General features: G+C 49.3%; 2 protein-coding genes and 2 pseudogenes across 11 annotated transcripts; all 4 read left to right on the forward strand.

The window, feature by feature from the left end:
- Positions 1-695: 695 nt before the first annotated feature.
- On the forward strand, positions 696-5468 carry LOC114773585 (casein kinase II subunit alpha-like; annotated as a pseudogene).
- Positions 5469-6431: 963 nt separating this feature from the next.
- On the forward strand, positions 6432-8460 carry LOC114773586 (uncharacterized). Of its 10 annotated transcripts, XM_028965860.1 has the most exons (12): positions 6432-6583; positions 6664-6728; positions 6808-6837; positions 6927-6974; positions 7066-7098; positions 7172-7210; positions 7277-7327; positions 7409-7447; positions 7523-7567; positions 7648-7683; positions 7840-7893; positions 7973-8460. In XM_028965860.1, the coding sequence occupies exons 1-12, from the start codon at positions 6576-6578 to the stop codon at positions 8245-8247; spliced, it is 723 nt and encodes a 240-aa protein (XP_028821693.1). In that variant the 5' UTR covers positions 6432-6575; the 3' UTR covers positions 8248-8460. The 10 variants fall into 10 exon arrangements, with proteins under 10 accessions (XP_028821693.1, XP_028821686.1, XP_028821687.1 ...); XM_028965853.1 differs by having other exon boundaries at positions 7409-7567; XM_028965854.1 differs by having other exon boundaries at positions 7175-7210; positions 7409-7567.
- A 5683-nt stretch (positions 8461-14143) lies between these two features.
- Positions 14144-29745, forward strand: LOC114773583 (maestro heat-like repeat-containing protein family member 1; annotated as a pseudogene).
- Positions 29746-34999: 5254 nt separating this feature from the next.
- Positions 35000-41001, forward strand: LOC114773587 (transcriptional repressor scratch 1-like). Its single transcript, XM_028965864.1, has 2 exons — positions 35000-35159; positions 39834-41001. The coding sequence occupies exons 1-2, from the start codon at positions 35066-35068 to the stop codon at positions 40460-40462; spliced, it is 723 nt and encodes a 240-aa protein (XP_028821697.1). The 5' UTR covers positions 35000-35065; the 3' UTR covers positions 40463-41001.
- Positions 41002-53982: the final 12981 nt, after the last annotated feature.

Genomic DNA, 53982 nt, shown 5'->3' on the forward strand with positions numbered 1-53982 from the left:
CTGGCCGGTTCTATGGGGGTTCTGCAGGCAGAATTGGTAGCTGCTGGGTTCCTGTCAGTCAATTCATGGTGCCATAACACAAAAAGTCAATTTTAATCCACTTTCAGGCTGATGTTCTGCTGAAGGTACCAGAACCCACCTGGCCGGTTCTATGTGGGGTTCTGCAGGCAGAATTGGTAGCTGCTGGGTTCCTGTCAGTCAATTCATGGTGCCATAACAACAAAAAGTCCATTTTAATCCACTTTCAGGCTGATGTTCTGCTGAAGGTACCAGAACCCACCTGGCCGTTCTATGCGGGGTTCTGCCGGTGCTGGGTTCCCGTCGGTCAATTCATGGTGCAATTACAACAAAAAAGTCAGTTTTAACCTATTTTCAGCCTGATGTTCCGCTGAAGCTACCAGAACCCATCTGGTCGGTTCTATGTGGGGTTCTGCATGCTGCTGGGTTCCCGTCGGTCATGGTGCCATAACAACAAAAAAAGTCAGTTTTAACCCACTTTCACCCTGATGTTCAGATGAAGGTACCAGAACCCATCTGGCCAGTTCCATGTTCCTCACCTGCTGTGTTCCTGCAGGGTACGAGGGACACCGAGTGATGACGTCCTCCTGCCTCGGGTTGGGGTTCTAGTCCGCTGGATGTCCTGCGTATCGGCCCGGCCCTGGGTGTGCGTTTCTGCGTTCCTCAAGGTTCCACCTTGTTCTCCGCACCCACAGCTTATGCTCTTCTACAAAGCCGCGTTCCACCTGCCACCCGTGTTCAGAGGGAACCTCCAAGGTAGCTGCTGCCCGGTCAGGGGGTCGGGTCTCGGTTCTAACCGGGTAGAATTCAGCCGTGAACGCTCTGTCTTGCAGGTGCTCCTGAGATCTTTAGCAGAAGATGTCCGGCCCAGTGCCCAGCCGCTCCCGCGTTTATCCGGACGTGAACACGCTGCGACCGGGAATACTGGGACTACGAGTCCCACGGGTGGAGTGGGGGTAAGAGGCGTTCTGCTCGGTTCCTGTCCATGCGCGGCCGGCGTGTGACGTTTCTCGCATGTTCTGTAGGAATCAGGATGATATCAGCTGGTTCGGAAACTCGGCCGCGGGAAATACAGCGAGGTGTTCGAAGCAATCAACATCACGAACAACGAGAAGGTGGTGGTCAAGATCCTGAAGGTGAGTCGGACGTGGAACCTCGGTTCTCGGGCCCTAATCCCACGTCCAGCAGGAAAAAACTTCTTCCTGTCTATTTGTTTGCAGCCGGTGAAGAAGAAGAAGATCAAGCGTGAGATAAAGATCTGGAGAACCTGCGAGGAGGTCCTAACATCATCTCCCTTCTGGACATTGTGAAGGATCCAGTGGTGAGTTACAATCAGTAGTTACAGGGACAGTCCCCCCTGGAGACACTCAGGGTTGAGTGTCTTGCTCAGGGACACGATGGTAGTAAGTGGGGTTTGAACCTGGGTCTTCTGGTTCATAGGCGAGTGTGTTACCCGCTAGGCTACTAACACCCTCATAACATGACATTATCATTGATTATAAAGTGTATTATTATCAAGAGGGTGGTAGTAGCCTTGTGGGATGTTCCTGGTCTGTAGGGGTCTGGACCTGCCAGACACTGGTCTGCACAGGCTGCCCATGTTGCCGGTTCTGAGCACACCGCGCACCACTGATGGTTTTTGGGGTGCTGTGTTGCCTAGTGGGTCTGATCCAGATCCCCCCGGGCGGCTTTCGTGGCTACTCAATGCCCGCTAAGGCTGATGGTGTTGACCATCACGTCACATTCAGAATTACGAGGCTCCAGATTGCAATGCTGTGGAGAAACGTTCAGAACTTCTGATGCTTCGCCTTGTTTCGTACTTCCTGGTTCCTGATACTACATGAGACTCCTTAAGAGGTTTAGTGGGCTCCATGACCGGATGAGTCTGGGTTGATTTAGTGGCAATTGGAAGATCATCTCAATAATAGTTATGTAGTGCTAATGATCTATAAATATGCATTTTTGTATATATGTGTGTGTGTGTGTTGTGTGTGGTGTGTGTGTGCGTGGTGTGTGTGTGTGTAAAATATCAGCAAGAATATCGACTCTGTGGTGCTGAGTGTTAATGTTTTTTTTCCCTCTGTCTCTGGTTCGTGTTGATCAGTCTCGAACCCCTGCGCTGGCTTTTGAACATGTCAACAACACAGACTTCAAGGTAAACGGCCACGCCCAACCTTCTGCTCCGCCCTCCCCTTATGGTCCGGCTTTTTTCCTCAACTAAACTCTCATTTGTTTCTCTGTATAGCAACTGTACCAGACGCTGTCAGACTACGACATCCGGTTCTACATGTACGAGATCTTGAAGGCAAGTCACAGGTCATACAGTGCACGACCAGACTTAACCCAGAATTCATTGCACAGGATTTTAAGAACGTTGGCTGCATGTTCCTTCAGGGTAAATAAAAAATGTTGAGCTTTATTGTCAGTTCAGCTACATACAGGTTGGGCCATTTATATGATCCAACTTAATAAAATGGGAAATGGGGTTGGTGACATTTTATAAGTGGTCAGAAACTTGTAAATAACTCATGAAGAATAATGTTACGTTAAAACCAAGCACACCATTGTTTTTCTTGTGAAATTACCAATAAATTTGATGGGTCACATGACCCTATTCCTATTGAAAAACAAAAGTTAGATGACCGACTTCAAAATGGCCACTATGGTCACCACCCATCTTGAAATGTTTGCCCCCTCACATGAAAGTGAAAGTGAAAAAAAGTGAAAGTGATTGTCACACGTGATACACGGCAGCACAGCACACAGTGAAATTTGTCCTCTGCATTTAACCCATCACCCTGAGTAAGCAGTGGGCACCATGACAGGCGCCCGGGGAGCAGTGTGTGGGGACGGTACTTTGCTCAGTTGCACCTCAGTGGCGCCTTGGCAGATCGGGATTCGAACCGGCAACCTTCTGATTACGGGGCCAATTCCTTAACCACTAGGCCACCGCTGCCCACCATACTAATGTGCCACAAACAGGACGTTAATATCACCAACCATTCCCATTTTTAATTATCCATATAAATGGCCCACCCTGTACATGTTCGACAGTACATAGTGGAACAAAGCGGTGTTTTTCTGGAACCCGGTGCTACGTGGTAACATTTAAACATACTGACATAAAGTGCATGTGAGCCACAGACAAACTGGGCTACGTCAAGGGGTAAATATCTATTGAGGACGGATCTTCTTAGATGTCCTCACTCTCTGCGGTGCAGTTCCAGACGATGATTCGTTTGGTCAAATGTGGTCAATAGTCCCTCCGTAGAAGGTGGATGGAGAATGTGCTCTGGGAGACGTATTTTACGATGTGCAGAGCCACAAAGGTCAGACTGCATCCTCCACAGGATCTGGCCCTGAATTGAGGCCGACCCACTGTGGTAATTATTCGGTCGCAATTAGTGACCCAGTTGATCATCGCAGCGCTCCAGAATTTAAACACGATCACGCGTGCAACAAATCGGGCAGTGAAAGTGATGCTGAGCATGATTTAGTTCTCCTCTGATGCCTCTCTGTTTGATGCTTCCTATTATGAGAGAGCCCATGAAATTTGGCTTTAAATGTTAATGAAACGTTGAGCTTATATCGGACTATATCGTCAATTTGAGAAAATAATTGTGGTATAAATGTGTTGGGTCTGATAAATTCCATAAATGTAAATTATGTAAAGTGATGTCCGTGTGCGACTACGACCTCCACTCCTGTAGATGGCGCTGTACAGCCGGGTACTTTGAGTTACTGCTTTTTTACATTTTCAGTGAACTGTACAAAATATGTACAGTATCACAATACATTGAGATACATACATTATTGTGAGATCCTTGCAATAACGCACCCCTAGAATATATATGACCTAGTTTGTGTCTGCTTGTCTCCTTAAGGCCCTGGACTACTGCCACAGCATGGGCATCATGCACCGTGATGTCAAACCGCACAACGTCATGATCGACCACGACACAGAAAGGTACTGCACGCCGCCCCCGGCTCCTCCCCTCGCCTTTATTCTGATTGGTTGGTTTTTTAAACGAAGACTCTGTTGCCTTCCTGAAGTTGCGCCTGATCGACTGGGGCCTGGCCGAGTTCTACCATCCCAACCAGGAGTACAACGTCCGCGTGGCGTCCAGGTACTTCAAGGGTCCGGAGCTTCTGGTGGACTATCAGGTGAGGAAGGTTCGGTGCACTTCTGAATTTTTCCCCCTTGCAACGTGCATAACAGACACGTTTTTTGTAAATAGATGTATGACTACAGTCTGGACATGTGGAGTCTGGGCTGCATGTTGGCCAGTATGATTTTCCGGAAGGAGCCTTTTTTCCACGGCCATGACAACTATGATCAGGTGGGACATGCTGCACAGTGCAGCAACTTTTGGAGATATTTTTTAAATATATATGTATATTTATATATATATATGATTCCTATCTGCAGCTTGTTCGCATTGCCAAAGTTTTGGGCACTGAGGACCTGTATGACTACATCGACAAATACAACATTGAGCTGGACCCGCGCTTCAACGACATCCTGGGCAGGTAGGAGTTGTGCTCGTCACGGCCTTCTGTGGGTCCTGCTGAGCCGGACGTTCTCCTGACGTTCTCCGTTCGTTTCTCTTCAGACACTCCCGGAAGCGATGGGAGCGCTTCGTGCACAGCGAGAACCAGCACCTGGTCAGCAATGAGGCTCTGGACTTCCTGGACAAACTGCTGCGCTACGACCACCAGGCCCGGCTGACCGCCAGAGAGGCCATGGACCACGCCTACTTCTGTACGGTGACCCCTGCCCTTTCGCGTGCGAAGCGACGAGTCCAGATTTGACTTGCTGATCTTCGTTTTGTGTGTGCAGTCCCCATCGTGAAGGACCAGGCGCGAGGAGCTCCCACAGCCACGCTGCCTCCCAACTCCACCGCAGTCAGCTGTCCAGCATCATGGCCGGTCAGTGTTTCTCAAGTAGCGGAGCGATGCCACGGAGAGTAGGCTGTTTTTTTTTTTTTTTAATATACGAACAACGAACAAACTGCCAGAGGTAATGAGACAAACGCAAGTCTCTCAGTAGATAAGACGTGGAAATATGATGAAAATTGATAGAAACCGAACGAGAATTGCTGGCGTCCTCCTCTTGTAAGTCGCTTTGGATAAAAGTCAAGTAAAGTAAAAGTAAAAGTAAAGTAAAGAAGCGCTTGGCTTCATTGTGACCACAGTGGCAGACAAGGGAAGACTGAGGGTGCCATCTATACATTAATAATAATATATTACAGTAGTAATAATAATGACAGTAATAGTTATCGTCATGTGGCATCTTTAAAGGTAACACCGTAAAAAAGGTGTTTCTGTCGTCCGCAGGTATCACATCCATCCCCTGTACGGCTCAGCCCACCGCCGCCGGCTCTCCCGTCATCTCCGCCCCCAACGCCCTGGCCCCGCAGGTCCCCGCGGCGGCCGGAGCACAGCCCTGATCGGACCCAGTCCTGGTCCCGTCGGCCCTGGGTTCTCCCAGCGGGGGCTCCGTGCCGGAGCTCAGCTGCGGGTGTTGCTCTCAGAGACTGAAGTGTGTAGAGCAGCAACTCAATAAAGTGTGTTTTATAACAGCGACACGGGTTGGTTGAATTGTGTTGGTTCCGTATGCCCCGCCCACTGTCTGGCGGGGTCTTCTGGCGACCGGAAGCCTTCTGTGTTCTCGTTTTTTTTGGGTTTATTATAAAACTGCTGTGAAATATCCAGGATATTATTTGTAAGGAAACTGTTAGTTTTCTGTACACATAGATGACCTGGTGAGAACAGAACCGTTCACCTGCAGTCGGTCCCGGGCTGCAGAACAGAGAGCAGGTACCTTTTTTTTCTTCTCTTTTATTGTGTGTTCATATTTAACACTAATAGAATAACACAGAGAAATTATAAATATACAGGACAGGCACACAAACACTGGAACCAAGGCAGTGAAGAACCTGCGGTGGAACAGGAACCGTAAGGGTGTGGTCTAAGAGGAAGGCCCGTTCGAAGCGAGTTTAGTCGTTTTTCGGTGAAGAAATAAGATTTGCGTTGAATTTATGCCCTTATGATAAGGGTGGAGCAGGAACTGTGTGAGATGATAGCTTTGGATGTGAAGAGGGGGTTGTGGTTATTGGAGACCTGAACGTTCTCGAGCAAGCTCCCACGGCATCTGCAGAAAGCCCATTTAGAAAAGGTTGAGGGTCACGTGACATGAGCTCGGGTGGAGATCTTTACTGCTGTGGGGCATCATTGTCCATGGCTGGTCAGCTGTGTCCACTGGAGGACCTTCTCGGGTTTTGGATGGGAAACGGTCACCCCTTCTCTCGTTGCCCTGAACCCCCACCCCCTGAAAGTCCAGAGCAGGAAGAGGCCGACGCCCTGAAGGCGTCCTATGATTGCCGCTCTGAATGAACAGACAGGCAGGGTACCTGAAGTCCTCCTGGTCGGGTTTCAGGTGTGACTTCAGAAGGAAGTGATGGCCGAGCGGGTGAGCAGGAGGCGTGAAGGGCTTCGTGTTTATAAGGCCGGTGGTCAGTAAGGACCTCCACAGGACATCGGGACACCAGGCCGCCATGCTGCTGTAAGTCAGGCTGCTATTTAGAACTTCTTTTAGAAGCAGCGTTTGAGACCAGAGTCTTTCTCTGACTTCTGAACCCGCAGGACGTCTCCGTTCACCACGCCGCTCCTCATTCTGCTGTCTGTGGTCACCTCAGCAACAGTGAAAGGTAACAAGGAAAAAACCACAAAGAGCGTCTGTCTGTCCTTCTGGCTGTGAAAAGCGTCTCACTGAAGTTCTCCTTTCAGACAGAAGAGCTTTGATTGACTTCCTGAATGGTGAGTGTCTTATCGCAAAATATATTCATTTTGTTACGTATGTTTAAATACATCTTAACTGATGAATTAAATGATAAATGATTGATTAGAAGCTCTGGACATGAGACTTCCATCTGATGGGCCCGAGGACATCACAGGTATTTATTTTAGCTGCGGTGTGAGCTGCTCCCGACTCACACGCGTCACACGTTATAAAAACCATAAACCACACATTTCTGTTCCCTGCAGGTCCCGAGGACGGACCTTCAGACAGGCAGGAAGGTGGGTTGTGGGTGGAGTCTGGAGGGCTAGGGGGTGGGGTCTAATGATCACGCTCAGATGATTCTTCTTTCAGCAGTTTGTGGGACGTCCAGTCCACCTCAGCCATCTGAATGTAAGCAAGCAAGTGTGTGTGTGTGTGTGTATATACGTTTTACAGTCGTCTTTTCCCTTGCTGCAGATGGTGCAGGCGGGGCTTCCCATGACAGCAGCAACTCCGATGATGTCACAGGTCAGGATGTCACGGAGTGGGTGGGGTTGGTGGTGAATGGATGAAGGTGAAGTGACCCTCTGATTCTTTATGTTCCTGAAGGTGCTGAATCGGCTGAGAAGTCATCAGTAGAAAGCCAAGGTTTGCTCTCTGTTCATCCACTTGGTGGAGCTGCAGCTCGGTTCTTCATCGGAAATGCTCCTCTTGTCTTTATAGATTCCAGTGATTCCTTGAGGTCAAAGGGCAGAGGCAGATTGGATGGTGGGTTGAAATAGGACAGATTCGGTAGAAGATAAAAAACAAGCCAGACTGCAACTGTCCCAGAGTTCTTGTTCCTGCAGAAACTCGCTCAGTGAACAAGGAGAACATCTCTGCTGGTTAGTGGGTTCCGTCAGGTTCTGAACCCAATGCTGATTGCTGTTATCATGTTCGAAATTGTGTGAAGATGGATAAACTTGCATCTGTATCAGCGTAGGATGGTCAGAACTTTTCGGAAGTTGACTGATGAAACCATGTTTGTGTTTGTCGTGAAGAACGCAGGAACAGTGCTGACGACACCGAAGAACCGAACTCTCCCGAACAGACAGGTTGGTGTTTCAGTGCAACTCTGTCTTCTGTAGTGATGTCCTGGTGAGAACGTTTTCTGGCAGTTGAATTTGGTTCCAGATTTAGGTTCAGAGGGCAGAAGCAGTGAAGAGGAGGACAAGAGGGAGGGGCTGAAGGAGGGACAGGCAGGAGGGGGAGGAGTCCGCACTCCGGAGGCACACAGTGAAGAGGCGGAGCCACGAGGTCGAGGGAGATCAAGGAGGAGGGAGACGGGCAGAGAGGATGACAGCGCCCCCCAGCACACGGACGTGGACACGGGAGTGAGGAGATCAGCTGGACAAGTGACATGTCTCTCCACCCTGAGACCGGAATTTGAAGTGAAGAATTGCCCATAATTCCCAGCAAAGGCACCAGGAGAGCCCCAGAGCAATCAAACACAAGTGCAGTGGGCGGGGCAGACGTCATCGTCTAACAATGGACAACCAATCAAAAAGAAGCACAGTATCAGGCCGGTTTCACATAGATAGCTCGCTGTAACTCAGGTTGATGTTGAATGTGCAAAGATGGATTATTTCATTTGGACTTCTTAATAAACTGCTTCCATTGCATTCCATCTACCTCATATTTTTGTCACTGTCCATACACACACACACACACACACACACATGCAACATCCATAACATACATTACATAATATTCAGAATAGATCCCCACAACCAAAGATTCTAAAGAAAGAATTAACGGCTGTGAAAATAATACAGAGTAAATTAAAAAAATACAACGACTGGCAAAAACTTGGGTCTAGTGGTTAAATTCAAATTTTATTTGTCACATACATAGTCACACGGTATGATGTGCACTGAAATGCTTTTTGCGACTGCTACAGACCACAGTATTGCAAATGATGCAAGTATACAATGGAAGACAATATTTAAAAAATAAAAAAATAAAGAGCAGTAAGTAAAAAGCGCAAAGTGATTTGTGCAAAGATCCAGAGTGATTGAAGGTGAAAGTGCTGGAGTGTGTTGGAGTTCTATGTAGTGTTGTTGTTGAGAGCTCGGACAGCCTGCAGGAAGAAGCTCCTCCTCATTCTCTCTGTGTTGGACTTCAGGGAGCGAAAGCGCTTCCCTGATCGCAGCAGAGAGAAGAGTCCATTGTTGGGGTGGGTGAGGTCCTTCACTATCTTCCTGGCCCTGGTGCAGCACCGCTTGCTGTAGATGGATTGAAGGTCAGGGAGCTTGGTACAGATGGTGCGTTCAGCTGATGGAACCACCCTCTGTAGGGCTTGACTGTCCTGCATGGTGCTGTTCCCGAACCAGGTTGAGATGTTTCCTGTCAGGATGCTCTTTATGGTGCAGGAGTAGAAGTGACAATCACTTCACTACTTTAATCTCATAAACCCATATTATATTTACACAGCGTCCTGGTATGCACCACAGAGAGAGGGAGGAGGAGGAGGTGTCTTCATGCAGCTCCATCACTACCTTTCTTCTGAAGACCTCCTCCCCTGAACTCCTCAGTTCATCATGCAGGATTCAGTTTCATGTCGAATAGACATGATCACAATCTCAGGGTGAGATTTAAATTTAAATGAATATATTCAAAAAATGCACAGTACACAGAACTCATGATGTCTTCTGTCAATGTCCTCTTCAGTGTACTGAGTGGAGTTCTCTGGAGAGGTGAATTTGTCACTCTTTGTTCAGAAAGACAGCAAACTCTCAATAAAACCAGACATAATGACAGTCCATCGTGTAGCCTTACACTGAAAAACCAGAGGAGTGGAAATAAACTCTGCTGCTGAAGACAAGACAACATGAAGAAACTAGAGAACCTGATTCAGTTCCACCACCAGTTCCACCCAAATCTGTCCATCTGAACTCCTGACACTCAACGCACACACACACGATACACTGATCTTCTCCATCTCCTCAGCCTGAAAGCCCCAAGGTGAGACGGTCGAAGGCTGATGAAGGTGGTGACAGAGTGACCTGGCTATTCTAATAACCCCGAGATATTCATTCCAGATGTTATAAGATTCTCCCTCCACTCTTTTTAAACATGTATCAGACTGTGTGGATAGAGGTAAATATGTTTTATGAATGTGACATTAAAAGAACATCTGAAACGCGGATTCATGCTTTCTCTGTGAGTGTTACTGTTTCCATATCTTGTGTGTGTCTGCTCAGACAGAGCAGGCGTGTCTTGGTGGGTTGTTCCCTAGGTGTGATCCGGAGGGGCGTGTCTGGGGGGAGACAAGGCAGGGACTCCCCGCCCCCTGTGACATGTAGCTTACATTTACAGCATTTACCAGACGCCCAGTCAGTAGTTACAGGGAGAGTCCCCCCCTGAAGGGGTTAAGTGTCTTGCTGAGGGACACGATGGTAGTAGGTGGGATTTGAACCTGGGTCTTAGTAGCTGGTGGTAGCCCCATGTAGCTGGAAGGTGAGCCGCAGAATGTCCAACTTGGAGGGGATGGGTGAGGACGTGCCCCAGCACCACGAGAGGATGAAAGCCCTCCTCTTCAAGCTGCTGTATTCACTGGTGTCCAGATGGAAGGTCATGATGGCGGAGTCTAAACCACAGCTCTTCTCATCCTCTGAGGGGACATTTCCTACAGAGTGGATAGTGCAGGCATGAAGGAAGAGCCCAAAAGACGGAGGATTTACTCCGAACAGAGACCGTGGTAAACGTAGACAAACACAAGAGGGAAGTAATCAACAACAACAGGTCCATGGACCTCATGGACTCCATGGAAACGAACGGGGGCACCCGCCCAATGATCGGAACCCTGGCACTGTTGAGGAGGCTGGCTGGAGGTTTTTCCTGTGTTCATCTTGTGGGCTTCTGAAGATGTTGTTGCTCTGTAGTCCTCCTCATTTTGGCCCCCACTGTCTTCAGGGTGACCGGAGGAGAACCCAGTTTTTATCATGAAACCAGTCACCAGAGAAATCAGAAAAACTCCTCCACTAACATTCCAGAAGAATCCTCAGTTGTGTTGAGTGTGGTTGGGTTTGGCCATCCAGATACAGGATACGGATGGACCTTGCCTGGATCACCAACTACCTCATGGACCGACCACAGTATTCCAGGCTGAGGAACATCTGACACTGTGCTCAGGCGCACAGGAGTGGTGCTGTCTCCTCTTCAGTTGGAACTCTGATCTCCTGATGTTCTCTCAGCTTACCTCTGAGTGAATCACAGGTCTGGTGCTGCTGCTGATCGAGAAGGTTAATATATAAAAAAACAACTCATCAGGACCCTGGTGGAGCAGCGGCTTGAAGATTTTGAAAAATATTTTGTTGATAAAATGTGCAATGAGTTAAATGCTACTGGTGCAGATGATGTATGGAATTCACAAACTTAATACATAATAAATTTCAAATGTCTCTAGGACAGTTTCTGGAGAGGGACTGTCTTCCATTGAGCTTGGCCCTCCACGTGGTCTGTGTCCGAGATGTTTACTACAGAAGCAATCATTTATTGTCCTATCAGAATGTTCGGAGCTCTTGAAGAGAATTGTCTTTTCCCAGCAGATCTGTACAGTCTGACCACACCATGACCTGCTGAAGGTGGATTTGACAGGCTTTTAGACCTCCACGCTCCTCTCATGTTCCTGCACTCTCCTGTGCGGTCACTCCATGGGTTAATGAAAGATTCACCTTCCACACAAGCTGGACCGGTTTGACCAGCTAGTTGCAGGTGCTGCCACGTTAAACAGGAGCCAGAGGTGAACGTGTGGAGCTGTCTGGACATTACTACTGAGTTATAATCCAGTATAATGCAATGTATTCACAGTGGGAAAACGTCCAAATTAAAGGCACCGGCTTGCATCCCGATCCGATTTTTTTTTAATGTTACGTTTATTCACAGATTTGGCAGTTTGCTGTGTGAGATGCACTCACTTCATTCATACACATGAACAGGATCTCATCCAAATTCTAATAACCATTTCATAGAGACTGTGAAACGATGCCTTTATTCTGATACGGTCAGAGCTTCTCCTGTCTAGGTGCAAATAAAGACTGCCTGCATGGATCCAATTACAATCATACAGATCTCCTCGACAAAGTTCCAGTAGCCTTAATATCCTTCTCCACCCTGAGTGTGTGCAGAAGGAGGTGTGACATGCATCTAATTCGCCAAGTCTGTCCACGCTCCCTCAGTCTGGTAACACGGACAGGACCTGTCCCTATCGAGAACCCGGAAACGGGCAGGGAAGGTCATCACAGATCCCTCACACCCTGGACACCAGACCTGCTGCCCTCTGGCAGAAGATACAGAATCCTGCAGACAGGAACACCGTCCTTCCCGCTGAACTGTCACACTGATAAACCACCCACTTTAACCGCAACTGCACTTTATCTACACTCGCATTGTTCTGTAATCTTTGCATTTTTCTTTTTTAATATCAATTCATTCCTGTATGTGTTCACTCACATACTTTGCCAGTAAACGTGATTCTGAACATGCATTGGTCAATGGTCAAATAGATAGAAAGATACTGTAGATTCTTTATTGATCTTTATTTTAAGGAGGACAGATGTTCATGTAGCCAATTAGAAGTATCTCTAATGAAAGATTCCAGTAGACCAGATCCCACTAACCATCAGCATGACAGCCTGGCAGTATGGGCATAGAAAGTGGGTTTAAAAGTCGTCATATGGGACTGAAGAGGTGGACCTCAGCCGCACATTAGAGTTATGTTCTGTTGCATGTTTCAGATCCTTTTTTCAAAAAGCCTGTAGGTGGAGCTGCTTCATGTTCTTGGTGCCACAGTGCTTGTGTCATTCAGTTCTCCTTTCTGGGGGGAACTGCTGGGGGAAGAACATCTTTTCCCACTTCATGTTCCTGTTCTTCCATCATCATGCCACCATTCATCAGATCTTGCTGGTTGTCTAGACTTCCTCAACCCGTGGATGTGGTCAGAGGAGTGTGCAGGAGAGATTTACATTTACAGCAGTTATCAGACGCCCTTATCCAGAGCGACTTACATCAGTAGTGACAGGGACAGTCTCCCCCCTGGAGACACTCAGGTTTAAGTGTCTTGCTCAGGGACAGAATGGTAGTAAGTGGATTTGAACCTGGGTCTTCTGGGTCTTCAGATAATAATCACATCAGGAGAGAGCCAGAAGGTATAGGTTGATGGTGATGGGTGCAGGGAGGGGAAGTTCAGGGTTTGATATTTCACCTGCATGTGCGTCTATCCACCTTCTCAACAGATGAGGCCTGTATCAGATTCTCATGAAGTGTGAACATCCAGAGCATAAATTCCGTCCTCTGCTACTGAAGAATCACAATCAAGTTCACAGTCAAGCCAGATCCGTACAGTACAGGCCAAACATTTGGACCACACCTTCTCATTCTATGTGTTTTCTTAATTTTCATGACCATTTACGTTTGTAGATTCTCACTGAAGGCATCAAAACTATGAATGAACACATGTGGAGTTCTGTACTTCACAAAAAGTGGAGACCTGACCTCCACAGTCACCGGACCTGAACCCAGTCCAAGATGGTTTGGACCCCAACAAGTGCTAAACACCTCTGGGAACTCCTTCAAGACTGTTGGAGAAGCATTTCAGGTGACGAACCTCTTGAAGCTCATCGAGAGAATGCCAAGAGTGTTCAAAGCAGAAATCAGAGCAAAGAAACTAGAATATAAAACATGTTTTTCACTTATTTTTTGTTAAGTACAGAACTCCACATGTGTTCATTCATAGTTTTGATGCCTTCAGTACATCCAAGGAACCACACACACCTTGTAGCCAGAACTCTCACAAATCCGACAAGCAATTGTCTATTGAATGAAGCTTTTATGAAGCTTTAAAGTTTCTGAGATCAAAATATACTGTTTTACTTTAATAATCAATGGCACAATTTACTCCGCTGCCACAAAGCTATGTTTATAATATTATATTTTAAATATAGTTAAATACCTATATTTCAGGTCCAAAATTGTTATTCCCAGGGATGCACCACATGCTGAACCATAAAAGCATTACTATGTGTTATTATTCCCATTCGTCATGAATAAAAAGCCATAAAAAAGTTCCGTTTTCAGAACGGGATTTAATAGGACGTCGTCACGCAAGATCCGGAAGTGACGCAGGGGCAGAGCGGGTCACGCCCACTCTGATACGTTCCTCCTGACCGAGGCACGTGATTAGGCGTGTTTACCTGCGGCGTGTCCCGACGAGGACAAGTTTACGGAGAAATTAGAGCGGCGTGTCTCGTCTATCTCCCGTTTCCGGGGTGGAGGTGAGGAGAAACATCCTCCCGCAGCTTCCGAATGGACGGCTCGGTCTTCACGCACTTCACCCTTTTACCCCGACAGCTCCGTCCGTCCGAGATGCGCTTCCTAGAGCCGCAGGATGGAGGAGTGCGGAGTGGACCGTGAGTAACGTCTGCTTTATTTTTCCCACCCACCCACTCCTGGATGCCGGGTTACGTACACACGGTGACACGTCACTGGACGAGACCGGAAGAGGGTTCCTACCTGGCCACGGACGTTGCTTCATGATGTAGAGCGTCTCGTGTCGTCCCTTCCAGAGGTCACGCTGGCACTGCTGGACGCAGCCAACGACAAGGACCCGCTGGTGCAGGAGCAGGTCAGAAGTCCCTGCTGACCCTGGGGAAGCAGCAACCCGACGTGGTGCTCAACATGTGCCAAGACTACCTGGTCAAGCACCACCAAGGTCAGATGCTGTGTCCTGAGGGCAGGTTCTGGTCCTGGAAATGCATATCCATATTAATACGCAGCTGCTGAAATGATTGTGGACATGCCCTCCCAGCTGGTGGCCAGTCACAGGGTGGTCATCCTGCAGACCATCGAGCTTGTGGTTGAAGAGCAGCATCAGCGAGGTCAGCTACCCCAGGATCAAGAGCATCATCTCGCTGGCCTCAGACGAGATGACCAGGTCGAAGGTGAGTTGCGGCGTGTTTCCTGTTCTGTTCAGAGTAGAAGATGAAACCGGGCAGGAAGCCCACAGCTAAGGGTCCATGTGACCTTGTGAGCACAGGAGGTCGTCCCTGACTGGCAGCAGGCCGCCAGCAACCAATCTGGTTGCTGTGGGAAACAAGCACATCAACGACATTATGGAGGAGATCCTGAGCCGCTTCCAGCCCGGGGTCCTCCCTCACTTCTTCGTGGTGCAGACGTTGGCCAGTCTGTCCGACTCCAACGGTGAGGGAGATCCAGCATCACATGTCCATCACATGTTAAAGAGTGTAAAACGATCTCGTGGCTCGGGTATGAGAGTGACGCTCATTTTGATTCTTGCTAGTTTATGGCATGGTGCCCTTCCTCAACGCCATCCTGGGCACCATGCTGCCGATGCTGGGGATGGCCAAACAGGACAACATGAAGTGGGTCTTCTCCTCAGGTGGGATCACGCTTGGACTCCAGACCGGCCTGAGGTCGCCCGGCTCCCTGATCATTTGAATTATTAACCCCCCAGCTCTGGCGCACTTCTGTGAGAGCATTCTGGAGTATCTGGCCAACTGGACAAGGCCCCCGACCCCACCGTGCGCAAGGACACCTTCTCCAGCGAGGTGGTACGCCGCCTACGACATCCTGTTCCTCAGCTTGGCTGCAGAGCCGGGAGGCAAAGTACCCACGTGGCGTCCATTAGCCTAATTCGGTTAGTGCCGGAGCGTCCCCCTGTCTGAATAATTGGAGTCATGCGTCCAACCAAACGGCCTAAATGAGGTCAGCCCGGTGCTGCCCTCTGCTGGGGGACGATATACTTTACTTTACTTTACATTACTTACAAGAGACGGAACACCAGCAATTTGGTTTCTATAGACTTTGAGTCCTGATAAGGCCCAACTTGTCAGGAATAGAACATGCTGGGAATTGTTAAGTGCTGGATGAAAATATAATAATTTTGTGTGTGTGTGTTGTGTGTTGTGACTTGTCTGAAATACTTTTTGAACAAGTGGTTTTCAGCTGCTTCTTAAAGGTGGTGGTGGTCTCGGCTAGTCGAATGGAGCAGGACAAGTTGTCCCACCAGCCCAGGGACAACAAAGGAGAACAGAGTGACTGGGCTCGGAGACCCCGTGAAGAGGGAATTTTTGGTCTTGTTTTCATTAGCTGATCTAAGAGGGCGTGCAGGAGTGTATCTGGCTAGTAGTGTGTTGGTTGTAAGAGGGAGAAACTTCCATTTACAGCCCTGTAGGCAGCATCAAGGACTTAAACTCGATGTGAGCAGCTACCTGGAGCCGGTGCAGAGAGGTGAGAAGAGCGGGACGTGGGGGTGTTTCGGCTGGTTGAAGATGAGACGGGCTTGCCACGTTTTGGACCATCTGGAGGGGTTTTATGGTGACCGCAGAAGCTCCAGCCAGGGAGAGAGTTACAATAGTCCAGTTTAGAGATGACCGTTGCCTGGACGAGGAGCTGCGTAGTCTGGGTGGAACTGATTTTGGGCCTCCAGACTGTTGATTGTATAATTCATGTAAACTGCAGTGTGATGGGCACCATGTTGACCTCCGCCCCTCTCGTCTTTTTTGTTTGTGGGCACAGCTGCGACTCAGTGTGGTGGAAGCCCTGGGCTTCATGAGTCACCTGCTGGCCCGTGACAAACTGGAGGAGCAGCTGCCCAAACTGATACCTACCATCCTGTCCCTCTACAAGAAGAACCCGGAGCACTACGTCATCAGCAAGGTGAGGCGCCTCCCTGTCTACCCGCACCTCATTATAATGCTCAGAGGTGGCTAGAGTAAGATTTTACTCATGTGTGAGTAGTGTTTCTCAAAAATAATAATACGTGGGGCCTAGCGGTTAAGGAAGCGACCCCGTAATCAGAAGGTTGCCGGTTCGAATACAAAGCACGTGCCCCCACACTGCTCTCCGGGGCGCCTGTCATGGTTCCCACTGCTCACCAAGGGTGATGGTTAACATTTAGTTCCTAATAATATTATAGTGTGATATGTAGTAATTAATGGACTAAATGTGTACAAACTATCTTACATACAGTACAGGCCAAACGTTTGGACACACCCACTTCATTCAATGCGTTTATTTATTTATTATTTATTTTTATTCTTCATGACCGTTTACATTCATAGTTTGACGCCTTCAGTGAGAATCTACCAATGAGCACATGTGGAGTTATGTACTTATGTCCGGTGACCTGTGGAGGTCAGGTCTCCACTTTTTGTTAAGTACATAACTCCACATGTGTTCCATTCATAGTTTTGATGCCTTCAGTGAGAATCGACCAACGTTAGTGACTAGTTGCCCAGTGTAGCAGATTTAGAGTAGAGTTTCTTATTCACAAAGTACTCATAAAGTACATTTTTTTTTCAAAAACTAAATGAATCTGAGTAAAGTACCCACTTTGGCTTTTTAGGGTCATTTGAGCGTGATAGCTATGGTGTGTGTGTGTGTGGTGTGTGTGTGAGTGTGTGTGTTTCAGAGTCTCTGCCAGGTTCTGGATGCATCTGTGAACATGGGAAGCCGTGTGCTGGAGACACAGATGGACACTCTGCTCCTGGCTCTCCACCAGCAGGTAATAACATTTCCCATGATGCATCCAGAGTGTTCCACCTCACAGACACCAACTCTTGGCTGATTGGTTCTTTTCCTCTTGAAGGTGTGTGTCCCTGTGGACTTACAGCAACCACCCACTGTGAAAAACCACAATGATGGTGTTGAGATGCTTCACTATTCTGGGTTGGTACCATCAGAACCTCAGCAGAACCAATCAGCTCTCTGGAGAATTGTGTTGTTCAGCATTTACCCCACCGTCTTTCTCATGCTCCTTCAGCAACCACCTTCCACGACCGCCTCTTGGTGTTTGTCTGCAGAAGCTGGAGAACAGCAACGAGCGGAACCGAGTGGGTTCCCTCGCCGTTCTCCGGCACCTCATCAACTCATCCGGTAAGAGCTTGCTGACATGAAGAACGTGGCCCCTCCCTGAAACTCCACGTCTGGTAACCATCCAGTTGTCCCGTTCCAGCTTCCATTATGGAGCCGAAGAAGCTCCTCATCCTCGCCAGCGTCCGGCAGCCGCTGAGCGACCACAGCAACAAGGTACCGCCCACCGGCAGGAAGGGGAGGAGTTAAGTAGCGGCCACATCTGAACTGAGCGTGCGTTCCAGGTTAAAGAGATGCTGGTCCAGGTGATCAGTGCCATGGCTCACCATGGTTACCTGGAGCTGGAGGGCGGCGACCAGGTGGTGCGCTTCATCGTTCAGCACTGCGCGCTGCCCGACACCGTTCCGGTACGTCCGCGCCGCGCGTCTCCGTCCACTTCCTGTCGGGGGTGACCGCGGTGACGCTTGTCTGTTGGCTGCAGCGAGGCGACTGGTGGACCGACGAGGCGCTGAGGAGCATGTGTGACAGCACCCTCCACCTGTTCACCACCACCGTGGGACAACTGACCGACGTGAGTCCGCGCGGGTCCAGGGGACGGAAGCGTCACCGTCGCCCTCACTGCCGTCCCTCTGTTCTCTTCAGGTCCTGTGGCCGATGCTGGTGGGATTACCTGACGCCGCTTGCAGTACTCCAGCGCGACCACGCCCCTCTGCAAGAGTCTCATTCTGCTGGCCAATAAGAAGCGGGCGGCGCAGGAGCCCGGTTACATCATCGACTTCGGCGCGGACGGTACGACCGGTTTGGTGTGGGTTACACTCATGTGGTGGCCTAGCGGTTAAGGAAGCGGTAATCAGAAGGTTGCCGGTTCGAATCCCGATCCGCAAGGTGCCCACTGAGCAAAGCACTGTCCCCACACACTGCTTCCCCGGGCGCCTGTCATGGCCGCCCACTGCTCACCAAGGGTGAAGGGTTAAATGCAGAGGACGAATTTCACTGTGTGCACCGTGTGCTGTGCTGCTGTGTATCACATTGTGACAAACACTTCACTTTTAATTTATAATTTTTTTTATCCCTCAGGCACCAGCCTCCCAACGCCGCAGGTCCTGATGATCCGACTGTGGGTGAGTGATGTTGGGGGGCAAGGCATTATGGGAGATGAGTGTTTCAGCCACGCCCGTTCTGAATAGTCCAGATAGGACAATGCTGGCTGAACAAGGTGCGTGTGCCAATACAGGTGGAACGCCGCCTTCCCATTCCGGTGTCGGAACCACGGCGCTCCGTCCCTCAGCCTCCTGCTGGCTCTCGCGCCCAGTTTCCACGCCAACGCCCGAACAGGTGTGGCAGAGGGAGATTCCTGAGCTGCTCGCCAGTCTGGAGGGTAAAGATCACCTCAAGCTGCATTCTGCTCGGGTTCAGATGCATAATCCAGAGTAAAAGTGGACCTGTGCGTTTGTGTCTCGCCGCCTCTGCAGAACCCACCGCGGAGAAACTTCCAGAAGAAGCCAGTGGGACGAGTGTCTGCTGAAGGTGGGCCCAGGCCTGTTTGCTGTCGCGGTTCTCCTGGGCGGAGCGTTCTGCTCATGCCGCTCCGTTTGTGGTTCCAGCTCCTGTCTGGAACCCTGGTGGCCCTTGATGACGACCGGTGGTGCTGTGAAACTGGCGGCCCAGGCCACCCGCCTACCTCCCGACCTACAACAACGCGCTGGAGGAGAAAGTTAGTGACGAGTGGGCGGGGCCAGCAGGAAACATCCATTTACGGCATTTATCAGACACCCTTATCCAGAGCGACTTACAATCAGTAGTGACAGGGACAGTCCCCCCCCTGGAGACACTCAGGGTTAAGTGTCTTGCTCAGGGACATGATGGTAGTAAGCGGGATTTGAACCTGGGTCTTCTGGTTCACTAGGCCACCACCATCCAAGGTGGCATATGATTTGCTGTAGGTGGTAAAGGAAAGAAGACCATGTTCTTGTTCCGTTGTCCCCCGTTCTGCAGAGCTTTCTCTACAAGTGCATTGGTGTGACGCTGCAGCGGTGTCACAACAAGGAGGTGGTGAAGAAACAGCTGCAGGACGTCCTCATCAGCGCGCGGCACACCGACGCCATCGAGAGAGCGGTAAACTGCGCTGCCACGTGCTTTACATCACCCGGCTGTGTACACTCGGACCGGATCTGCTGAGGGACAGCAGAGCCGGGAGCCTTCACTGGTCTCACGATGCGATTAACTACGATTATCAGTGCACCGATCATCGATGCGTCCCATCCATTTTTCACATTATGTCTTTGTCTCAGAACAGAGAAATACCCACCCCTCCCTGCAAGGCTTTTGTACATTAAAATTAATAAAGGATCAGAAGATGATCATGTATAACATTTTACAAAAACAAACCACAACAACAATAAAAAACCCGCCGTAGACTTGCAGGTTCCATCCTGCAAGGCAAGAAATGGCGGTCCGGTAGTTTAAAGTTTCGAGCAGCGCGCTCTTATACTGTGAAGTGAAATTAAAGAAGCGGCCCCGTAGTCAGAAGGTTGCCGGTTCGAATCCTGAGCCGCCAAGGTGCCACTGAGCCTGTCATGGTGCCCACTGCTCACCAAGGGTGATGGTTAAATACAGAGGACACGTTTCACCGTGTCACCGTGTGCTGCGCTACAGTGTTTCACAATGACAGTCACTTCACTTTCATCGAGCAAGTGCCACTGAAAACGGCGCAGCAAAAACGCGCCAGAGGGCGTTCGCGTCGAACTCAGATCAGGCCGCCACCGTCGCTACCGGCACTACGTCTTAACTAGAAAACCACCAGACAACGTCATTACGAAATCAGTGCAGAATCGTCCACGTCTGCGTTATGAGATTCGTTTCACCGCTCCTGTTTCGCAGGGAGTTGCGATGGGCGTCGGACTTTGCGCCAGCAGTCATCTGGATGGGACGCTGGCTAAACTGGACGAATTTGGGAAATCCGATGCCTTTAAGAAAGCCTCTGGGATTTTCGGCCTCCTTAAAGTAGGTTCCTCATACGAAGTGACTCCCCTTCAGACACACACACACACATATATATGTATGTTCCTCCTGCTCTGTGTGTTTCAGGACAAGAGTGAGGTGGACGTGGAGAAGATGAAGAGCACACTGATCCTCTGCTATGGTTACGTGGCGCTGCACGCCCCGGAAGATCAGATCCTGCCCCGCATGGACACTGACATCTTGCGCAACATCAGCAAGCACTTCAACACAAAGGTGCGTACGGACGAAGAGGAGGAAGATGGGTTCCATACTCATTCCCTCCGAAAGGACCTGCTGTGTATATCCCAACCCTCCAGGCTTTCATGTCCATGGTTTCTTGTCTGGAGTCTGTTAAAATGCTTCTTACTTTTATGTTGTGCAGGTTCTGGGGATAAAAGTAGAGACCAAGGTACTGTGACAGGAACCCGACATCAGGAGCATTTCCACTTTACCTCCTCAGCTTTCTGTTTACTGACCTTCTGAGACTTGATTGACTGATTAATCGATTGATCATCTGCCCTGTGATGAGCGATCTGAGCTGAAGGCTTTCTCAGCGCTCTGTCTTTCAGTGTCCTCAGATGTTCTGAAGGTGCTGTGTACTAACATTTTCTTCTGACCTAATGACCGCATTCACCCCAACGTCCGGCTTCTTTGCAGGTCTTTCCTCTGGCCTGCCTGTCTCTTCCAATCACCTCCGCAGGTCCAGAATAGGTTCCTTCTCACCTAAAATCTCTTTAATCTTCTTCAGCTCTGGTTGTGGACGCCAGGGGTTTTATCCCTGTTGCCCGACCAATGAAAGCTTCTTTGTGCTGTGCTGGAAACGTGTGCTGGTCCTTCCCTGCTGCTCTGGTCTTGGGTGCATGTGTGGTTCTGAGGAACGCTGCCTGTGTGCGTTTTGGACTCCTCTGTCTGAGTTAAAATGTCCAGGTCAGTTTGAGCCTGTGTGTGTCCCTTGCAGGACCTCACCTTAAAGCTCAGCCTGATCCAGAGTGTGGGTCTGATTGCAAAGGCCATCAGTTCGGGCGCCGGCAGACAGGGCTACCTGTTCACCCGCAAGCAGGAGCTAATGGGAGTCATGATGGTCAGTAGATGGACGGGTGGTGGCCGCGCTGCAGATTGAGGTCATTAAAGGGCTCATTTCCCATCGTGCACTGCAGGATTTTATCAAGGCGGAGCCTAACGATGCCATGCGGACTCCGGTGCGCCATCTTGCCATGACGACGTGTGCCAACCTCATGTATCCTTCCTTCAGAGTGCTAGCAGCAGTGGTGAGGCAGGGGCCAGTTTTGGTCCTTGATTAACCGGGTCAGTAACTTGGACCCACCGCTGGCGGAGAGCGAGACGTTTGACGTGCTGCGAACGTGTCTGAACGGCATGTTCGCACTGCCCCCGGTGGACACAGCCGATCGCGCTAAGGACGAGGAGTCGCTGGAGCCACAGCAGAAACAGGTAGTGACCGTCACCGGACCACAGCTGTCTAGCTGCCTGTGGCCTGACCCTCTAACACAGGCAACACAGGCAAACGTGAAGAGCGCCATCCATCCAGGGGGCGCCATAAACGGGGGAAGGAAAAGAGTGTAGCATGCCACGATTCTTATTAATGTGCCTTAATATGACTAGAACAAGCCAGCTTAGCAAAGCTAAGTTAAGTTGTAGTAGTCGTATTGATAATAATTATACGTTATAAGTTTCCTATGCCACCGTGCTGCCCCCTGTCTTCTCGTGTAGTAAAAAGGTATAAAAGGCGGCGTTCTGAATGCTTCCTAACTTATTGGTGTTCTGCTTCCCCCACCCCTTACATACTCTGTGCCTGTACCTGGTCCCCCCAGCAAGAAAATGGCTTGACACAACCCTGTATGCAAGGGGCCGCCACAGTGGGGCCAGCGGTGGCCTAGCGGTTAAGAAAGCGGCCCCGAAATGAGAAGGTTGCCGGTTCGAATCCCGATCCGCCAAGGTGCCACTGAGCAAAGCACCGTCCCCACACACTCCTCCCCGGGCACTCGGGGTGATAGTCAAATACAGAGGACACATTTCACTGTGTGCACTGTGTGCTGTGCTGCTGTGTATCACTTTCACTTTAAAAATCTTCCCTAGGGCTTAAAAATATTTTTCGGGCCAGGCCTGATCCTCTAACCGCTTCCTGTCTGGCAGGTTCTATACTCCGAATCGTTCACTGCTCTTCATGAGCTGCTGAGGAACGTTCTGGCCAAAGACCTGAGCCCCGACGGACTACAGATGGCGTTTAAGGTGAGTGCCCCACCCTCGGGGGTGTGGCCTGTCCAGAGTCCATGTCACTGAGTCCATGTTGCTCGTCACCCTCAGCACATCGAGTGCTGGCTCAGCTCTGGGCAGGAACATGAGCGGGAGAGGGCAGTCTGGACCATGCTGGACATGCTGCGCTTCTACCTGGACAAACTCATCGTGAAGGTGGGTGTGGCCCGAACAGCATATATGTGGGGGGTAAATGGTTTGAATGAGGAATGGCTTTGATTTTGTGTGTGTGTGTGTGTACAGAACATGGTGACCTTCCATAACCTGGGTGCCCTCCTGGGCCGCCTGGCCCCGCGCTGCACCGACCCATTAGCCAGTGTGAGGAAAGGCGCGGTCAGCTGCATTTACACCCTGTTACACATTCAGCTGCGTTATGAAGGTAAAGATCTCACTGGTACCATACCATACCTTATTTATTTATAAAGCTCTTTAACACGACAAAGGAGCTGATCAAAGTTCTGTAGATTTAGAATAAATTACCAGGAACAGGACAGACATGGACAAAACGTTCCTTAAAAATAAAGAACAAAAGAAACAATAAAATAAAACATGCAGCAATTTGAATTAAACAAGGGGTCGAATAAAACAGAGAATATTTCAGACAACATATTAAAGAGTTAAGAAAGGACTGCATAAGAACACTGTACAAGAACCTGGGTTAAAAGCCAGGGTTTAAAAGTGAGTTTTTAAACGAGATTTAAACGCAGTGATTGACGGCGCCTGTCTGACACTGATTGGCAGGTCGTCCCATAGACGTGAGTGATTTTAAAACTAAATAAAATAATTTAAAACACGGACAGGGAGCCAGTGAAGTGAGGCTAAAATGCTTGGCTGATTTAGTAGAACAGATGATCTTGGTTTTTGGTTCTCTCCAGAGACACTGTCCCCCCCAGTGATGGCCTGTTGTCTTCCGCTGGTTCTCTCTGCAGGGTTTGCACTGGACTACAGTGACGACACTGTGGAGAGTCTGATTGACCTGAGAGAGAAGCTGAGCAACCCTGACCACACGGTCCTGTACAAGACCTGCTCCGACCTGACCAAGGTCCGTTTCATTGGACAGAATGGACTTCTAATGCTGGTCCTCTCAGTTGATGGAAGACAAGCAATTAAAAGACTTAGGCCCTGTCCACATGAGAGTGTTTTTCTCTGAAACAGGAACATTTCCAGGACCCAGAACAGTTATTTAGTAAAACGGGTTCCAGGGTGAACCTTGTCCAACCTCCAACCCGACTTTTAACCCCGAACGTGTCCTACATAGAACGTCAGATTAAATGTTGATGGTTGTGCTGCAGCAACTGCGATAAATCCTCTCTACGCTGCACATTTGTAATGAAAAGAGACTGGAGAACAACGACATATTTAAGCCACCACGGAGAAGATCTAGACACCAAACAAGGAGAGCAGGGAGTTACATCGCCACCTACAGGTGTGTGTGTGGGGGGGTTAATCGACGATCATGACCTTCTCTATGTGGAAAAGCTGTTTTAGAGAAAAGTGTTTTCGTCTTGATGGGGCCTTCAAGTCAGGTGGAATAAATAAGTCTGTCTTTGTTCTCTTCTCAAATGTTCTATAATGTATCAGTTCCATTAGATCACCTTCTCTGAGGAGATCCCTCCTGTAATCGATTCTCTTCTTCTTGTTATATAATTCTCCAGCATTTCTCTCGGTTCTCACTGTTAGATCATCAGTAAGCGGCTGCCACAGCAGCAGCTCAACACGCTGCTCTTCATGCTGTTTGAAGGTCTGGTTGACTCGCAGTCCAACTGCGCCCGGGCGTCCAGCGTCATCCTCAACACCCTGCTGAAGAGTCGAGGGGCGGGGCTTCAGGACCTGGTACCTGTCCCCATGACTACATGTCATTAGGAGCTTTTCGTCATTGGTCTGCAACTGATGGCGCCAATGTTGCATCTCTGCAGGTTCCAGAGATTCTGGAGGTTCTCCACATTAGGCTTCAGGTGATCTCTGAAGAGCAGGTGAAAGTGGGCGTGGCCCAGGCTGTCCTCATCCTTGCCAGCCAGCACCTGCAGACGGTTATCAACACCCTGATTTCCTACCCGCTGCCGTTTGACAGGTGGGGGACACACGCGAGGGTGATATGAGCATGTGCATGTTCTGATATGATCTTTTCATAGCTGGAGCTGCGAGATGTGGATCGCTCTGGGCGCTGACAGCACCATCGCATCTCAGATCATGGAGATGTTGGTGGAGAAGCTGGCGGTCATGGTGCCGTATGTGGACAGGAAGGAGTCCATGCTGAGGCCCGGTCAGACCAAAGTGGCCACCAGCCCCCCGCTGGCCGTGAGTGGAACTGCGGCGCCCAGAATCGGTACGAACCCCCGGTAGACGTGTGTGTTGACGCGTGCGTGCTCGTGAATGTGTGTCAGATGACGTGCGCCCTGCGGGAGCTGATGATGAACGGCCAGTCGGCGGAGGCGGTCCTCTCCCTGTTCACCCCGCTCTTCTGCGCGCTGCTGGTGCGCGTCGGCTCCAGTGTGGGCGTCCAGGTGCCTAAAGACTTCAACAGCAACAGCCTGTCCCCCGACAGGAAGAGGGGGACAACGGCCAACGTTGACGTCTGCGGGTGAGTCGGGACTCGTACTGGCCGCCTTCCCGGGAGGTCAAACCGCCGATTATCTAGAATGAACTTTGACCACAGGGTGGCCGTGGATGCGCTGAGGATCCTGCTGGCCCGAGCACAGCTGGAGGATGTGGTCAACAGGCTGGACCAGGAGGGGGCGTGGGAGCAGATAAGAGACCCCCAACAACACATTTCTGGGGTCACGCTGCTGTCCAGGTGACCAGCCAGTTCTGCACCCCTGCATTTTCCCCTGTTTTGGGCACAGTTATTGCCCCGCCCACTTTCTTTTTGTCTGTATTAAAGATCCTGCCTCCTGTAGGGCGATGGCCAAACTGTCTGGCCCCCGTCTCCCGGCCATCGTGGAGAACTTGAGCCCGTGTCTCAACAGCACGTATGAGTGCCAGAGGACCACCATCACGGCCTTCTTCTCCGAGGTCCAGAACGCATCTCAGATCTCTGCAACAAGCATTGCCAAGACTTTTACTTACTCTGGGTGTGTGTGTGTTCTCCCAGCTGCTGAACCATCATGTGGTGACAGAGCTGATGATGATGGATGTTCTGATGAACAGCATGATGGAGCGAATCTCTGACCCGTGCAGCACGGTGCGCATGTTGGCCATTCGGGGTCTAGGCAACATAGCTGTGGGCTCACCTGAGAAGGTAAACCAGTCCGTCCCAACTGCTCTAAATGTTCTCAGTTAGGCTTTTGATTGTCATTGTGAAACACAGCACCACAGCACACAGTGACATATCAAAAAATGTCTCACCCTTGTTGAGAAGTTGGCAGCCATGAAAGGCACCCGGGGAGCAGGGTGTGGGGATGGTACCTTGATCAAGGGGACCTCAGTGGCACTTTGGTGGTTCGGGATTTGAACCTACAACCTTTCAGTTATGGTTCTGCTTTCAGTGACAATTTTTGAATCATGATTGGTGGGGTCACCTAGAACATGTAGGACAGCAAGCTACTTTTAAAAGTCAAACTGGTCTATGTATATATTTCAAATGCTAAACGTGTATACAGTACAGGCCAAAAGTTTGGACACCTTCTCATTCAACGTGGTTTCTTTCTTTTCATGACCATTTACGTTGGTAGATTCTCACTGAAGGCATCACAACTATGAATGAACACATGTGGAGTTATGTACTTAACAAAAAGTGGTGACCTGACCTCCACAGTCACCGGACCTGAACCCAATCCAGATGGGTTCTACTGTGCTGCTGTGTTTCACAATAACAATCACTTTACTTTCACTTTTTCACTTTTCACCTTCATCTATACAACACACATTCTATCTATTGCAGTTGTTTTCTGCGCCAAAATTGTACCATTTGCTTGTCTGTTTCTTATAGACCAACAGAACTGATGTACAGTTTCCACTCCGCCATACGTTTTATTCAGCGTGTAGTGGGAAGCAATGGTTAAAAGTGCTGGATGCTGCAGTTCAACTCACTGCCAGCAGGGGGCAGGTGGCCACTTTCTGTCAAACAGTGCTGGCTGCTTCACTATAGCTGTTTTTGGTGGCCCGCTTAATATTAGTTTTAGTCTAATCTTTGCAACCAGCTGTCAATTTAGTTTTTATTAGTCTTAGTCATGTCCAGACTTGTTTTAGTCAAGTCAAATTTCAGATGACTAAAGTTCACAGCATTTTAGTCTTGTTTTAGTCAGAATTATCCATGAATATTTTAGTTTTAGTTTTATGAAAATGATTTTTTTTTTAGTAATGCAATTCTAGTCAATATAGTACAAGGACCGAGTAGAACAGACAAAAAAATATATTATAAAGTATTTTATTCAACAAAATATATAATTAATTATAGTCAAAATATATAATTCATTATCTTATGACCAGTATTTATGTCTCATTTATGTTGACAAAGATATTTTGTCATAAATTTAGTTGACGAAAACTACATTCTTGAGCCAGTGATCCAGAGAAGCTATAAAATTCTGGTTAGACTGATATCAAGTCTATGCTGATGATTGATGATTTTAGGTGTCGGTTGTGGGTGTGGCTTCTCCTCTGCTCAGGTAAACAAATATGCCAAGGAGCTGCTGGCAGCGATGAGCTCTGGGATGGAGGAGAAGGACGACCCTGGAAAACGCATCACGCTGGAGGCCATGTCGGGCTTGTCCAAAGTGCTGCTCTACCTGGACCAGAAGAACGTCCACCTACTGGTCGTCTACATCTTCATGAAGATTAAACCATTCCTGGAGAACGTAAGACTCCTGCAGCCGCAGCTCTTTTTGCACACGGGAATGTTCCTTCTGTGCTGGTATCTCAGGGCACCTGCCTGGTCTCTCTATGTTGCAGGATAATGATGAAATACGCTGCGCTTCCATCATGCTCTTGGGGAACCTGTCCAAATTTGGTTGTGGGGAGCCGGTTTTCAAAGACCAGATTCACAGCGTCTTGGTCAGCCTGCTGCTGCACCTGACTGACCCCAGTCTACAGGTGGTCAAGGTGAGTCTCCTGCAGCCTTCGATGGTGTGTCTGAGTGAGCCGAGATGCGTTCGATTCAGAAGTGGACTATTCCGTTCCCTTCCTCTTTTTTTTAAAAATTATTACATTTTTTGTTTGTTTTTGATTTATTTATTTGTTTGTTTGTTTATTTCTCGTTCGAAATGAACGCTTGATGCTGTTGAACGTTCGGCGGGATTTTGGGGGAAATCGACGTCTAGAAAAGGTTGCTCCACAAACGGCAGAAATACGCCTGGTTCAGACGTCCATGTGGACAAGACCTTAACTCTCATCTCGTATTTGAAAGTCATGTAGAAAAATGGTGGAATTCATCGATAATCGTGATTGAACCAAATTGTGAGACCAGCGAAGGTTCACGCCTCTACTCGCCCGACACTTTTCTTGCTGGTTCCAGGCGTGTAAATACGCCATGAGGGTCTGCGCTCCTGTGGTGGGCTCAGAGAGGATCAGTGGCATGTTCCAGAAGCACATTCACGAGGACAAGGCCCTGCACTACGGGGAGTTCATCAACGACCTCACCAAGTACATCGTGAGTGACCACAAGAGCATTGTGGGTAAAGATCTGTTCGCTTGTGAGTGATGGCGTCGTTGCAGGTCCAGGATTTCCCAGGGATGCTGAACTTTTACCACATTACCGTGCTTCAGTTCTTCAAGAGCAACTGGGCTGAGATCCGTGCCAGCGCTGCTATGTTCATCGGTAAAACACACACACACACACACACACACACACACAGTCTTGATGCTGCTGTCTTGATGTTTAGATGCTGGTGTGCTGTTTGTACATCATCATTGCTTCTGATGTTCTTCACTAGGGTTCCTGTTGGGTAACCTCCCCATGGACCTCTTCACCCACATCAACATGGGCAGTGTTACCAAAGGTGTGTGTGTGTGTGTGTGTGTCTGATATATGCTGTAAATGTGTAAATATGAAATGTCTCTGACTGTGTCTCTCTGTCCATCTCCCAGGTCTGGTGATGTTACTCCAGGATCCAGACCCCATGGTGCGAGTAAAGGCAGCCGAGGCGATGGGACAGTTCCACTGAGGCCTGGCGCCTGTCACTATAGCAACATTCATTTCCTGCATGGGGTGAAGACTTATCCACCAGTCACACCCGAATTAGGATTTTAGACCAAAGACGAGTTCTATTTGAAATTCATTGCCAATCAGCCAGAGGGTCCACAGACGGAAAACAAGGACTCCTGCTGTGTGTGTGTGTGTGTGTGTGTGTGTGTGTGTGCAGAAATCAGGTTTACATTTATGATCTGAAGACATAGATCAGTGATCAGTGACTGTTCTTCAGCCTCCATCTCTTGTAAAACAGATGTTGGCTTTTTCCTGGACGACCTTTTTGTTCCTGTGGGGTTCTAGCACCTCATGCTCAGCGTTCTTCAGCCAGACCTGCTCGGTGATGGTCTGCACTGTCCACATCTGGTTATTCCAGTTTCCTGCAGAGCCACACTTCAGAGTGCCAACATTCTTGAACACTTGAACATTCGCTCCTTCAAACCATCTCCTTCAGACATTTCCATATCAGATGTTTAGTCTTGGTTCAGGGTTAATCTGAGCAGTGTGTGTGTTTTTAGTAGAGAATAAATGGCACCTGTTAAAGGAAAGTAATATTGTGATGATGATGATGACTTGTGTCCTCGGACTGTTCTTATTTTCTAACGGTACGCCTTGACCTATGTGAAGGGGACCACATTACTGTTCTTTTAAGTTCATCATTAAAGAGGTTGTACTCAAAGCCCACGCCTCACCCAGTTTTTGAGATACATCAGGGCCGCTTATCAGGCAGAACCAGAACAGAACTGGTCTCCTTCTGGTGAAAGTGAACTGGGAACTTGCTCCTCCCCCTTCTCCATTAAAACAAAAAGTTTGCTCTCAGTCTGCATGAATCAACGTGAATTTTTGTGCAGATTGAAGATGTGAAACACACGATGGCTCCGCCCACTACATAACGCAGTGTGCCGTCAGGTATGTTTCGATATTTGGCCGATTGTTTCATGATGTGACCAAGGAGGAGTTCTGTTTACGTTGAGAAGTTATGAACGTGTTTTAATGTGTACGTGTGTAAATTAACATTATTCGCTGTAATCAATTTAAAGTATTCGACCTTACTGTACCCTTAAACACTTTGGTTTTAAATGTTATAGCAACATATTAAAGCGAGATTTTGCAGATAATTAATCAGGATGAATTACTTAACATTTTTATTCAATTGATCGGCGTAATAAAAACATAACAGTGCCCAGGTTGAAAGTGAAGGCTCTGATGACCTCTGACCCCTGCGCCCTGGGCTGTGTGTTGGTGATGGTGTGACGACTCCCGGGGGGACATGTTCGGTGGCTCTCGCTGGGCCTGTGAGAGTCCTGTACTGGGGTCTGTTTTGGGGTCTTGTCGATTTGCCTCCACGCTGCAGTGGCTCTGCACCGTCAGCGACGCCCACAGATGGGGTCAGAGGTCACAAGCAGGAACTCGCTTGTCCTCCTGCTAAACGCACAAAGCAGACAGAAATGTGCATCTTTTATAGCTGTGAAGATTGAGGTGGCCCTCAGCGTGGCTCCACTGGGTGGCGCTGCAGCTCTGGTAAATTGCCCTTACCCGCTGAAGAACTAATTACGTTCTCTCTCTCTCTCTCTCCGAGAGGCACTTTAACCGTAATGAGGCGCCGTTCCCCAGGTTCTCGTGAGGTTTCGAGGGGTCACGTCTGCCCGTCCCTGCAATCTCCTGACCGCCAAATCCTATCGAGGCTCTGGCCCCTGGCGCTCATCGGGGTCCACCGATAACGAGTTTTATTGCCCCCGCGGTGTGCCGTGTTAATGCCGGGGATGGAAGCAGCAGGTGGTGGGACCTTCTGGGTACTTTCCTTTCCTGATCCTTCTCTGTTCCGGAACGTGTATGATGTCTGAGTGTGCACGGTCCTACGTAAAGACACACACCTTCACCTGCTCACCTCCGTCGGCTCTGAAGGTGACGGAACGCTCCAGAGTTCCCATCCATGCTGTTCGCCGCCACACATCTGGCCTCCTGCTGGAGACGGAGACATGTGACAGCAGCCCAGATGTCTGATGAGGTCTTAACCTCCGGAGCGCCCGACACCTCCACCTCTAATTAACGGGGCTCACATCCACCCTCAAACGAGAGCTGTGGACAGAACTGCAGAACCTGACCTTGATAAACGTGCTCGGCCTTCTTCATCACACCGCAGCGCAGAACTTCGGAGATTCGCACAATGTGCTGGCGGGCGTGGCCGGCTCAGAACAGTACGCGGTACGTTTGATAAAGAACGTGAGGGAACTGGCGAGGAGCAGCAACGTGAGGGAGAATTCATCAGAGACGTGGGCTTTTTTGTACTGTTACGCCCCGGCGTGTTTTCACCTCCGTGTGTGTGGGAGGAGCCTCCTGACCTCCCTTTGTAAGGCCTCTGTGGTGTTTACTTGTGGTGAAGGTCTGGTCGGCTACTTGTCCATCGTTTGTACTGCTTGTTAGCTTTCCCAGATCCATCCTGGTCACATTCCTCCACACCCCTGGACGAGGACGTGACGGTATGCTGGAAAACGCTATAAGAGGACACCTTGGCGGGGGTGGCTTGGCAGAGCGGAGCGGTATTTCCGTACCGTGAGTGGGCGGGACTTTCTATGGTGTCAGAATCCCAGCCATTGTTCCAGGTTAATGTCGCTACGTGGAACCCCACGTTCCGTAGCGGCTCCGCTGGGCCCTTCGATGCTTCTTCTTCTGACGCCCGAGGGAGCCCCGTTTCCCGTGGCGACCACGTGACGAGTCGTAATGGGGTGACGGTGCGGTCACGTGGCCGACTGAGTCTTTGTTTCTCCACGCTGTGATATACAATGCGTGTGTGTGTGTGTGCGTGTGTGTGTGTGTGTTAGCGTTGGGGGGGGGCACTAATCTGGTTTATCGTGGAGCGGGGGGTCTTATCTGAGGGATTCAGAGCTGGGGGGCTGGCATCTTGTTCTGGGCCGATAGGGAACTCGTGACTGTATTAAATCTCGATTAAAAACGGCCCGGATTCAGCCGGGAAACAATGGTCCTCCAGAGTGGACGTCTTCTTCTCTAGTCTCTGCTGAATGAGTCCTTGTTACAGGCAGTGAAGGTGGCAGTGAAGATAGCGGGGCTCTCCTCCCCAGATTGGTGCAGGGGAACATCATGCAACCGATGTTCTCCGTGCTCCCATCTCTCCTGCTTCTGCATGGAATAACCCCACAGCCTTCACATCTGACCAAAACTCAACGTCCCCTGCTGATAGATGGTTGGGCTCGGTGAGGGATGATGGAGGTCACCTTACGTCTCTACGTCATACGTCTCTACATTTCACCATTTACTTCAGGTTCAGTATCTTCTTAAAAGGATCTCAGTGATCCTCAGGTTACGGTTGAAGACCAAACTTCTGCATCTGCACTCATCTTCCATTGCTCCAGAGTCCAACCATTGTGCTTCCTTATTGCCACTGAGCTTGTAAGTTCTTGTTGTGTAGTGTGTGTAGAAATGCTTTTTCCTTTTCCTAATGAACACAGGTGTGACCTTCCAACTCTCCATTTCCTACCGTTTACGTGGTGATTTCCACTCATGGTCATTTAAGGTTGTTTTCTGGTCATATTTAGATGTTTCTCCACTATCCTTCCAGGGGTTGCACAGGTCTTCACCCAACTAAAGCAGGATAATGACATCCTTACTTGGTAGAGATAAAGAAGTATTTACTGCATCAGTGAAGATGAAACACTGCAGGCTCTGATGACCTCTGACCCCTGGTGTGATGACTCCGGGGGGGCATGTTCGGTGGCTCTCGCTGGGCCTGTGAGAGTCATTTACTGGGGTGATTGGGACACTGCAAACGAAATGAAATTTTCTCAAGTTCGTCATGTTCATGTCGTCCCATAATCTGCTGCAGCCTCCAAAGAAGGTTCTCTCTCTCTCTCTCTCTCTCTCTCTCTCTCTCTCTCTCTCTCTCTCTCTCTCACACACACACCAACAGCAAATCCGGCTTGCAGAACAGTAACCCGCATTAATGAAGAGTTTGGACCTTCTGACGGCCGGTTCTTCGGTGCATCTCAGGAACCGGGCCGTTCATCTCGCTGAAATCAATGCAGAGTGTCACGGCAGCGGAGAACCCAAGGGCAGAGACGTTCCTCTGAAAGACATTAGCATTGTTTTCCAGCTATTTATATTGTCCTATATTCTTCCCGTAGCCCCTACGCTCATTCACCTGTGCGCTCGGTTCTCTGCAGTTCGTCGGATCGGCGACAGCAGAACACACCGAGAGAACGTTCTGCTGCCGCTCGGAACACTGTGTCCCCTGCAGGCTGTGTCCCACTTGACTGGGTCCCTCCTCCCATTAACCTGGCCAACTGCTCCCAGTTTTGAGGAGAACCAGGAACGCGCAGCTGTGGCCGGAATCCTGATGATTGTCCGGGTGTCTCCAAGGTGACTTCACTCTGTCCTGGGGACACAAGGAGGGTGACAGGAACGTGGGGAACCAACACAGAATGTCAGTCTCCCGCGGGGTTAATGACGGTCTAGAACTTAATGTTAAAATGTTAGAACTTAATGTTAAAATTGTTTACACACGGATGTATACAAGATGTTGGTCAGAGAACCCAGGTTCATGAACTGGAGTGTGGAGCTCTGTGTGTGTGTGTGTGTGTGTGTGTGTGTCACCTGCACCATCTGGAGGGTGGAGTGTGTGAGCATGTTGGGGCGCGGCGGGGTCCCTGTCCAAGTGTGATTCCATTAGTCACGTTCAGCACCCCGTCGCGTCAGTCGTCACAACTCAAATTATTATTCACAGACGGTTTACAGTACGCTGATCACTGTAAAGTAACAAGTTGATGATGATGATGATGAAGTGTGTGTGTGTGTGTGGATTGGGGGAGGGGTCCCCAGTACATCCCCTACACTAACCGCTGTGGCACTGTGCAAATTAAATTCATGAATATACTGGATCTATTCATGTGGCCACACCCCCTCCACAGTTCCTACCAATCAGAACAGTGCACATCCAGCACAGGCAACTAGGTGTCCAGCAGGTGTTTTTGGAGAAACGGCAGCTTTTTATATCCTTCCTGATTCTTATCACAATTCTGCGGGGCGGGGCTCTGTAGAGGCGCTCCGCTGCGGGGCGGGGCTCTGTACAGGCGCTCCGTGAATCCGCCTTCGGGGCGGGGCTCTGAAGAGGCGCTCCGCCTGCGGGGCGGGGCTCTGTAGATGCGTTCCGTGACTCCGGCTCCGGGGCGGGGCTCTGTTAAGGCGCTCCGTGGCGGGGCGGGGCTCTGGACAGGCGCTCCGCTGCGGGGCGGGGCTCTGTAGAGACGCTCCGTGACTCCGCCTCCGGGGCGGGGCTCTGTAGAGACGCTCCGCGACTCCGCCTCCGGGGTGGGGCTCTATAGAGACGCTCCGCGACTCCGCCTCTGGGGCGGGGCTCTGTAGAGACGCTCCGCGACTCCGCCTCCGGGGCGGGGCTCTATAGAGACGCTCCGCGACTCCGCCTCTGGGGCGGGGCTCTGTTAAGGCGCTCCGTGGCGGGGCGGGGCTCTGGACGGGGCGGGGCTCTGTTAAGGCGCTCCGTGACTCCGCCTGCGGGGCGGGGCTCTGTAGAGGCGCTGCGGGGCGGGGCTCTGTACAGGCGCTCCGTGACTCCGCCTTCGGGCCGGGGCTCTGAAGAGGCGCTCCGCCTGCGGGGCGGGGCTCTGTAGATGCGTTCCGTGACTACGCCTCCGGGGCGGGGCTCTGTTAAGGCGCTCCGTGGCGGGCCGGGGCTCTGGACGGGGCGGGGCTCTGTACAGGAGCTCCGTGACTCCGCCTGCGGGGCGGGGCTCTGTATAGACGCTCCGCGACTCCGCCTCCGGGGCGGGGCTCTGAAGAGACGCTCCGCGACTCCGCCTCCGGGGCGGGGCTCTGTATAGACGCTCCGCGACTCCGCCTCCGGGGCGGGGCTCTGTACAGGCGCTCCGCGGCTCCGCCGCATTCCTTTCGCGCCGGCGGGAGCTGTCCGGTGCTGAACCCGCGTTTCTCTGCGCGCGGCCCGCGCGTCGCCACCCGCGCGCTCCACCATGCCGAGGTCCTTCCTGGTGAAGAAGCTGAAGCTGGAGGAGCTTCCGGGCGCAGACGGCGGGGCCGGGATCAGCCTGCGGATCCGACACAGAGGTACCGAGTCCGGCGTCCGAGACGCGGAACGGAAGAGAGGTCTCGGAAAAACCGGGGGTCCGGTTAACGGGGGTCCAGTATGACCAGTAAGGCGCCGAGAGGAGGTCACGGGACTCCGCTCCATCACCGGGCAGAACAGTCACATGAATTAGTGGGAATAGTTGCTCGAGTTTGGGGGGAGAAGAATAAAACGGGGTAACGGTGATGAGCAGAGGTGGGGAAAGTACAGAGGAAATGGAGCTCAAATTCTACTCATCTCAAAATCTACTTGTGTGAAAAAAAGTTACAAATTGCTTAATTTAGAATTTATTTGGAGTAAAAGTTACTTAGTTACTTTTAATTACTTGACACAGTTATTAATAAACTGCGCTTTTTGTTCTTTCTATAGCAAATACTGAGCTCACTGTCTGCAGATATAAGAAATGCCCCACAGAATACTACAGTATTAGACTGTAAAGCTCTTTTTCAGTTAGAGTAATGTAATGTACGGAGTACACAGGCGAAAAGCAGGTTCAGGGCATCCGGAAAGTATTCACGGCGCATCACTTCTTCCACGTTTTTTTCGGTTGCAACCTTAGAACCTCAGAATTCTACGTGCAACACCCATTAATGACAAAGTGAAAAAAGTTGACTTGAGGTTATCTCCAGGCACAAATCTGGAGAAGGTTACAGAAACATTTCTGCTGAAGGATCCAATGAGCACAGTGGCCTCCATCACCTCCATCATCAAAACCATCAGCCACCTAAACAGAGCGATCTGGGGAGAAATGCCTTAGTCAGGGAGGTGACCGAGAACCGATGGTCAGAAGAGAACCTTCTAGAAGGATTTCCAAGTTCAAGGACTTTTGCTTTCATGTCGGTTTTGTCGGTCCCCTAATACTGTATCTGAAGTCTCTTTCCGAAATTCAGCCGTGGTGCAGATTTACAGCCATTTTTAGATAGTCCCACAATCAGCTTTCCCAGGACACGCCGTTCTCAGTGTGTGTGTCCGTCAAATGCAAACTTGGAGGAGAGAGGCGGGACGAGGACATTCGGCAGGACGAGGTGTGCGGGCATTCACAGAAATTATGTCATCAACACTTCGTAGTGTTGGCATTTTTCCAGAAAAAATAACTGTATTAAACCCACTGGTTCTTCTGCATCTCGTGTGATTTACTTTTTGCTAATTTGGAAGCCATGTCGGTCGGTGGAGACAATAGAACCAGGCACCAATCATCACCAGGCCAATACCATCCCTCCAGTGAAGCTTGGTGGTGACAACATCATGCTGTGGGCATGTAGTTTTCTTCATACATTGGGAGACTAGTCAAATAGGGTGGTAGTAACCTAGTGGGTAACACACTTGCCCATGAACCAGAAGACCCAGGTTCGAACCCCCCTTACTACCATTGTGTCCCTGAGCAAGACACTTAACCCTGAGTGTCTCCAGGGGGGGACTGTCCCTGTAACTACTGGTTGTAAGTCGTTCTGGATAAGGGCGTCTGGTAAATGCTGTAAATAGAAATGTAGTCAGACTGGGGCGATGATTCAATGATTGTCATTGTGATACACAGCAGCACAGCACACGGTGACGTGGTGAAATGTGTCCTCTGTATTTAACCATCACCCTTGGTGAGCAGTGGGCACCATGACAGGCGCCGGGGAGCAGTGTGTGGGGACGGTGCTTTGCTCAGTGGCACCTCAGTGGCATCTTGGCGGATCGGGATTCGAACCGGCAACCTTCTGATTATGGGGCCACTTCCATTTACAGCATTTCCATAATTTTTCCTTTCCTTAATTTCCATTACAGCACTTCCTTAACCGCTAGGCCACCACTGCTCCTCAGGACAATGACCCTAAGCACACAGCCATGAAATGAAAGGAGTGGCTTCAGGACAACTCTGAATGTCATTGAGTTTCCTAGCCAGAGCCCAGACTTTTGTCACATTGTCATTATGTCGTGTCGTGTGTAGAATTCTGAGGAATAAATGCATTTAGTCCATTTTGGCTTAAGGATGTAACATAGCAAAAGGTGGAAAAGCTGATGCGCTGTGAATACTTTCCAGATACACTGTACAGGATATTCTACTTACCACATGCTTTCAGGCTACAGACACTCAGCAATGAGAAAACGATGCTAATTATCTGTAGGACCTTCTCTAAAAGCAGATAAGGTTTGTGTCAAATTAATTGTGCATTTGTTATAACATTAAAAGCCGAAGATGACTTTGCCCAGATACTGTACTGCTATTTTCTGATTGGCTGTTGTGTAGGCCTTTTCTTTTCTTTTTGATTGGCTGGTCATTGACCGGCTCTAGGATCCAGAGGTGATGCCTTGCTTCTTAGTGAGGAGCTGCTGGCCGCGATCTGAGAAATATGCTGCATGCGAACCTGGCAAATATCCTTTCAGTTCAGGTTGATATGTTTTCTTCGGCAGGGTTTTCCCATGTATGAAAAAACGTAGTCATTTTTTTTGTTGTTGGAAGTGATGACGGTCATGAAAATGATATAAGTGAAGAGAGTGATTAAATGTTGAGTTATGGAATGTAATGAAAAATGTGAAGTGAAAATGTCATTGACTTTGTCAAACACAGCACTGCACACTGCACAGGGGGAGCAGTGTGTGGGCACGGTGGCACCTTGGTTGATCGGGATTCAAACTGGCAACCTTCTGATTACAAGGCCACTTCCTTAACCGCTAGGCCACCACTGCCCACACGAAACATTGATAAGAGTGATGAAATGTGATGTGAGTGGTGGAATGTGATGTGAGTGATTGAATGTATTATGAGTGATGGAATGTTGTGAGAGTGATGGAATGTGATGAGAGTGAGGGATTGTGATGTGAGTGATTGAATGTATTATGAGGGATGGAATGTGATGAGAGTGATGGAATGTGTTGTGAGTGATGGAATGTGATGTGAGTGAGGGAATATGTGATGAGAGTGATTGAATGTCATGAGAGTGGTGGAATGTGATGTGAGTGGTGGAATGTGATGAGAGTGATGGAATGTGATGTGAGTGAGGGAATATGTGATGAGAGTGATGGAATGTGATGAGAGTGGTGGAATGTGATGTGAGTGATTGAATGTATTATGAGTGATTGAATGTATTATGAGTGATGGAATGTTGTGAGAGTGATGGAATGTGATGAGAGTGATGGATTGTGATGTGAGTGATTGAATGTATTATGAGGGATGGAATGTGATGAGAGTGATGGAATGTGATGTGAGTGAGGGAATATGTGATGAGAGTGATTGAATGTCATGAGAGTGGTGGAATGTGTTGAGTGTGATGGAATGTATTATGAGTGATGGAATATGATGTGAGTGATTGAATGTATTATGAGTGATGGAATGTTGTGAGAGTGATGGAATGTGATGTGAGTGATGGAATGTTGTGAGAGTGATGAAAAATGTGATGAGAGTGATGGACTATGTTGTGAGTGATAGAATGTATTATGAGGGATGGAATGTGATGAGAGTGATGGAATGTGTTGAGTGAGATGGAATGTGATGTGAGTGAGGGAATATGTGATGAGAGTGATTGAATGTCATGAGAGTGGTGGAATGTGTTGAGTGTGATGGAATGTGATGTGAGTGAGGGAATATGCGATGAGAGTGATTGAATGTCATGAGAGTGGTGGAATGTGTTGTGAGTGATGGAATGTATTATGAGTGATGGAATATGTGATGAGAGTGATGGAATGTGATGAGTGTGATGGAATATGTGATGAGTGTGATGGAATATGTGATGAGAGTGATGGAATGTGATGTGAGTGATGGAATGTGATGAGAGTGATGGAATGTGATGTGAGTGAGGGAATATGTGATGAGAGTGATGGAATGTGATGAGAGTGGTGGAATGTGATGTGAGTGATTGAATGTATTATGAGTGATTGAATGTATTATGAGTGATGGAATGTTGTGAGAGTGATGGAATGTGATGAGAGTGATGGATTGTGATGTGAGTGATTGAATGTATTATGAGGGATGGAATGTGATGAGAGTGATGGAATGTGATGTGAGTGAGGGAATATGTGATGAGAGTGATTGAATGTCATGAGAGTGGTGGAATGTGTTGAGTGTGATGGAATGTATTATGAGTGATGGAATATGATGTGAGTGATTGAATGTATTATGAGTGATGGAATGTTGTGAGAGTGATGGAATGTGATGTGAGTGATGGAATGTTGTGAGAGTGATGAAAAATGTGATGAGAGTGATGGACTATGTTGTGAGTGATAGAATGTATTATGAGGGATGGAATGTGATGAGAGTGATGGAATGTGTTGAGTGAGATGGAATGTGATGTGAGTGAGGGAATATGTGATGAGAGTGATTGAATGTCATGAGAGTGGTGGAATGTGTTGAGTGTGATGGAATGTGATGTGAGTGAGGGAATATGCGATGAGAGTGATTGAATGTCATGAGAGTGGTGGAATGTGTTGTGAGTGATGGAATGTATTATGAGTGATGGAATATGTGATGAGAGTGATGGAATGTGATGAGTGTGATGGAATATGTGATGAGTGTGATGGAATATGTGATGAGAGTGATGGAATGTGATGTGAGTGATGGAATGTGATGAGTGTGATGGAATATGTGATGAGTGTGATGGAATATGTGATGAGTGTGATGGAATATGTGATGAGAGTGATGAAATTGCTGAAACTCGCATTTCTTGTCAACCCAGGATGCATCCGCGATTACATCCACCCATCGGTGTGCGAGGAGCGGCACGCTGCAGCGCTGGACAGCCCGCAGTCGGAGGTCGGCTACATTAACGGGGACGCCGCCGTGAGCGCATGCTACACCGCGGATGCCTTCTTCATCACGGACGGCAGGTCGCGGCGGCGAGCGGGGGGCGCCGCACTCAGCGTCCCGCGCCACGTGTGCGGGGAGTGCGGGAAAAGCTACGCCACGTCCTCCAACCTGAGCCGCCACAAGCAGACGCACCGCAGCCCGGACAGCCAGATGGCCAAGACGTGCCCCACGTGCGGCAAGGTGTACGTGTCCATGCCCGCCATGGCCATGCACGTGCTGACGCACGACCTCAAGCACAAGTGCGCGGTGTGCGGCAAGGCGTTCAGCAGGCCGTGGCTCCTGCAGGGCCACATGCGCTCGCACACCGGGGAGCGGCCCTTCGGCTGCGCGCGCTGCGGCAAGGCCTTCGCCGACCGCTCCAACCTGCGCGCCCACATGCAGACGCACTCGGCCCTCAAGCACTACCGGTGCAGGCGGTGCCACAAGAGCTTCGCGCTCAGGTCCTACCTGAACAAGCACCACGAGTCGGCGTGCTTCAAGGTGGCCCTCGGCCCCTGAGGGCCGGGGCCCCGAGGAGGAGCCGCCATCGGGAACTCTTGCGAGTATTTACCGAGGTAACAACACCTTCTTTCTGCTGGTTTGTTACTTGCCAACATGCAACGTTTCTTCAACCAATCTTCTTCTGATTTCTGACTGCATGCAATAAAAGGAATAAAAAATGACTATGCCGATAGCTATCAGCTTTGCCAAAATGTAGAAGGTGGGCAATATTTTGGGGGTATACAAAGCAATAATCAATACTGCATGATATTTTTGAAAGCGATGGAAATATTAGCAGTTTTAAAATCAGGTATGTTTGAACCCAGTAGCCTAATGGTGTCTTCGTGTGTTATAAAAGAACTTCAGGGACAACGCGGACGTAGAGAAGCTTTCCTTTTTTTTATTGTCCTGCACTGCCTGCCTCTTATTCCAGTGTCGTTGTAGGACGTCGTAGCACAAGAACCCCTAGATTCAGGTAGTGACCTCGGTTTTTCCACCCCTCACCACGTTTTTACAGCTCGGACGTTTATGAATTATAATTTCTTTTTTTTTTTCCCAACGATGTAAAGCACAAAACACTTGTTCGAAATAAAGGCTGAACAAACGCGACCCCGTCTGTCCTTCATTTATTTAGTTCTCCCCGCACAGCGAACGGCGTGAGGCCTGCTGTCCCCCGTCTCCTCCTGATGAGACGAGGTGCCGGGACGGTTTCGCCGTCAGGAGACAGACATGGAACCAGTTACCGATCCCTCCTCCGCCTAATCCACCCGTCTCAGCGTTATTTACCCGAACCGCGGCTCCGTCCACAGAAAGCAGGGCGTGATCGGGACCTTGCCAGCACTGTGGGACGCTGTTGGATGGAGGGGGACGTTGGTCACCCGCGGTCCCTTCGTCAGATGCCGATTGCTCGCACCCACGTCGTGATGGGGGCGGAGCTGCGGGGCTTCTGGGATTGAAGCCTTGTGTCTGGGAACAATGGTCTGTTTCCTGGCAGCTCCTGACTGTGTCCTCGTGAACACAGGGCGGGCGGAGCCCTGGGCTGCAGCCATCGGACCCCCGCTGTGAGCACTGGGTGGATCGTGTCCAATTTGGTCCTTTGATCCATGGTTCTGGGCTCCTGAATGAGATTGTTTAGAACCTGCAGCGGCCCTCGCCGTGACCTTGGACACGCTCGAAAACTGGTCACATGTCTGTGTGCTCTAAAGGACACCAAATGACATAGAACTGTCATAGAATGTTGGTTTTTACTGCAGCACAAATGGGGGCGGGGTTAAAAGCCCTCAGCTGTTTCTCTCTGACTCCACCCACAACATAAACCCTGAATACCTACCAGGTCAGAAAACTGTTCAAATGCAGATCTCAGAATGCGAGTGTGACCGTGTGTGTGAGTGTGTGTGTGTGTGAGTGTGTGTGTGAGTGTGTGTGTATGTGTGTGTGTTTTCGCACGTAGTTTTCAGCTCCAGTGACTCCAGTGAGCTGCCGCTGCTGCGATTTCAGCAGTTTCTCCTGCAATCGATTCAGGCGAAGGGAGAGAAAAGGCACATCAACACACACACACACACACACACACATACAGATTACTTGTAATTTAAAATAACTTCTGTGTCATGAGCACAGATGCATGTGGGAGGATTGGGGTCACACACACACTCACACACACACAGCTGATATCATTGACCTGCTTTCTGGACATAGTACACATGCACACCTGCGCTGAAGTGTGTGTGTGGAGTACGTTCAGCTTTTGCGTGTCCAGAGGTCACAGGTCAAATTCTGGTTTACCTAATCTGCCTTTACCCATGAGCGCTTTCTCTCTTCCTTGCATCAGTCACCAAGAACCCAACAGCATCATGGCATCAGCAACTCACACAGCATCATATTACACACACACAGCCTCTGAGTGGGCAGATTGGGGGCTTGTTGCTGTGTGCATTATGTGCCTGCGGTTTCTGGAGAGTCGGGGGAAGCAGAATCGTCAGCCAGGTAGAACCTTGGTCTGCGAATGATCTCAGTCTTATCATTACGTCTCTATAAATGGTGGTCTCTATAAAGGGTGGAAGTAGCCTAGTGGGTAACACACTCGCCTATGAACCAGAAGTCCCAGGTTCAAACTCCACTTAATACCATTGTGTCCCTGAGCAAGACACTTCACCCTGAGTGTCTCCAGGGGGGGACGGTCCCTGTAACTACTGATTGTAAGTTGCTCTGGATAAGGGCGTCTGATAAATGCCTTAAATGTAAATGTAAATGTGAATGTAAATGTGAAGCATTCTATGGTCAGTAGCCTGGGTTGCATCATCAAACCAGCAGATGATGCCAAAGGAGATCTGTGTAGTTCCTTCTATTCCGTGTCCTACACAGTTCATGGTTGAACACAACGTCAAGCTAAGGAGGAAGTGAAGAATTGTGCCAAGCTCCGCCTCCTCATCAGATGCTCCTCATGGCGTTATTGTCTGTATACTTGATATTTTGGAATGAGACGAGTGTCTATTTAAAATTAACTGTCACTGTGAGGGATATTCTCTTGGTATCACTTTTCACTGGAATTAAAGCGCCTGATAACCTGCATGTTGGTGTTGGTAGTGGGCGTGGTCACGTTGACTGGAATTAATTAAAGCGCCTGATAACCTGCATGTTGGTGTTGGTAGTGGGCGTGGTCACGTTGACTGGAATTAATTAAAGCGCCTGATAACCTGCATGTTGGTGTTGGTAGTGGGCGTGGTCACGTTGACTGGAATTAATTAAAGCGCCTGATAACCAGCATGTTGGTGTTGGTAGTGGGCGTGGTCACGTTGACTGGAATTAAAGTGCCTGATAACCTGCATGTTGCTAGTGGGCGGGGTCACATTCATTAAGAATTAAATAGCCTGATAACCTGCATGTTGGTGTTGGTAGTGGGCGTGGTCACGTTCACTAGGAATTAAAGCGCCTGATAACCTGCATGTTGGTGTTGGTTGTGGGCGTGGTCACGTTGACTGGAATTAAAGCGCCTGATAACCTGCATGTTGGTGTTGGTAGTGGGCGTGGTCACATTCACTATGAATTAAATAAGCTGATAACTTGCATGTTGGTGTTGGTAGTGGGCGTGGTCACGTTCACTAGGAATTAAAGCGCCTGATAACCTGCGTGTTGGTGTTGGTAGTGGGCGCGGTCACATTCACTGGGAATTAAAGCGCCTGATAACCTGCATGTTGGTGTAGGTAGTGGGCGTGGTCACGTTCACCAGGAATTAAAGCGCCTGATAACCTGCATGTTGGTGTAGGTAGTTGGCGTGGCACGTTCAGTAGGAATTAAAGCACCTGATAACCTGCATGTTGGTGTTGGTAGTGGGCGTGGTGATGTTCAGTAGGAATTAAAGCACCTGATAACCTGCATGTAGGTGTTGGTAGTGGGCGTGGTCACGTTCACTAGGAATTAAAGCGCCTGATAACCTGCATGTTGGTGTTGGTAGTGGGCGTGGTCACGTTGACTGGAATTAAAGTGCCTGATAACCTGCATGTTGGTGTTGGTAGTGGGCGTGGTCACGTTTGCTGGAATTAAAGTGCCTGATAACCTGCATGTTGGTGTTGGTAGTGGGCGTGGTCACGTTGACTGGAATTAAAGTGCCTGATAACCTGCATGTTGGTGTTGGTAGTGGGCGTGGTCACGTTGACTGGAATTAAAGTGCCTGATAACCTGCATGTTGGTGTTGGTAGTGGGCGTGGTCACGTTGACTGGAATTAAAGCGCCTGATAACCTGCATGTTGGTGTTGGTAGTGGGCGTGGTCACGTTGACTGGAATTAATTAAAGCGCCTGATAACCTGCATGTTGGTGTTGGTAGTGGGCGTGGTCACGTTGACTGGAATTAAAGTGCCTGATAACCTGCATGTTGGTAGTGGGCGGGGTCACATTCATTATGAATTAAATAGCCTGATAACCTGCATGTTGGTGTTGGTAGTGGGCGTGGTCACGTTCACTAGGAATTAAAGCGCCTGATAACCTGCATGTTGGTGTTGGTAGTGGGCGTGGTCACGTTGACTGGAATTAAAGCGCCTGATAACCTGCATGTTGGTGTTGGTAGTGGGCGTGGTCACGTTTGCTGGAATTAAAGCGCCTGATAACCTGCATGTTGGTGTTGGTAGTGGGCGTGGTCACGTTGACTGGAATTAAAGCGCCTGATAACCTGCATGTTGGTGTTGGTAGTGGGCGTGGTCATGTTGACTGGAATTAAAGCGCCTGATAACCTGCATGTTGGTGTTGGTAGTGGGCGTGGTCATGTTGACTGGAATTAAAGCGCCTGATAACCTGCATGTTGGTGTTGGTAGTGGGCGTGGTCACGTTGACTGGAATTAAAGCGCCTGATAACCTGCATGTTGGTGTTGGTAGTGGGCGTGGTCACATTCACTATGAATTAAATAGCCTGATAACCTGCATGTTGGTGTCGGTAGTGGGCACGGTCACATTCACTAGGAATTGACAGGAGGGGTTTAAATCCTCCAGAATCAGGAAGTAGGGGGTGTGATTATCACTGACAATCAGAATCGCATTTATTTGCCAAGTATGTGAGTGAACACGTACAAAGAATTTGATTCCGGTTTATTGGGTCTCTCACGCACAATAGTGTAAAATTATGACAATATGCAATGTATTAAAATGCAGAGCTTACAGGATAGTGAGATAATACAGGTGTACATAAAGTGCAATTGTGTTACAGTAGCAGTTCAGATGTTTAGGAGGGTGAGAGTGAGGGGAAAGAAACTGTTCCTGTGCCAGCTGGTCCTGATCTACAGGCATCTAGATCATCTGCCTGAGAACAGCAGGTCAAAAAGTCTGTGTCCAGGGTGTGAGGCATCGGTGATGATCTTCCCTGCTGTTTCCTGGTTCTTGAGAGGATCAGTGGTGAGTGGCTGCTCAACAGGAGCTCGGAGGAGCTCAGGATGGACTCAATGACTGCCATGTAGACCTGAATGAGTTCCACCATCCTGAATGAGTCCAATGATGGTGGTGTCATCAGCAATCTTCAGGAGTTTAACAGCTGAGTTCCTGGAGGTGCAGTGATTGGTGTAGAGGGGGAAGATCAGTGGGGCCCGGTCTCAGTACCGAGGGGCCGTGTTCCAGAAGTGGTCTCCCCCAGCCTCCTGTCTGTCGAGTAATGTGGATTAACGAAGAGCAATGATCCTCGCTGTCAGCACGTGAGGAATCTTCCTGATGAATCTCCACTGATCAGGTCCCAACTGCTCGGTGGGGAACGGGAGAATGCCGACGCCGAGAGAACCACAACCTCTGACTGGAGAAATGAGACTGTCCCGCGACAGGGCTTCACTGAAAAGGTTCCATGAGGATTTGGAGCATTGAATCTGTTGATTATGTAGATTCTGGCCGATTATACGATCTCGATCAAGGATGCCGATGAAATTCAGCTCGATCTCGGTGATCAGCTTTGGGCATTTTTCACAATCACCATCAGAAGTTAAAGTTGTGATACACGGTGCACACAGTGAAATGTGTCCTCTGCATTTAACCCATCACCCCGAGTGAACAGGGGGCAGCCATGACAGGCGCCCGGGGAGCAGTGTGTGGGGACGGTGCTTTTCTCAGTCGGGATTCGAACCGGCAACCTTCTGATTACGGGGCCGCTTCCTTAACCGCCAGGCCCCCACTGCCCCCGAAATGGCAGTATGTGTGGATCACTGACGCCCATGTTAGACAAAGAGCATCCTGATTGGCTTATTTTGCTATATAAACCGATCAAAAATGAAAATATAAACCGCGTTTCACCTCAGTCTCCAGGATTTGCAGGTTTTTGCACGATGGGAATATAGAAGCCATGAGGGCAGTGGCTCTGTATTCCCATCCCTTCACGGTGTAAAGCTAGAAAAGAGCAAAACGGCTGAAAACGGAGCCGAGGAGGGCAGCGATATTCATGCTTTTATGTGTTAATAAACTGTTTATTATCCCTGGTGTCTGGTTTCAGTCTGGCAATATCAGGAAAAATCGTGAGAAAAATCCTTCAGCAAGGAACATGGTGATAACCCTTCAGGCCTCTGCCATTTAATGGACATTGGCGGGGCCTTTTTAAAAGTTGCCATGGTCCTGCTGGAAAATAATCCCACTGCAGATGACCACACCAGCAGTCCTGGTCTGAGAGAAAGTTCCGTCTCGTCCTGGATCAGTCGGCCGGTGGAGTCGATGCGAACGACTTGTGAAGCTGAAATAATTGACGTGAACCTGTCGTATGATGTAAATGTAAAAGTCTGCTCAGATGTAGGTGAAACGTGTGTAAACTGTTCACACTGGAGAGCTTCGCCAGAAGATGTCGTTTTAAAGGTCACATCAAGTGAATTATTATGCAGCGGCACTTCCAGCATCATTGGCGCAACACAAAGGCCCTTTTCACCGTTAATGTAATTAATTAACGTTCTGTTTAATCTCTCACTCCTTGTCATCTTTCGTTTTCACTGCTCAGTTCAGAACGACTGAACACGACGCAGCTTTAAAATGTAAAAAAAAAAAAAGAACTGGCCTGCAGTAGAGCTCTGCGTGCCAGAAGATAACCAGCCCTTAAACAAATGACTAGTCTTAAACTTGATGAATTACCTGAACAGCCAAAACCTAAAGCTGGTAAAGGCGCTGGTACATTTGCCGATTTCTTGTTGGAGGTTTGGTAAAGTTGGACCTGAAAAGCGGAACTGCTGTCTTCTGGGTTAACATAGGACGACAAGAATGTCAATGGTTGAACCTCTACAAATACTCACTCAGAGACCAGAGGTGGGCCATATTTACTCGTCCACGATAATACCGGTAAAAGAAATGGCTTTATGCAGCAGCCATTGAGCGCACATGCGGAGTGAATTTATTAAAGTTGTGACTGTGAAGGCAAACATGGCCAGAAGTGAAGTGTTAATTCACAAAAAAGCAGCTACTTCAGTGGAAATTTCAGTACCCAAGTATGTATGCACCTCGTAACCTCCAGTACTGCTCGCCTGGTCCCTCCATCTCTGAATGTAAAAGGAAGACGTTCATCTAGACTCTTCTCCATCTTGGCCCCTCGGTGGTGGAATGAACTTGCAGCTCAGTCACTGAGCACCTTCACACGGCAGCTCAACACCTTCCTCTTTAGAGAAGATTTAGATGAACTTGTAACCTTCTTCTTGTCTGACTTCTGTATAGAAACTAGAACAGAGTGAATAAAAAGATTGTATTCATAGTTGGGGGTCCTAGTGAACCTGAACTGACCACTTCATCCATGGTGACATGGAAGCACGTTGGAAGTCGCTCTGGATCAGGGCGTCTGCTAAATGCCATAAATGTAAATGTAAATGATGTATGAGGATCGTCTGAAATACCAGGAGCTAACGGCACGAAACCTAAAACAGAAAGCTAGTTCAGTGGGGTTCATTTATGCCCGAACAATTTTAGTAAACTGCTTTTAATGCTATTTATGTTTATAGATTTTACAGAATATTTTTAGGTCGTCAGACGTGATCGTGATATTACTTTTGGGCCATATCGCCCACACCCAGTGGGGACTCACCCAGGACTCATCCCTCGCTCACACTCTCATACCTTCATGTCTGTGGAGGGTGGGAGGAAACCGGAGAACCCAGTGGAAACCCATGGCAACATTATGGAGAGCACGTAAACTCTGGATCCAAACTCACAACGTTGGAGGTGTGAGGTTGCTTTAAAGCGCGTGTTTTTATGATCATATGTGAAGGGAGCATAAACGAACCTTTAAGAGAAGATCCGGTTGCAGCTGTTTGGGAGTGTGGCACACAAGACCCATCATGGAGATTACATGTTCCCCAAAAATCATTATGAATCATCCGTATAAAACTCACACATCTACAGCGTTTACCAGACGCCCTTATCCAGAGCGACTTACAACCAGTAGTTACAGGGACAGTCCCCCCCGGAGACACTCAGGGTTAAGTGTCTTGCTCAGGGACATGATGGTAAAAAGTGGGGTGTGAACCTGACTAACCGACTCTAGTGAAAATGAAATGATTGTCACCGTGACACACTGACGGTCCTCCACACACTGCTCTGTGGACCTCTCAGTGGCACCTTGGCGGTCCTCGCTAGGCCACCACTGCCCACCAGTAACTAGTTCACGACACCAGGAAACAGCAGGGAAAGAATCTGTCCTCGGAACAGGTAAGCAGCAATACGTTGTGATGGGCGACCTGTGCGGGACAGATGTTGAGCTGCTGAGAGCGGAAGTGCCTTTGATGCGAAGTTTCTGGCCGTCAGGAGCGGAGACGAAGTGGCTGGAACAGATGAGGACATTCTCCATCTGTGGGAGACGACTGATGATGAACAGCCAGCCGCCACCTGCTCCGCTAAAGCCAGAAAACGGGGGAATGGGGTGCTCTCTACTAGTGAGTAATAGAGCGGTGATGACCCCAGACAGGTGGGTATTCAAGCACAAATATATTGTAACTGTTCATGAACTACTGACTAGTGGGGGGTTGACCACACACACACACACACACACACACACACACACACCCTGTTTAGAATTCAAACATGTCTTCTTCTGCAGCGCAGTTTATTAGCATTAATGTGTTTTAAAAAGTCTAATTCCTGCAACCTGTATAAACAAGTGAATGTGACCACACCCACTCACTTGGCCACGCTCCTCAGCTTCAGACTCTCCTCTCATAAAAAACGTAGGTTTGTGTCATGTCTTCATCATCATCATCATCATCAGTGGTGGCCTAGCTGTTAAGGAAGCGACCCCGTAATCAGAAGGTTGGCGGTTCGAATCCCGACCTGCCAATGTGCAACTGAGCACAGTTCCGTCCCCACACACTGCTCCCCGGGCGCCTGTCATGGTGCCCACTGCTCACTCAGGGTGATGGGTTAAATGCAGAGGACAAATTTCACTGTGTGCACCGTGTGCTGTGCTGCTGTGTATCACATGTGACAGTCACTTCACTATATCATCATTGTCACTGATCTCCCTGTCATAAGCACAGCAGGACCCTTCTCTATAAAGAACCCACCACTGAGGCAGGATGAGAGCTGCTTCTATCGCCGTAGTATAAAAATCTAAATCAGGTACAGATCATCATTTTTTTTTTTAAATGATAAAGTGAAATCATTGTGAGACACTGCAGCACAGCACACGGTGCACACAGTGAAATTTGTCCTCTGTATTTAACCCATCACCCTTGGTGAGCAGTGGGCACCATGACAGGCGCCCGGGGAGCAGTGTGTGGGGACGGTGCTTTGCTCAGTTGCACATTGGCAGGTCGGGATTCGAACCGCCAACCTTCTGATTACGGGGCCGCTTCCTTAACTGCTAGGTCGCCACTGCGCCACACTTCCACATTTCCAGGTTTATTTAGATATGACGCCCCCCTAATGGTCAATGTTGCTTCATCTCTGGGAGGCCCGTGACCTCTGACCCAGCTCTGGTCCAGCACCAACTATGAATATTAGAGCAAATAATAACGCAGCAGAAATAAAAGCGCTGTGTTAAAAATTCATCAGTGTTTGCCCCCGAGGTGTAAAGTGTGGGGCGGGTGCGTCGAGGAAAAACTCTCTCCGCCGCCGCCGCCGCGCTTATCAGCAGCCGCTTCTTCCTGCGGGAGAACTAATTGCTGGAGACTCTTCTGACTGCTGGAGCTGCTCGGCGCTCAGGAGGAATTTGCATGTGTTTCATCCTCCCAGCCTCACAATAACGGTGACGCCGCAGCCCTGGCGGACAGCAGGGCCTAGTCTGGTTTTATACTCGCCTTCATATCGGATCATTTTCTGATGGAATTCCTGCTCCTTTTTCAGCCCCTCTACAGGGTCAGCCCCGTACAGGGACCCAGGGAGGGTCCAGGGTATGGCTGTGGTGTCCCAACTCGGTGCCACAGTGTACATCAGCGATTAATCAATGGGGAGGTGAGACATCTGCCCTCTCTAGGGTAACCACAGGGGTTCCACAATGCCCTGTCCTTGCCCCCTTTCCTTTCTCAATATACACTCGCTCACTTGGTCACATCATCCAATCCCATGGCTTTTCCTATCACTCCTACACTGATGACACTCAGGATGCAACAGACTACGCAGCTCCTCGTCCAGGCAATGGTCACCTCTAAACTGGACTATTGTAACTCTCTCCTGGCTGGAGCTTCTGCGGTCACCATAAAACCCCTCCAGATGGTCCAAAATGTGACAGCCCACCTCATCTTCAACCAGCCGAACCACCCCCACGTCCCGCCTCTTCTCACCTCTCTCCACCAGCTCCTGGTAGCTGCTCACATCCAGTTTAAATCCTTGATGCTGCCTACAGGGCTGTAAATGGAAGTTCTCCCTCTTACACCAACACACTACTAGCCAGATACACTCCTGCACGCCCTCTCAGATCTGCACACGAAACGAGACTAAAAATTCCCTCTTCACGGGGTCTCCGATCCCAATCCACTCTGTTCTCCTTTGTTGTCCCTGGCTGGTGGGACAACTTGTCCTGCTCCATTCGACTAGCCGAGACTACCACCACCTTTAAGAAGCAGCTGAAAACCCACTTGTTCAAAAAGTATTTCACACGAGTCCAACACACACACACACACACACACAAAATAATCTCGTCCAGCACTTAACAATTCCCAGCATGTTCTATTCCTGACAAGTTATTCCTTATCGGGGCTCTTAGTTTTGTAACTCAAAATCTATAGAAACCGAATGAGAATTGCTGGTGTCCTCTTGTAAGTAAAGTGAAGTAAAGTAAACGTTCAGATAAAGACCAGTGTGCGGACATGAAAGAGAAACTTCTCCCAGTGGTGATTCTCAGCCCCGAACTGTGAATCAAAATGAATCCAAATATCACGGAGTCGGTTGTGCAATGTAGAGGGCGGGGCCTTGAGGTGATCACTGACTCTGTGTGTGTGTCCCCCTGGGGCCTTGGCACTACAGCTGCATTACTGCAAATCAGTGTGTGCAGCAAAGTGAGCAACGCGCCAGGCACCTCAGCCGGGTCAGGTGGAAAAGCGTGCTCAGCAGGTGAAACGTTTAGAACGTTCCGACTGAGGTTGGCCTGTTCACCCCTGGACAATTACAGGAAAAGTATAAATACCAGCATGAGTGAACCTGAGAAAGAGGACATCTCCAGAGAAAGAGGACATCTGACTGGTTCCGTTTAACAAAGTCCCATAGGAGTCTTAATGAAGATGCTGAGCCCGTCCAGGTTCCCTGAGCTCCCAGTGGCTGAAGGTTCTGTTGACTCTGGGCCCCAATGAAAATCTCAGCGTGCCTCAGGTGCCATGGCTGATGGATGAAAACCCTGACAGATGCACACACTTAGAGTCCATTCAGTGTCCATTGACACCCAGTGGCGGCCTTTTGACCCTTTGTTCAGGAGCCGAGCTGAGCTCTGATGGGACGTGACTCCCCTGGCTGCGTCGTCTCTGATTGCTGGTGTGTTCACTGAGGCTCAGCCTTTCCCCAGGATGCTTCTGAGGTCCTCATCAGGTTTAAGAAGCCCTTTAGTCTGTTCTCCTGACGGTGGTCGCAGCTGTACTGGAGCGTCATGCCGCTTTACGAGCGATGCAGCAGCAAGAGAAAAAGGCAGAATAAAGTCAAATCTCGATGTTTATTTACAGCACTTACTAGAGCACTTTACACTTTACCTGGGGCAGTGGTGGTCTAGCGGTTAAGGAAGCGGCACCGCAATCAGGAATCCCGATCCGCCAAGGTGCCACTGAGCAAAGCACCGTCCCCACACACTGCTCCCCGGGCGCCTGTCATGGCTGCCCACTGCTCACTCAGGGTGATGGGTTAAATGCAGAGGACAAATTTCACTGTGTGCACCGTGTGCTGTGCAGCTGTGTGTCACAAGTGACAATCACTTCACTTTCACAAATGTCTTACATTTACATTTACAGCATTGTAAACAGGGACAGTCCCCCCCTGGAGACACTCAGGGTTAAGTGTCTTGCTCAGGGACACAGTGGTAGTAAGTGGGGTTTGCAAGTGTCTAACATGGTAGGCTACTACCGGCCAGCATGTACAGGTACTGGATACATCACAGGCAGTCAGAGGGATCTGGACTCACCTGATCATGAAGAAACATATTAATTGAAAAGTCCCTCATCCCTCTACAAATGAGTGCCTGACCTCGCATAAAAATCTTTCAATGTAAAGGGGATAGAAATATGATTCCTCAGTTCCGAGTGTAAAATTCTAAGGAAACGTTCTAGGAAACAGTTATGGTTGAAATATTTGGGGGCATAAATCACTTTAGGACTCTTTATTGCCATCTGCTAAATCCATTTGAGACCTTCTGAAACATTATGATCAAACGTCTGATTCAAAAATGTTTTTATTTATGTGCATGGACCCCCAGCACAGGACCTCACCTGGCCAGACATGTACGTACAGTAGGAATATTAACTCCATCAGGCACAGAGATGCAGCTCCCACGGAGGTTCTACCTAATTGAGTGTCTCATTTGCGGACGTTTGGTGAAGGAGGATGTCTGTGCCCCCCCTGCTGCTTCCGTGTGGCGGGACGAGTCTCTGAGAGGACTCGTATTTGTTCTCCGCTGGTGGAGTGGAGCTCATTAAAATCTGGGGGCTGAGCAGGACAGCCGTCTTCCTCTGTCTCGCCACAAAACGCCGAAGTGACTGACGTAGCCAATTCAGAATTTGTGTTGAAACCAGAGCCATTTGTACAGATTCAGTTATGGAACCCATCATGGACTTGAAGGTTGTGGTAATGTTGTTATTTAGGGTTCCTCTTCCGAGGTGGAATGGTTGTAAAGCATCTGGAATCTAACTAATAATTGGTGAAATGTAATAGCCACCATCAAGCTTCTTGGCAGAATGGGTAGAGAACGCCCCATTTTTCATTTAAAGGCCCCATGACATGAAGCATTTTTTTGCATTCATATCGGTCTTAGTGTGACTTCTCATCATACAGGGGCCTTTAAAAGAATTTAAAGCAGAGTTCCTGTAGTTTCTGCTTTTCTTGCACCAAGGACGCAGCAAAAGCCTCACATTACGTCACATTACATTTACGAAGTTGCAGACGAGGAATAACATTCAAGCTTTAGGACGATAGTTCAAAGTTCACTGAAGAATTCTGGTGGTCTGGAAAATACACCCGCTGCCAGGTACATACAGGAACCTACAGGTACATGCAGGAACCTACAGGTACATACAGGAACCTACAGGTACATGCAGGAACCTACGAGCGCCGCATGCTGGTGGGCCTGAGAAGAGTCTCAGTTTCACACGGCAGGAAGGTGAAGCGAACGAGATGTTCTCTACTGACCCATCACTTCTCTCCCGTCTCCATCTGTCCCCATCTGGTCCCCAGAGGAAAATACACCCGCTGCCAGGTACATACAGGAACCTACAGGTACATGCAGGAACCTACAGGTACATACAGGAACCTACAGGTACATGCAGGAACCTACAGGTACATACAGGAACCTACAGGTACATACAGGAACCTACAGGTACATACAGGAACCTACAGGTACATGCAGGAACCTACAGGTACATACAGGAACCTACAGGTACATGCAGGAACCTACAGGTACATACAGGAACCTACAGGTACA

This window comes from Denticeps clupeoides, unplaced genomic scaffold (genome assembly GCF_900700375.1).
Source record: "Denticeps clupeoides unplaced genomic scaffold, fDenClu1.1, whole genome shotgun sequence".
NCBI classification, from domain to species: Eukaryota; Metazoa; Chordata; class Actinopteri; order Clupeiformes; family Denticipitidae; genus Denticeps; species Denticeps clupeoides.

Bases quoted from the DNA above. Each gene is read 5' to 3' on its own strand.
- LOC114773586 (XM_028965853.1), top strand. The intron at 7,099-7,171 runs GTGGGTTGTGGG...TTCTTCTTTCAG, and splicing joins ACCTTCAGACAGGCAGGAAG to CAGTTTGTGGGACGTCCAGT. The intron at 7,568-7,647 runs GTGGGTTGAAAT...TTGTTCCTGCAG, and splicing joins GGGCAGAGGCAGATTGGATG to AAACTCGCTCAGTGAACAAG.
- LOC114773587 (XM_028965864.1), top strand. From the start codon at position 35,066: ATGCCGAGGTCCTTCCTGGTGAAGAAGCTGAAGCTGGAGGAGCTTCCG. The intron at 35,160-39,833 runs GTACCGAGTCCG...TTGTCAACCCAG, and splicing joins CCTGCGGATCCGACACAGAG to GATGCATCCGCGATTACATC.